The 72,089-nt window shown below is 42.5% G+C and overlaps 1 protein-coding gene, 1 non-coding gene and 2 pseudogenes across 3 annotated transcripts; 1 reads left to right on the forward strand and 3 right to left on the reverse strand.

Moving 5' to 3' along the window:
• Nucleotides 1–13,947: 13,947 nt before the first annotated feature.
• On the forward strand, nt 13,948–21,994 carry LOC122896635 (annotated as a pseudogene).
• A 10,875-nt stretch (nt 21,995–32,869) lies between these two features.
• LOC122897257 (melanoma-associated antigen D4) lies at nt 32,870–40,586 on the reverse strand. 2 transcript variants are annotated; one of them, XM_044235442.1, is made up of 13 exons: nt 40,499–40,586; nt 39,287–39,497; nt 38,164–39,003; nt 37,605–37,808; nt 37,437–37,500; nt 37,117–37,196; nt 36,636–36,727; nt 35,939–36,018; nt 35,814–35,856; nt 35,307–35,369; nt 34,272–34,386; nt 33,291–33,721; nt 32,870–33,088 (listed from the first exon to the last, which is right to left on the reverse strand). In XM_044235442.1, the coding sequence occupies exons 2-13, from the start codon at nt 39,494–39,496 to the stop codon at nt 33,079–33,081; spliced, it is 2,232 nt and encodes a 743-aa protein (XP_044091377.1). In that variant the 5' UTR covers nt 39,497; nt 40,499–40,586; the 3' UTR covers nt 32,870–33,078. The 2 variants fall into 2 exon arrangements, with proteins under 2 accessions (XP_044091377.1, XP_044091378.1); XM_044235443.1 differs by having other exon boundaries at nt 39,287–39,527.
• LOC122897871 lies at nt 34,611–34,738 on the reverse strand. Its single transcript, XR_006382700.1, has one exon. It is a non-coding gene; the product is annotated as a small nucleolar RNA SNORA11 (small nucleolar RNA).
• A 21,980-nt stretch (nt 40,587–62,566) lies between the features above and the next one.
• LOC122896636 lies at nt 62,567–64,234 on the reverse strand (annotated as a pseudogene).
• Nucleotides 64,235–72,089: the final 7,855 nt, after the last annotated feature.

A 72,089-nucleotide genomic window follows, 5' to 3' on the forward strand; every position in this document is an offset into this window, starting at 1 on the left:
GCACTCATATTGAAAGAATTTGCAATTTCCACTAGCAGGTCTTACCCTGCACTTATTATTACCCAGGAAAAACACAGATGCGCACGCGCGCGCACACACACACCATTCTCTGCATCATGCTGCAGGCCCACAGGATTCTTGTGGGTGAGGCTGTGCTATGGCCACTTCAATATACATCATTACCTTCTTATTTTTCCCTTCTCACTCCTCCCTCTCTCCTACCTGCCTTGTCTTTCAGTTTCCCCTCCTTCTGTCGTGGCCAATCCCTGGCCTCTTTTCTCCCACCTTAGGTTTTCATTTTGGTCCTCTGGTGTTCTGCCCTCTCTTTTTTTCCTCCTTCTCTGTATACTTTGTTCTTCCTTGCACCCTTCCTCCCCTGCCTCCATCCAGCTACTTATGGAGTGACTAAGAATTGATTCATCCAATTATGATAGGACTAATATGGCTATGCATATCGAGTTTTCAGCATCATAAAATGCTTCACAGACATCATTGTTACATCTGCAAACTATGAGAAGTGATATGGAATTAAATGACAAGGAGCTATGACTATGAACAATAGGGGAACTAATTTCCGTGGTGGGTTCGGTGGACGGAAGTTCATTGGTATTTGGCATTATGCCATCCAGCATTCTCTTATTGCCTCCTTAGGGTAACTGTCTTCCCCTTAACATTGGGGGCAACTATCCTCTTCCATCATTTACAGCATGATGGGACTCTCATAATGGGACCTAGGTATCCTGCTTTCCACCACCCCAGATGTGAACATGAAGTCCAACCAGATACCCACTCACACAGTGAGGAGCTGTTTCATCATGTCGCTGGACACTTGCTCCTCTTTCCAAGTGCCCCAGAGGCACTTTGCTCATATCCTTCATCCATTCCCTTTCTCATTCTTTGTTCTTCCATCTATTTCTCCTTCTGCTCTCCTGGCTAGATCCTTTTCATTAGCTGCCTAACCCCACAAGACAAAAAAGGATGGGTGAGGAGACAGTAATTATAAAGTATGAGAAGATGGAAAGCAGACAGATGAGTGATGTCTGAATTAACTGATTTATGAGCATTCAGTCCTAACCCACCAGTGAGGAAACCTCCAAAGCAATGGTCTTTAAAACCCCTTCCCTCACCAGACCTTCAAACTGTTGGTGAGATTGGCAGTGGCATGTTCCCCTGCAAGCTAGAGGTAATGGTGGGGGTTATAAATTACATAATTGTTCTAAAGTATAGTTAGACACATTTAGAAACCCAGAACCCCTCTCAGCAACCTCTGGCTGGGAAAATTGCTTTCCCCAAACCCTTGGGAGTTTGAGCAAATACTTATTCTCTGGAGGGGGGGCAGAATAAATGGATGATTAATGGACTTCGGGATCTCAGCCTCAGGTGAAGGCAGGCATCCAAACCCAATATAGGGATTTAAGTAAAAAATCTACATAACAGTTTAATTCCTAGCCACATTCCCAACTTGTACAAACCGCTGGCATCTAGCCTTTTCCCATAGAGGCAGGACATCCTTCCCTGAGAAATCTAAGCATCACAAGAGAAGAGATTTAATAATTATAGCAGGCAAAAAGTCTCCTGAGTTTTCATCTTCGTCAGTTCAAAATATTTTCTAATCTCAACGTTATTTCTTCTTAGAGCCCTCAGTATTCGGGAAGATATTTCTTTACAAACATGTGAGGGATTTTTCTGAAGATTTTGGTTATTAATTTATAGTTTAAAGGCATGGTAGTCAGAAAATATACAAAAACCAAAGAATGAATTCTTTTTTTTTCTAATTTTTAAATTTTTTATAAACATATATTTTTATCCCCAGGGGTACAGGTCTATGAATCGCCAGGTTTACATACATCACAGCACTCACCAAAGCACATACCCTCCCCAATGTCCATAACCCCACCCCCCTTCTCCTAACCCCCCTCCCCCCAGCAACCCTCAGTTTGTTTTTTGAGATTAAGAGTCACTTATGGTTTGTCTCCCGCCCAATCCCATCTTGTTTCATTTATTCTTCTCCTACCCACTTAAGCCCCCATGTTGCATCACCACTTCCTCATATCAGGGAGATCATATGATAGTTGTCTTTCTCCACTTGACTTATTTCGCTAAGCATGATACGCTCTAGTTCCATCCATGTTGTCGCAGATGGCAAGATTTCATTTCTTTTGATGGCTGCATAGTATTTCATTGTGTATATATACCACATCTTCTTTATCCATTCATCTGTTGATGGACATCTAGGTTCTTTCCATAGTTTGGCTATTGCGGACATTGCTGCTATAAACATTCAGGTACACGTGCCCCTTTGGATCACTACATTTGTATCTTTAGGGTAAATACCCAGTAGTGCAATTGCTGGGTCATAGGGCAGTTCTATTTTCAACATTTTGAGGAACCTCCATGCTGTTTTCCAGAGTGGTTGCACCAGCTTGCATTCCCACCAACAGTGTAGGAGTGTTCCCCTTTCTCCACATCCTCGCCAGCATCTGTCATTTCCTGACTTGTTGATTTTAGCCAAAGAATCAATTCTTTATGTACACTCCTGGAACTCCACTTATTGAACATCTTTCTGTAACTTTTCAGTGAAATAGAACACTAAAGGGAATTGCATGAAACATAAATGTACCAGTCAGTAAATTATTACATCACAAATATCTGAGAAACTACAATCCAGGTCAAGAGATCTGGCATTTCCAACAAACCAAAATCACTCTTGTGCCTTTACCTGGTCAGTGTTATGTGCCGCCTCAGCAAGTCTAACCAGTATTTTGACTTCTAACACTTCACTTGTGCCTGCTTGTGAACTTCATGGCATATGATAAAGACGATCATTAGAGTACATATTCTTATAATCTAGCTTTCTTTTGGCAACAATATATTTTTCACTTATGCCTCTTTTTGTTGTTGTTGTTGTTTGTTCGCTGAGTTCATGGATTTTCACTACTGAGTAATATCTCAATTTGTGTAAATATGCCGCAATTTTTTTGGTACCTCCTATTTCTGATGGACGTTTCAGTAGTTTCTGGTCCCAGAGTATTAAAAATGCCACTGTGGAGAACATTCATATACATGTCCTTCAATTCACATGTGTATGCATTTAGGGCTATACTGGCCGGACCATCTTTGTTACTTTTTCTTCCTTTATGGCATTGATTGTAGGGACAGTAGATCACTGACTTGTTTTTCATGATCTCAGAAGGATGACTTTCAATATTTCTTGATTAAATGCAGTGGTTTTGGTAGGCTTTTACTTTTTAATTTTTTTTTAAAAAAAGATTATTTGTTTGAGAGAGAGAGAGAGAGAGACAGGACTCCTGAGTAGGGGGAGGGGCAGAGGGAGAGAATTTTCCAAGTGGACTCCCCTCTGAGCCTGGAGCACAAGGCCCGGCTTGATCTCACAACCCATGAGATCATGACCTGAGCCAAAACCAAGAGTAGGTTGCTTAACCAACTGAGCCACCCAGGTGCCCCTGTTTTTGTAGGCTTTCCAAAGATATTCTGAGTGGTTTAAGAGAGTTCTCTTTTATTCCTATTTTGCTTAGAGATTTTATCTTAAATGTGTATTTTTATTTTAAATAAATTTCCAATGTTATTGATATGTAATTGACCTATAACATTGTGTAAATTTACATAAGGTGATGATTTGATACACACACCTATGGGAAATGATTACTACAATAAAGTTAGTTAACAACTCCTTCACAGCACATAATTATAATATTTTGGTGAGAAAATGTAAGATCTTTTCTTTTTTTTTTTAAGCAACTTTCAACTGTATGTAACAGTATAGTTAACTATATTGAATATTGGAACTGAATATTGTGCTGAATATTGGAACTCCAGAACTTTTTCATCTTATAACTGAGAGTCTGCCTCCTTTGACCAACATCTCCCCACATCCCCCACCCCCAAGCCCTTGGCAAGCACCAACTACTGTCTGTTTCTGTATTTGGCTTTGTTTTAGATTCCACATATAAGTGAGATCATACAGTATTTGTCTTTGCCTGTCTGACTTACTTCACATAACACGATGCCCTCAAGGTCCTTCCATGTTGTCACAACCGGCAGGATTTCCCTCGTTTCTATGACTGAATAATATCCCACTATAAAATCTTTTGTATCCATTCATCTGTCCATAGACACTTGGGTTGTTTCCAAGTTGTGGCTATTGTGCATAGTACTGAAATGAACATGGGGATGCAGCTATCTCTTTGAGGTAGTGATTTTGTTTCCCTCAGATACAAACTCAGAAGCGGAACTGCTGGATCATATGGTAGGTCTATTTTTAACTTTTTGTGGAACCTCCACATTGTTTTCCACAGCTCCTGTACCAGTTCATACTCCCACCGACCGTGCACAAGGGTTCCCTTTTCTCCACATTGTGGGATGCTTAGTTTTTAGAAATCAAATTCATGAAATACGTTCTTCTGCATCTATATATAGGGAATGTAACAAGGTTTCTTCTTCATACATTAATTCTGTGAAATACATTTATTTCCAAGCGCTAAACCACTCTATTTCTATAATAGTCCTGATATTCTTGTGATATACTATCCTTTTGACACATATAACTGGATTTGTTTTCCTAGGGTTTTATTCGTGATTTTTTCCTTCTATGCTTATGTGGAAGATTGGCTTGTACACTTCCTCTCTTGTAATGTTTAAGCTTCATAGAATGAGATGAGACATGACTCCTCTCTTTTCTATTTTCTGGCAAGTAGGTAAAATTGCCATTATTTCTTCCTAAAAAATTTTGAAGAATAAATTGGTGGGGTCATCAGAATATGGACATTGTTTTCTTGTTGTTGTTTTCTTCAGATTTCACATATTTAGTATTTTGAGGATAGCTTGTTTTTGTGTCATTTGTCTTTTCTTGAAATGTGTACAATATATCTTAACCTTCAGATTTGTTTACATAGAGCTGCTCATGATTTCGACTAACGATCTTTAATTTTCTTTCTTTTTTTATTTTGTTTATTTCAGCATAACAGTATTCATTATTTTTGCCCCACACCCAGTGCTCCATGCAATCCGTGCTCTCTCTAATACCCACCACCTGGTTCCCCCAACTTCCCACCCCCCACCACTTCAAAACCCTCAGATTGTTTTTCAGAGTCCATAGTCTCTCATGGTTCACCTCCCCTTCCAATTTCAACTAATGATCTTTTAATATCTTTATTGTCCTTAGCTATAGCTCCTCATTTGTTCCAGACTTTGATTTTTAGGTAACTTTTCCCTTTTCCCCTCAGGCCCACAAGGCTGTTGGCCACTTGTGTTGCCCTTCTGAAGAACCAACCGTGGCTATTTTGTTTTATCTTTAACTTACTAATGCTGTTATCCTTATTTCATTTCTTCTGCTTTCTTGGAGTTTAATCTGCTGTGTTATTAAATTTGTGAAATAGATGCACAGGTTATTTTTATTGCCTTTCTTTTTTTGTAGTACACACATTAAAGCATTATCACATAATTTTTCATTAATTTCCTTTCAAAATGTATGTATTTAAAATCTTGTTAACATTTTCTTCTTTGAGCTCTGGGTTACATATCCTCTAAGGAAGGATTTTTCTTAATTTAAAAGCCCATGGGGCTTCATCAAGATCAAAAGCTTCTGCACAGCAAAGGAAACAGTCAACAAAACAAAGAGGCAACCCACGGAATGAGAGAAAATATTTACAAAATGACAGTACAGACAAAAGGTTGATATCCAGGATCTATAAAGACCTCCTCAAACTCAACACACACAAAACAGACAATCATATCAAAAAAAAAAAATGGGCAGAAGATATGAACAGACACTTCTCCAGTGAAGACATACAAATGGCTATCAGACACATGAAAAAATGTTCATCATCACTAGCCCTCAGGGAGATTCAAATTAAAACCACATTGAGATACCACCTTACACTAGTTAGAATGGCCAAAATTAGCAAGACCGGAAATAACATGTGTTGGAGAGGATGTGGAGAAAGGGGAACCCTCTTCCACTGTTGGTGGGAATGCAATTTGGTGCAGCCACTTTGGAGAACAGTGTGGAGATTCCTCAAGAAATTAAAAATAGAGCTTCCCTATGACACTGCCATTACACTCCTGGGTATTTACCCCAACGATACAGATGTCGTGAAACGAAGGGCCATCTGTACCCCATGTTTATAGCAGCAATGGCCATGGTCGCCAAACTGTGGAAAGAACCAAGATGCCCTTCAATGGACGAATGGATAAGGAAGATGTGGTCCATATACACTATGGAGTATTATGCCTCCATCAGAAAGGAAGAATACCCAACTTTTGTAGCAATATGGACGGGACTGGAAGAGATTATGCTGAGTGAAATAAGTCAAGCAGAGAGAGTCAATTATCATATGATTTCACTTATTTGTGGAGCATAACAAATAGCATGGAGGACAAGGGGAGATGGAGAGGAGAAGGGAGTTGAGGGAAATTGGAAGGGGAGGTGAACCATGAGAGACTATGGACTCTGAAAAACAATCTGAGGGTTTTAAAGGGGCGGGGGTGGGAGGTTGGGGGAACCAGGTGGTGGCTATTGGGGAGGGCACGTATTGCATGGAGCCCTGGGTGTGGTGTAAGAACAATGAATACTGCTACACTGAAAAGAAATTAAAAAAGAAAAGCCCATGGGGGATTTTCTAGTTATCAGTGGTTACTAATTTATAATTTCATGGCATTCTTTTTTAAAAGATTCTATTTACTTATTTGACAGAGAGACAGCAAGAGAGGGAACACAAGCAGAGGGAGGGAGAGAGGGAGAAGAAGGCTTCTTGCTGAGCAGGGAGCCCAATGCAGGGCTGGATCACAGGAGCCTGGGATTGTGACCTGAGCTAAAGGTAGACACTTAACCTGAGCCACCCAGGCGCCCCAGGGCATCTACTCCTTATTATTTAATTGTCTCAAAATTTGCTGAGACCAGCTTTATGGTCAACATGTGGTCAGTTTTGGGAAATACCAATAGCACATGAAAAGACTATGTATCCTGCCATTGTTGAGTGCACCGATATAAATGTATTCATTTTTTTCAACTTATTTATTTCAGAAAAACATTATTCATTATTTTTTCACCACACCCAGTGCTCCATGCAAGCCGTGAGGCCAGCCTTAGCCCTATACCAAGACCAAATAAAGACACCACAACAAAAGAGAACGAATGTCTCTGATGAATATAGCTGCAAAAGTCCTCAACAAAATACTGGCAAACTGAATCTCACAATCTATTTAAAAAGTCATTCACCACGATCAAGTGGGATATATTCCCAGGATGCAAAAGTGGTCCAGTATTTGCAAATCAATCAGCATGGTAAGTCAAATCAGTAAGAGAAAGTTTAAAAACCATATGATCCTTTCAACAGATGCAGAAAGAAACATTTAACAAAGTAAACATCCATTCAAGGTAACAACCCTCAACAAAGTAGGTCTAGAGGGAACATACCTCAGCATAATAAAGGATTTACATGGAAAACCCACAGTCAACATCATACTCAGCAGGAAATACTGAAAGACTTTCCCCTGAAGTCAGGAACAAAAGGAGGATGTCCACTCTCACCACTTTTACCCAACACAGTACTGGAAGTCCTGACCACAGCAATCAGACAACAAAAAGAAGTCCAAGGCCTCCAAATCCAGAAGGAAGAAGTAAAACCTTCATACTCATAGAGGACGTGATACAATATCCGGAAAACCCAAAAGACTCCTGCAAGAAACTGCTAGAAGTAAGAAACAAATTCAGTCAAGTCCCAGGATACAAAATCAATGTACAGAAATCTGTTGCTTTTCTATACACTAATAATGCAGCTGCAGAAAGAGAAGTTGGGAAAACCATCCCATTCACAATAGCACCAAAAAGAATAAAATACCCAGGAATGAACTTAACCAAAGAGGTGAAAGGCCTGTACTCTAAAAACTACAAAATACTGATGAAAGAAACTGAAGAGGACACCAAGAAATGGAAAGATATTCCATGCTCATGGGACTGGAGGAACAAATATTGTTACATGTCTATACTACCCAAAGCAATCTACAGACCTAACGCCATCCCAATCAAAACTGAAAAACAATCTGAGGGGTTTGAAGTGGCGGGGGGGTGGGAGGTTGGGGTACCAGGTGGGGGGTATTATAGAGAGCACGGCTTGCATGGAGCACTGGGTGTGGTGAAAAAATAATGAATAATGTTTTTCTGAAAATAAATAAATTGAAAAAAAAAAAAACCCACCAACAGTGTTTTTCATAGAGCTAGAACAAAGAAAATCACAGTTCTAGAATTCAAGTTCTGTTACAAGGAGATGGTGATCAAAACAGTATGGTCCTGGCACAAAAATAAGAGACATCAATCAGTGGAACACAACAGAGGGTGCAGAAATTAACCCACAGTTATATGGTCAATTAAAGTATGACAAAAGTGGTGAGAGTATACAACGGGGAAAAGACAGTCTGCTCAACAAATGCTGCTGGGAAAACTGGACAGCTACATGCAAAAGAATGGAACTTGACGGCACAGCTTCCTTACACCATACGCAAAAATAGACTCAAAATGGATTAAAGACCCAAATGAGAGACCTGAAACCATAAAAATGCTACAAGAGAGCACAGGCAATAATTTCGGTGACATCAGTGAGAGCAACATTTTCCTAGACATGTCTCCTGAGGCAAGGGAAACAAAAGCAAAAACAAACTGTCAGGACTACATCAAAATAAAAAGCTTCTGCACAACAAAGGAAACAATCAACAAAACTAAAAGGCAACCTACTGTATGGGAGAAAATTTTTGCCAATGATCTATCCAATAAAGGGCTAATAGCCAAGATCTGTAAAGAACTTCTACAAATCAACACCCCCAAAACCAAATTTAAGAATCCAATTTAAAAATGAGCAGAAGACATGAATAGACATTTCTCCAAAGAAGACATCCAGACAGACACATGAAAAGATGCTCAACATCACTGATCGTCAGGGAAATGCCAATCAAAACTACAATGAAATATGACCCCACACTTGCCAGAATGGCTAAAATCAACAACACAGAAACAACAGATGTTGGAGAGGATGTGGAGAAAGGGGATCCTTCTTGCACTGTTGGTGGGAATGCAAGTTGGTGCATCTGCTGTGGAAGACAGTGTGGGGTTTCCTCAAAAAGTTGAAAGTAGAACTACCATATGATCCAACAATCAGAGGACTGGATATTTGCACAAAACATACAAGAACACTAATTCAAAGGGATCCTTAACCCACAGTTATATCGGTGATAAACCTATGCTTACTGCAGAATTACTCAAAATTGCCAAATTATAGAAACAACAAAAGAGCATAGGAAACAAACGAGCAAAGGAAAAAGAGAGAGAGAGAGAGAGAGAGAGAGAGAGAGAGAGAGAGAAACCAAAAAACAGCCTCTTGACTATAGAGAACAGACGGACGGTTACTAGAGAGAAATTCGATGAGGGAATGGTAAAAATAGGTGATGGGGATTAAGAGTACACTTACCAAGATGAGCACGGAGTAATGTATAGAATTGTGGAATCACTATATTGTATGCCTGAAACTAATACGAGAATGTATATTAACTACACTGCAATTAAAATTTTTAAATCTTTCATATATCTGTATCTATCTGTATCTGTATATCTATCTTTAACTATCTATATAGATCTATATAGAGATACATAGATATATAGATATGAAGAATTGTGGAGATATATCTATCTTTATCTATCTATATAGATCTATATAGACATATATATGTCTATATAGACAGATATAGATCTATCTATATAGATATAGACATAGATATATAGACATATATAGATCTACCTATATAGAGCTATATAGATAGATAAAGATAGATATATCTACGATTCCTCATTGTATTTTTCTAATCTTTCATACCTTTGTGATTTTTATCAGTATGTTCTCTCAGTTGCTGAGAAAAGTGTTAGAAAAACCTCCCACTATGATTATGAATTCACATATATGTCCTAGCAGCTCTGTCAAGGTTTGCATGACATTTTTGAAGACCGTGTTTTTGAGTGCAAACAGGCTCATAACTTTTATTTCCCTGGTGAGTTGGACCTGTTATGATTATGAAGTATCCACCTTTATCTATTTTAATGCTTCTTTGCCTAAAAGGCCAACGTTTCTGATGTGAATAGAGGTATATCAGCTTGTCTTTATTAATATTTTAAGGTGTATGGTTTTCTAATTTGTAATGTTGAAATTTTCCGTGTAGTTACAGCTGAAGTACGTCTTTGTAGGCAGCATATGGTTGATTTCTGTCTTCTTCTCCTCCTTACCCCTCCCTCAACGTCCTTTTCTTCCTCTTCATCCTTCTGGCTCCAGATTGTTAGCCTTTGTCTTTTAATTGGAGTATTTACCTTTAAAGTGATTATTGACATGTTCAGATTCATATCTACCATCTTACTATTTTCTATTTCTCCTGCTTGTTTGTGCTCATTTATCTCTTAGTCTTTTGCCTTCTTTTGGATTAATTTTAAAAATTTGTCTGTTTTCTACCTCTATCACCTTGATAGATATTCACTTTTTCGTTGTTCTTCTAGTGGTTATCTGGAGACTACTACGTGCATTTTTTTAACTTGTCCAAGTCTAATATACATTGATCCTTTCATGTCATCACAGAAAATGTAACTACTTAGAACACTTAGTGCACATTCACCCTCTCCTTACTTTAATATATCGTGGCTGCCAATTTAATCACTTGTAGATAGACACACACAAACACATGTGGTTTTAACCTCAAAAGACATTATTGTTTTGAGTATCATTTTGTAAAACCAGTGTCATTTAAATACACCTACAGATTGATCCTATATGTTGCTCTACTTCCCTATCTTTAGGTTTGATCGAATTTGGTTCTTTTTCTGCTTAGAGAATACACTTAAGTATTTCCTTTGGAGTGGATGTACTGATGAAGCATTCCTTTTGTAATGAAGATTAATGTTTTTTTATTAATTTATTTATTTTCAGCATAAGAGTATTCATTCTTTTTTCACCACACCCAGTGCTCCATGCAATCCGTGCCCTCTATACTACCCACCACCTGGTACCCCAACCTCCCACCCACCCCCGCCACTTCAAACCCCTCAGATTGTTTTTCAGAGTCCATAGTCTCTCATGATTCACCTCCACTTCCAATTTATCCCAAATCCCTTCTCCTCTCTAACACCCCTTGTCCTCCGTGATATTTGTTATGCTCCACAAATAAGTGAGACCATATGATAATTGACTCTTTCTTATGCTGAATGAAATAAGTCAAGCAGAGAGAGCCAATTATCAAGATTAATGGATTTTAATGTTTAGCTCAGTTTTGTGCTTAGAAGAGAATTGTTTGGAAGGTAGAGTGCTCCTGCACACTCCTTCTACCCACCGCCTGCAGTCTGCTCTTGGTTTCCCTATCATTTACATCTTCTATTACTGTGATCCATCCATTACAAGTGATGAACAGATCAATATTGATTAGTGATTATTAAAACCCGTACTTTACATCCCGGTTCCCTTTTTGTGTTGTACTTTTGACAAATGCATAATGACGGGTCTATCATTACTGTAACAGAGAATACTTTCATTGTCCTAAGACTCCATTTTGCTCCATTTATCCTTCCTTCCTTCACTGCCCCTAAATCCTGGCAAACATTGATCTTTTTAGGGTTTTCATAGTCTTGCCTTCTCCAGAATATCATATGTGGTAGTTGGCATCATACAGTAGGTAGCCATTTCTGATTGTTTTCTTCTGTGTTGCAATGTGCTTTTAAGGTCCTGAATGTCTCTTTGCAACTCGGTAGCTCTTTCGTTCTTGTCGCTGAGTATGGACATTATATGGGTGTACCACAGTTAATCCACTTAGCTATTGCAGGCCATCTTCTGTTTCAGCTTTGCTGAGCTATGGTTGACAAGTAATGATTGCATATATTTAGGTGATATAATGTAATGACTTGATAAGCACAGCAAAATGACTACCACGATCAAACGAATTAATACAGTTACTTTTTTAGGTGGTGAGAAAACTTGGTATGTAATCTGTCAGGAAATTTCAAGTATATAATACACTGTTATCTGCTATAGTCACCATGCTGTAATGATTACATCCAAGTTTTAGCAATTGTGAATAAAGCTGCTATCAATTTTTGTGTGCAGGATTTAGAGTGGACAAATGTGTTCGACTCACTTTGGTAACTACCAAGAAGCATGATGGCTGGATCATATAATAGGAATATGAAACTTTCATGGTTTTGTCTGAAAATGTCCTTATTTCCCCTTCATCTTGAATGTTATTTTTTCCTGGTTACAGAGCCCTTAGTTGGCACTTATTCTTTCAGCACTTTGAATATATCATCTTACAAACTTCTGGACTCTGAACTTCCTTGTTTATATTGAAAGTCCATTGTCACCCCCCATTGTCCTGTTCTGAAGCCCATAACTTTATTTACCCTGGTTGCTTTCATGATGTTCTCCCCCACACACACACCTTTTGTTTGTTTGTTTGACAATGTAAGTTTAAAAGATGTTTACTTTAGAATCCTCTTGCTTGGGATTCTCAGTCTTCCTTGAGTCTTGAACAAGCTGTTAATCATCAGCATTGGACACACCATGCCCTTATCTGTTCAAATATTGCCTAGGCAGTTTTCTCTGTCATCTCATCACTTAACTCCAATTAAAATATGTTACACCTGTGTTAGCCTCTGTATCCGCTCATTCTCCTCCTATCCATTCTGCATTTTCCATCATCTTTTCTTTTTATATTTTATTCTGGATATTTTTATCTGATCCATCATCTAATGCACTAATCTTTCCTCATCATGTGTTACCTGTTGAAAATGTATCCAACACAGTTCTTGCTTTCAGATATTTTATTTCATTTATTTTATTATTTTTATTGTGTCATGTTAGTCACCATAGGATACAACATTAGTTTTTGATGCAGTGTTCCAAGATTCATTGTTTATGCACAACACTCAGTGCTCCATGCAACACGTGCCCTCCTTGATACCCACCACCAGGGTCACCCATCCCCCCACCCCCTTCCCTCTAAAACCCTCGGTTTGTTTCTCAGAGTCCACAGTCTCTTATGGTTCATCTCCCACTCCGATTTCCCCCAATTCACTTTTCCTTTCCTTCTCCTAATGTCTTGCATGTTTTGTATGTATAACATATGTTCTGTTTATTTTTTGTTCTGTTGAGACACACATTACATACAATAAACTGTGCCTATGTAAAGTGTACAGTTTAATGATTTTTGACAAACTGAAATGTGTATAACTACTTCCACTATCAAGATAGAGAACATTTGCAGTGCCCCGCAAAGTGCTCTCCTGTGCCTTCCAAGTCATTCTCTTCGCTCCATCTCCAGCCTTGGGCAACCATCAAGCTCCCTTGACTCCTTTGAGTGTTAACTTCTCAAAAATCATATGCCAAATGAATCAGACAGCTTGCAATATTGAGTTTCCAGTCTTCCATGTAATACTTATTTTTTAAAAAAGATTTTATTTATTTGACAGAGAGAAATCACAAGTAGGCAGAGAGAGAGAGGGGAGAAAGCAGGTTCCCTGCAGAGCAGAGAGCCCGACGCGGGGCTCGATCCCAGAACCCTGGGATCATGACCTGAGCCGAAGGCAGAGGCTTTAACCCACTGAGCCACCCAGGCGCCCCCCATGTAATACTTTTGATATGCCCAAGCATTGTTCCTTTTTGATACTTTGTATGGATATTCCACTTTTCACTATCCATTCACCAACTGATGGACATTTGGGATGTTCTTGGTTTGGGGACATTATGAATAAAGCTGCTACCAACGTTCACATATGGGTTTGGTGTGGCCATATGTTTTTCTTTTTCTGAATTAAATACCTAAGTGTGAAATGACTGGACTACATGTACTTGCATGCCTAACTTAGTAAGAAACTGCCAAACTTTTTGAAAAATGCCTAGCATTTACACCAACATGGATGAAAACCATAATGGCTTCATCATTGTCAGGCATGTGGATGTGGCCCTTCTAGTAGTCGTGGTATGCTATATCCTTTCGGATTTAAGTTTTATTTTCTTGTTGACTAATAAATTTAAACAAATGTACATGTGTTTAATTACCTTACATGTATTGTCTTTAGGAAAATGTCTGTGCAGGTATTTTGCCTATATTTAAAACAAGTTACATGTTCCCTTTACTGCCTTGAAAGAGATTTTTATATATACAGATATACAAGAAAATTCTGTGTTATCTAAGTGTTCTCCCTCTCTGGGACCAGATTTTCTTTTCTTTTCTTTCACGCTTTTTAAGCTAATGAGCTAATTAATTAATTAATTAATTTTTATTGTGTAGTGTTAGTCACCATACAGTACATCATGAGTTTTTGTTTTTGAAAGATTATTTATTTATTTGACAGATAGATATCACAAGAAGACAGAGAGGCAGGCAGAGAGAGAAGGAGAATCAGGCTCCCCACTGAGCAGAGAGCTCGATGTGGGGCTCGATCCCAGGACCCTGAGATCATGACTTGAGCCAAAGGTAGAGGCTTTAACCCACTGAGCCACCCAGACGCCCCCATCATGAGTTTTTGATGTAGTGTTCCATGACTCATTGTTTGCTTATAACATCCAGTGCTCCATGCAATCCGTGCCCTCCTTAATACTGGGCTCATCACTGGGCTCACCCATCCCCCCACGCCCTTCCCTTCTAAAACCCTCCGTTTGTTTCCTGGAGCCCACAGTCTCTCATGGTTCATCTCCATTCTGATTTCTACCCCTTCATTTCCCCCTTCTCCTAATGTCCTCCATGCTGTTCCTGATGCTCCACAAATAAGTGAATCCATACGATAATTAACTTTCTCTGTTTGATTTATTTCACTTATTTCACTAAGCATTATCTCTTCCAGTCCCTTCCAAGCTGATGCAAAAATTGGGTATTCACCCTTTCTGATGGTTGAATAATATTCCGTTGTATATATGGACCACAACTTCTTTATCCATTTGTCTGTTGAAGGGCATCTCGGCTCTTTCCACAATTTGGCTATTGTGGACATTGCTGCTATGAACATTGGGGTGCATATGGCCCTTCTTTTCACTACATCTGTATCGTTGGGGTAAATACCCTACTGGGTACTGCTGGATCATAGGGTAGCTCTATTTTTAATTTTTTGAGGCACCTCCACACTGTTTTCCAAAGTGACTGCACCAATTTGCATTCCCACCAACAGTGTAAGAGGGTTCCCTTTTCTCCACAACTTCCCCAACGTTTGTTGTTTCTTGCCTTGTCAAGTTTTGCCATTCTAACTGCTGTAATGTGTTTGTTTTCTCATTATTTTAGTCACACCATGATTTATTCATTGAACATTGCAGATTTTAAATGATTTTTTTGAAAAAAAATCCTTAGTTTTGCTTCATAGATAAAACCTTGGTATTAGAGAGGGCACGGATTGCATGGAGTACTGGGTGTGGTGCAAAAACAATGAATACTGTTACACTGAAAAGAAATAAAAAATGAAAAAAAAAGAAAAGAAAAATACCCTAAGAGTAAAAAAAAAATGTACTAATATGGGCCTATAATCTATGCATTTACATTGATTTACTATGTATTCATTTAATTTCTAAATTCTGCTTTGATGATAAGTGAAGTTATGTAAGGAAATACAATATTATATCCTAATGAAGTTATTATTATTAAAAGAAATATATTATTCTCACAAAGTCATAGATTTTTAGAAAGTATTTTGGCCTCAGATATTTGCCTTAATGTGGTTTTGATTTGAATTTCTCTGATGGCTAGAGATCATGACCACTTTTTCATGTGTCTGCTAGCCATTTGTATGTCTTCTTTGGAAAAGTGTCTACTCGTGTCTTCTGCCCATTTTTTTGACTTGATTATCTGTTTTTTGGGTGTGGAGTTTGAGAAGTGCTTTATAGATCTTGGATATCAGCCCTTTGTCTGTAGTGTCATTTGCAAATATCTTCTCCCATTCTGTGGGTTGCCTCTTTGTTTTGGTGACTGTTTCTTTCACTGTGCAGAAGCTTTTTATCTTGATGAGGTCCCAAAAGTTCATTTTTGCTTTTGTTTCCCTTGCCTTTGGAGACGTGTCTTGAAAGAAGTTGCTGTGGCCAATACCAAAGAGGTTACTGCCTATGTTTTCCTCTAGGATTTTGATGGCTTCCTCTCTCACGTTGAGGTCTTTCATCCATTTAGAGTTGATCTTTGTGTATGGTGTAAGAGAATGGTCGAGTTTCATTCTTCTGTGTATAGCTATCTAATTTTCCCGGCACCAGATATCAGTTGCTTTCTTAAACATTAAGGGTGAAACTGTAGAAAGAAAAATTAGAGAATTGGTTCCATTTACAATAGCACCAAAACCCATAAGGTACTCTGGAACAAATCTAACCAAAGAGGTAAAGGATCTGTACTCTAGGGACTACAAAACACTCATGAAAGAAATTGAAAAAGACACAAGAAGCTGAGAAAACATTCCATGCTCACGGATCAGAAGAATAAACATTGTTAAAATGACTATGCTGCTCAGAGCAATCTACACTTTCAATGCCACCCCAATCAAAATACCAACGCATTTTTCAAAATTCCGGAACAAGCATTCTTAAAATTTGTATGGAACCAGAAAAGACCCCGAATTGCCAAGGAAATGTTGAAAAAGAAAAGCAGAGCTGGGGGCATTACGTTGCCTAATTTCAAGCTATAGTACAAAGCTGTGATCACCAAGTCAGCATGGTACTGGCACAAGAACAGACACATAGACCAAATGGAACAGAATAGAGAGCCCAGAAATGGACTCTCAACCTTATGGATTTAAAAAAAAATTAAATTCAATTAGCCAAAGTATTGTACATCATTGGTTTTTGGTAAAATGTTTAATGATTCATCCATTAAGTATAACACCCATTGCTCCTCCCATCACCCAGTTACCCCATTCCCCCCATCTCCCTTTCTGCAACCCTCAGTTTGGAGGGTTTGTCTCCCTCTCTGATTTCTTTCCATTCAATTTCCCCCACCACCCCTATTGTCCTCTGCACTATTCCTTATGTTCCACATATGAGTGGAACCATATGGTAATTGTCTTTCTCTTTTTGACTTATTTCGCTTAGCGTACTCTCCTCCAGTTCCATCCATGTATTCATCCTTTCTGATGGCTGAGTAATATTCTATTGTATTTATGAACCACATCTTCTTTACCCATTCATCCGTTGAAGGACATCTTGGCTCCTTCCACCGTTTGGCTTTTATGGACATTGCTGCTATGAACATTGGGTTGCATGTGATCCCTCTTTTCACTATGTCTGTATCTTTGGGGTAAATACCCAGTAGTGCAACCCTATGATTGAGCAATTGTACTAGCAGATTTTATTTTCTTAACAAGATCTTCTGAAGTGCAAGTTTTAGTTTGCCTTCTGAATTTTTTTTTACAAAGTCAGTTTACCATTGTTTTCTTTTTTTGTTCATGCTTTTTGTGCTGTATGAAGTCTTACCTAACTCAAGTTAACAGAGTTTTTTCTTTTGTTATCATAACAAGTTTTATATGCTTATTATCCATTTTGGTTTATATTTGCATGTGATTTGAGCTAATGTGAAATTCCATTGTTTTCCACATACATATTCAACTTTTCTTCAATATTTGTTGAAAGCAAGTTTTCCCTCTTTGAATCACATGAACTCCATGGTTGAAAATCAATTGCCCATACATGTGTACATTTATTTCTGGACTTTCTGTTTGTTTTCCATTTACTTATATGCCTATATTTATTCTAGTACCACACTATCTTGATGACTGTAGCTTTATAGTAACTTATGAAGTGAGGCAGTATGAGAAATCCAAATATGTGCTCCTCTATGTCGATTATTTTGGCTCTTTGAATCCTTTGTATGCCAGCAAAAGTTATATAATCACCATGCTGCTTTTTAGTCATTTGAGTTGGTATGAATCAATAGGTCCATGTGGGGAGAATACACATCTTGGCAATACTGAGTCTTAAAATCTTATACACATCATCTATCTCTTCCTTTGTTGAGATTGTTTCAGATTTCTCTCAGCAATGCTTATTGTGTTACGTTCTGCAGCTTCACACGTATTTTGTTAGAGTCACCCTAAAGAGTTCATGTTTTGCATGTATTGTAAATGATACTTTTAATTCCAATGGTTTGTTTTTAGAATAGATAACTATAATCAGTTTTTGGTTATTGACCTCATGTCCTGCAACCTTGTTTATTTCACTAGCAGTAGATATAAACACTTTTAAAAAGAGTTTTCTTTTAGAACTTCCTATGTATATGGTCATATCATTCATGAATAAAGACAATTTTTCTTCTTTCTTTCCAACTTGTATGCCTTTTTAATTTTTTTTTTCAAATCCTGCCTTAATGCACTATGTCAGAGTGCCAATTGGTGCTGATTAGGAGGAGTGAGAGATCATAGAGGGGAAGCTTTGTGTTTTTTAACAATGAAGTATGTTTTAGGGACACCTGGGTGGCTCAGGTGGTTAAGCATCTGCTTTTGGCTCAGGTCACGAACTCCAGGTCCTGGGATCGGACTCCTGGTTCAGGCTCAGCAGGGAGTCTGCCTCTCCCTCTGTCTCTCTCCTCTGCTCCCTACCCCTCATGAATAAATAAAATATTTAAATCAAACAAACAAGCAAACAAACAAAAAACCCAGACGTATGTTTTAGATGACCTTTATAAGCTTGAGGAAGTTTTTCCCATTCCTGGTTTCCAGATAATTTTTAATCTGAATAGGTGTTAAACTTTGTTAAATGTCTTTTCTGAATTATGTGACTGTCACATTGCAGCTATCATAAATGACCGTACACTTCATGGCTTAAAACAACACAAGCGTGTTATCCTACAGCTCTGGAGGTTGGAAGTCTAAAATGGGTCTTACAAGGCCAGTGGCCAATATCTATATGTCTACAGAGTTATGTTCATCTGAGACCCCTAGGGGAAAAATTGTTCCTTGCCTTCCCTATGTTCTAAAGGCCACCTCTCTCCATTCCTTGGCTCCTGCTCCTTTCTCCATATTCAAGGCCAGCAGCATAGCATCTTTCAATCACTCACCTCTCTGACCTCTACTCCTGTTTTCATATCTCCTTCTCTTCACTATCATGTGCTGCTCCCCTCTTAAAAGGACTTTTGTAATTACATTGGTGCGCCTGGATCATCCAGGATAATCTCCACACCTCACCATCTTCAACTTAGTCACATCTGCAACGTACCCTCTGCTATGGAAAGCAACATATTCAGACTTCACAGGGTTTAAGACATGAATATATCTGGATGCCATTATTCTGCCTATTACTTGCATCTGTTTAGATGAATTTATGGTTCTCTTAATAAATTACAAGTCCATTAATATCATTTTGTTTTTGAATATATTTTCTTGTAATGCCTTTGTCTGGTTTTGCCACAAGGACACTTCTAGCTTCACAGAATGAATCAAGAAGTATTCCTTCTTCATTTTTCTGACAGAATTGTGTAAATTTGGTGCTATTTCTTCCTGAACTACTTGTAGAACACTCTGGCAGGGCCAACCGTGCCTGGAGTCTTTTCTGTGAGAAGGATTTTAGCCACAGATTCAATTTCCTTAAGCGATATAAGGATATTCAAGCATTCTGTATTTTCTTGCAGTCTATCAAAGTTCATAGACTGGCATCTTTGAGAGAATTTGTCCATTTTATCTGCATTGTCAATTTTTGGTAATGAAGTTGTTCTTTATGATTGCTTTAGCAGTTCTGCACTCTAAAGTCATGTCTCCTCTATTATTCTTGACACTAGTCATTAGCATCTTAACTGCTTTTTCTTGATTAGTCTACATAGTGTTGTATCAATTGTATTAATCTTTTCAATAAACCAGCTCTTGGTTTCATTCCATATTTCTCTGTGGTTTGCTTTCTATTTCATTGATATCCTTAAATTTTTTTTTATTTAAATTCAATACTTTGATTTAAATTCAATAAATTTAAGTTGATTTAAATTGAAATTTAATTTGTTTAAATTAAAATAAGTTTAAATTAAATTTAAATTCAATAAATATAAATTGATTTAAATTCAATTTAAAAATTCAAAAACTTTTTTATTTAAATTCAATTTAGTTAACCTATAGTATATTATTAGGTTCAAGGGTAGAATTCAGTGATTCATCAGTTGCATAAAACACCCAGTGCTCGTTACATCATATGCACTCCCCAATGTCTGCCACCCAGACTCCCATCCCTCCCTCCCCCTTCCCATCCAGCAACCCTCCAATACATCCAACCCTCCAATACATCCAAACAACTAGTTGGTTTCCCGAGATTAAGAGTCGCTTACGGTTTGCCTCCCTCTCTGTTTTTGCTCTTTTAATTTTCCCTTCCCTTCCCCTGTGTTCACCCCTTTATTTCTTAAATTTCACATATGAACATCAGCTCTGATAGCCTTTTGCTTCCTTCTTTCTACTTCCTCTCAGTTTATTTTTTTACATCTCTTCGTAGCATCTTAGTTTTGTATTTTATCGACGTCAAACCTTTCTTCTTTCTTAACATAAATGCAGAAAGTTACAATTTTCTCTCTCAGTAGTGCATTAGATGAATCACACAAAAGTCGACATGATGTGATTATGTTTCTCTTGAGTTCAAGTGACTTTCCAATTTCCCTAAGTGCCCTATCTTCATCTGTGTGTTATTTTGAAGTCTGTTGGTTAATTTCAAAGTTCTGTGGACTATCTAGAAATCTTCTTGTTATAGATTTCTTGTTTAATTCCACTGTGCCCAGAGGGCATCCTTTACATGGATTTCAGTCCTTCTTCTATTTTTTTTAACATCTTAATTTAATTTTGTTTTTTTTTCAGTGCTCCAAGATTCTTTGTTTATGCACCACACCCAGTGTTCCATGCAATAAGTGCCCTCCTTGATATCCACCACCAGGCTCACCCATTCCCTCACCGTCCCTCCCTTCCAAAACCCTCAGTTTGTTTCTCAGAGTCCACAGTCCCTCTCAGTCCTTCTTCTTTGATGGAGTATTATTTTATAACCCATGATAGGCTCCTGCCTCGTGCATGTACCATGTGCTTTTAAAGAAAGTGTGTATTCTACTGCTATTGGGTGGAATGAAATATAATTAAGTCGAGTCAGCTCATAGTGTTGTTCAAGTCTTCTTTGTAATTATTGACCTTCTCTCTATTTGCTATATCAAAATCTGAGAGAATTTTTGAAACTTCTAAGTATTAATAGATTTGTCTATATGTCTTTTAAGTTCTATCAGCCCTCACTTTATGAAATTTAAAGTTCTATTTTCCAGGGCGCCTGGTGATTGTTAGGCTTTCCTGATTAATTGATGGTGTTATCATTATTAAATATCCCTGTGTATCATTAGTAATACTCCTGGTCCTAAAATTTAACTTAGCCATTATCAGAACCTTTTTTTTCCCCTTACAATTTATGTTCCCATGGCATCTCTTTTTCGACACTTTTACCTTTGGCCTATCTCTGTTCACACATTAAAGTGAGTCTCACTCTTCCCTTTTGCAGCTATCACGGAAGTGTCAGCAGCCAACAGGAAGTTTAATCCCTTTGTGACTTCTGACCTGAGCAAGAAGCAGAAACGGCATTTCAGTGCACCTTCTCACACTCGCAGGAAGATTATGTCTTCCTGTCTTTCTAAGGAGCTGACACAGAAGTACAATCCTCCATCCGTGCCCACCTGAAGGGATGGTGAGGTACAGGTTGTGCCAGGACACGACAAAGACCAGAAAATTGGCAAAGTTGTCTACATTTAGAAGAAATAGATCATCTACATTGAATGAGTACAGCGTGAGAAGGTGAGTGGCATGAATCTCCATGTGGGCATTCACCCTAGCAAGGTGGCTACCACTAGACTAAAGCTAGACAAAACCCACAAAATGATCTTTGAAGGTCAAGCCAGATCTCATCAGGTAGGAAAGGAAAACTGGAAATGTAAGGAAGAAACATTGACAAGACAGAGGAATAAAGTAATCTCATATAAGACGTCAAATGAAAACTGTTAAAATGAAAAAAAAAAAAAAGTGAGTTTCTATTCAATGGCATATTGTGTGTCTTGCAGCTCTCCTGCCTAACAATCTCCCTTTTATTAGGAAAGTTTAGAATATATACAACTAGCTTAAGTGTAAGGATGGTTGGCTTTAACATCATCATCTTTTTTTTTTAATTAAATTTAATTTTTTTCAGTGTTCCAAAATTCATTGTTTATGCACCACACTCAGTGCTCCATGCAATACGTGCCCTCCATAATACCACCACCAGGTTCACCTAATCCCCCACCGTCCTCCCCTCTAAAACCCTCAGTTTGTTTCTCAGAGTCCACAGCGTCTCATGCTTTGTCTCCCCTTCTAGTTTCCCCCGACTCCCATCATCTTATTTTGAGTAGCTTTATTTCTCTCTTTCTTTCCTTCTTCCGGGCTTCCTTTATCCTTCCTTCCCTCCTTCCTTCCTTCTTTTATTTCCTTCTTTCCTTTGTCTTTTCATTCTTTCTTTAACCCAATTCCCTCACCGCCTTATGTATAACTAAAGTATTTATCTTTCTCTTTTCCTTTTTTTGATGTATTTTCCAGTATTCCACTTTTAATCTACATCTTGCTTTAATACTTATTCCTTTTGTTTTATATGTAAGTGGTTCCTGTAAGGATTATGTGATACATAGTTAAAATCAGGCATTTCATCTTCAATGATAAAATTTTTCTTCACGTATGAAGTAAAAACTTGCCTTGCATGCTTTTATTTCTACACTCCCATCTGATTGCTTTTATTTCCATAAGCTTTATTTATATGTATATTGCACCCCTCCAAAAGCGTTGTTATTGGTTTTATAAACATTCACCTAACTTTTTTTAAAGATTTCTTTATTACACACACACACACGCACGCACACACAGAGCACGTGTGATTAAGGGGAGAGGTGAAAGGAGAGGGAGAGAGAGAATCTCAAGCAGACAGCCTGCTGAGCATGACACCTGACACAGGGCTCAATCTCAAGAGCATGAAATCATGACCTGAGTCAAAATCCAGAATAGGACACTTAGCTGACTGAGCCATCCAGGTGTTCCAACATTCACTTAATGTTTATGTATTTAATTTTCTTAAGCAAAAAAATTTCATTATGTTCAATTAGCCAACATATGGTACATCATAAGTTTCTGTTGTAGTGTTCAACAATTCATCAATTGGGTATAACACCCAGTGCTCATCCTAAAACATGTGCTCCTTAATGCCCATCACCCGGTGACCCCATCCCCCCACCCTCCTCCCTTCTGTAACCCTCAGTAGGTTTCCCAGAGTCCAGAATCTCTCATGGTTTGTCTCCCTTTCTGATTTCTTCCCATTCTGTTTTCCCTCCCTTCCCCTGTGGTCCTCTGCTCTAGTCCTTATGTTCCACATATGTGTGAAACCATATGATAATTGTCTTTCTCTGCTTGACTTATTTCACCTAGCATAATCCCCTCCAGTTCCATCCATGCCGATGCAAATGGTGGGTATTCATCCTTTCTGATGGCTGAGTAATTTTACATTGCATATCTACACCACATCTTCTTTATCCATTTGTCTCTAGAAGGCATCTCACTTCCTTCCACAGTTTGGCTATTGTGGACATTGTTGCTATGAACATTGGGGTGCATGTGCCCCTTCTTTTCACTACATCTGTATCTTTCAGGTAAATACCCAGTAGTGCAATCACTGGGTCGTGGGGTAGCTCTATCTTTAACGTCTTGAGGAACTTCCATACTCTTTCCAGTGTGGCTGTATCAGCTTGCGTTCCCACCACCAGTGCAAGAGGGTTCCTCCTTCTCCACAACCTCGTCAACACTTGTTGTTTCCTGTCTTGTTAATTTTGGCCACTCTAGCTGGTGTAAGGTGGTATCTCATTGTAGTTTTGATTTGTATTTCCTTGTATTTAATTGCATTTCCTCGATGGCTAGAGATGCTGAACATTTTTTAGCATTTAACCATTTGTATGTCTTCTTTGGAGAAGTGTCTGTTCATGTCTTCTGCCGATTTCTTGAAGGATTATTTGGTGTTGAGTTTGATAAGTCCCTTATAGATTTTTGGATATCAGCCCTTTATCTGAATGTCATTTGCAAATATCTTCTCCCATTCCATGGATTGATTGCCTCTTAGTTTTGCTGACTCTTTCCTTTGCTGTGCAAGAGCTTTTAATCTTAAGGCATCCATTCCATTCACAATAGCTCCAAAAACCGTAAGACACCTAAACCAAAGAGGTAAAGGGATCTATACTCTAGGAACTATAGAACACTTAAAATACAATGAAAGAAATTGAGGAAGACACAAAGAGATGGAACAACACTCCATGCTCATGGATTGGAAAAAATAAACATCGTTAAAATGTCTATGCTGGCCAGAGCAATTTATACTCAGTGCCATCCCTATCAAAAGAGCATTGACATTTTTCACAGAGTTAGAACAAACAATCCTGAAATTTTGTGGAACAAGAAAAGACCCCGAATTGCCAGGGGAATGTTGAACAAGAAAACCAAAGCTGGGGGCATCACAATGCCTGACTTCAAGCTGTATTACAAAGCTGTAGACATCAAGACAGTATGGTACTGGCACAAAAACAGACACATAGACCAATGGAAAAGAATAGAGAGATCAGAAATGGACCCTCAACTCTAAGGTCATATGGTCAACTAGTCTTCAACCAAGCAGGAAAGAACACCCAATGGGAAACAAAAAGGTCTCTTCAAAAAATGGCGCTGGGGCATATTGCATGGAGCACTGGGTGTGGTGCAAAAACAATGAATACTGTTATGCTGTAAAGGAATTTAAAAAAAAATGAGAATCTAGGGAATCTAATGGGTAGTAACCTTAGGTGGAATGTTTATCATGAATTTGAGTCATAATTTTTATAAAATAAAATGCACTCCTTTTAAGTTTGATGAAAATAAATGGTGCTGGGGGGATGCCTGGGTGGCTCAGTTGGTTGAGCATCTGCCTTTGGCCCAGGTCATGATTCCAGGGTCCAGGGATCGAGTCCCGCATCGGGCTCCTTGCTCAGCAGGGAGCCTGAGTCTCCCTCTGCCTGCTCTGCCTGTTCTGCCTACAGCTCTCCATGTTTCTGCTCTCTCTCTGACAAATAAATAAATAAAATCTTTTTAAAAAATGGTGCCGGAGGCATAATACTCCATAGTGTATTACAAATAGCATGGAGGACAAGGGGAGATGGAGAGGAGAAGGGAGTTGAGGGAAACTGGAAGGGGAGGTGAACCATGAGAGACTATGGACTGAAAAATAATCTGAGGGTTTTGAAGGGGCGGAGGTGGGGGGTTGGGGGAGCCAGGTGGTCGGTATTATGGAGGGCACGTATTGCATGGAACACTGGGTGTGGCGCATAAACAACGAATACTGTTACACTGAAAAGAAATAAATAAAAATTGATTAATTAGTTAATTAATTTAAAAATTAAATACAAAAAAAAATGGTGCTGGGAAAACTGGACAGCTACATGTGGCAGAATGAAACTTAGACCATTCTCTTACACCATGCACAAAGATAAGCTCAAAATGACGAAAGACCTCAATGTGAGACAGGAATCCATCAAAATCCTAGAGGAAGACATAGGCAGTAACCTCCTTGACACTGGCCACAGAAACTTCTTTCAAGACACATCTCTAAAGACGAGGGGAACAAAAGCAAAAATGAACTTGTGGGACTTCGGTTAATTTTAAAGAAATTTTTGAAGAGCAAAATAATTTACTTTCCCTACATTTACACCATTTCTATACTATTCATTCATTCATTTGTGTTCATCTGGGTTGACATTTGGTATGGTTTTCCTTAATCCCAGAAGAATGTATTCAATATATTTTTAGTGAAATACACTACTATTCAATTCTAACAATGTTTGGTTGAAAAAAAACCATTTTGTCATTATTTCTCCAATTGTATCTTTAAATACAGTGACATAGACTTCTTCTGGACCTCCAGTTCTAGGGATTTGAACACATGTATAGATTCCTGTAGCCACCAACAGAACACATCTACAGCCCCAAGAAGACCCTGGTATTATCCCTTTGTAGTCACACTCCTTTTCTACACCTAACCAGGGCACCACTGACTTGCTTTCCTTTATGATACTTTTAACATCTCCAGAAAGTCATAGAAATGGAACCATTTAACATGGAACCTTCTGGGGCTCCTGGTCGGCTTAGTCGGTTAAGTGTCTGCCTTCAGCTCAGGTCATGATCCCAGGGTCCTGGGATGGAGTCCTGCCTTGGGCTCCCTGCACAGCCAGGAGTCTGCTTCTCGCTTTCCCTCTGCTCTGCTCGTGCTCACTCTCTCTCTCCTTCAGTCTCTCTCTCTCTCTCAAATAAATAAATAAAATCTTAAAATAAAATAATAAAACAAAACAAAATAAAATAAATTGTAACCTCTCTGAGCCTGGCGTCTATCACTAAACATAATGCTTTTGAATTCATCCAAGTTGTTGACTGCATTAATACTTCATTCCTTTAGACCACTGAGTAATATTTAATTGTATGGAAGGAATACACTTTGTTGTAGGATATTTGGGTTGTTTCAAGTTTGGGGTGATTTTTTAAAAATTTTATTTTTTTTTCAGTGTTCCACGATTCACTCTTTATGCACCACACCCAGTGCTCCATGCAATACGTGCCGTGCCTTCCTTAGTAGGTTTGGGATGATGCAGAACAGAACTGCTACAAACATTCACTCACAGGTAGTTTTAATGAACTCAAGTTGAAAATCGTCTAGGAGAAATACTTCAGAGTGAGATTGCTAGGTCATGTGGCTGAGTAGCTGTCTAACTTCATAAAAAGCAATAACATTGCTTTCCAGAGTGGTTGTTCCACCTTACATTCCCCTCCAGTACCAGTTGCTGCCCATCCTCAACACCATTTGATATTGTCACATGTTGGTGTTTTGTTTGCTTGTTTGCTTTTTGTAATTTCAGCAATCTTAATACAGGAATACTGGTATCTCACCATAGTTTTAATTTGCATTGTCTGAAAGCCAGTGAGTGTGCTCATCTGTTCATGTGCTCAATTGCCACCTCTATATCCTTTTCATTGATGTATCTCTTGAAAATTTTTTTCCATTATTTTCTTACTGTTGAGGTTTTTTTTTTTTTTAAGATTTTATTTATTTATTTGACAGACAGAGATCACAAGTATGCAGAGAGGCAGGCAGAGAGAGAGGGAAGTGGACTTCCTGCTGAGCAGGGAGCCCAATGCTGGGATCCATGCAGGGCTTGATCCTGGGACCCTGAAAGCATGACCTGAGCTGAAAGCAGCGGCTTAACCCACTGAGCCACCCAGGCGCCCCTTACTGTTGAGTTTTGACAGTTCCTCACCTACTCTGGATCTGAGTCCTCTATTGTTGAGGTAATTGTAAATACATTCTCCCAGCCTGAGATTTTTCTCCTCAAACCCTTTAATAGCATCTTTATCAGAAACAAAGACAAAAACCAAAACCAAACCAACCAACCAACCAAATGAACAAAAACAACAAGGCGTGCTGGGGGATGGTGGGGGAAGTGGTGGCAGGTTGGAGTTATTCTACCTAGAACATGTTTCTCAAACCTAAATCGAAGATTTTGTTGCTTCCTTTTACACATTTTAGAGTTTCATATTAACGATTTATATATAAGTTTTAGTTTTAGTGAGTTATAGTATAAAATGTGCGATCTTTTTTCTTTTAGATGGACAGCCAGTGTTTTCCACACATTTGTTGAAGAGTTGTCAATGTCGCTAATATGATTCCTCCACATTTATTCTTTTTTCCCCCCATACGTTTCTTGGCTATTCTTTCTGTTTGTGTGTTTGTTTTTAGTTTCCATACAAGCTTTAGGATCAGCTTGTCTATGTCTACAACACATCCTGCTGCCAGGATTTTTATTGGAATCACAGTAAGTCCAGAGATCAATTTCAGAAGAATGCACATCTTTACTATGTTAAATATTCTAACTTGTGACCACGGTATGTTCCTCCATTTATTTAGGTCTTCCTTTGTCTGTGTGGGTCCCCCCCCCCCCCCCCCCCCCGGCAGCATTTTCCTGCTTTTAGCATATAAATACCCTGCATCATTTGTTAGAGTCACATCTAAGAACTGATCTTCTTTTTTGGAGTGATGAATTTCTTTTTCCAACACTCTTTTGCTAGTGTGTATAAATATGGTGGCTTTTGTATTTTAATCTTATATCCTGCACTGTAGGTTAATTCGTTTATTAGTTCTAAGATATTTTTGTGTATCTGTATGATTTTAACAGAGAGAATTAGATTTTCTGTGAATAGGAGCCATTTTTATTTATTTGATTTATTTATTTTTTAAAGATCTTATTTATTGAGTTGAGATAGTGAGAGCTAGAAAGAGGACGAGCGGTGAGCAGGGGTGAGGGGCAGAGGGAGAGGGAAAAAAAGAGACTCCCTGCCGAGCACGGAGCTCTGACCTGGCTTCTATCCCAGAACCCTGAAATCATGACCTGAGCTGAAGTCACGTCCTTAACCAGCTGAGCCTCCCAGGTGTCCCACCATTTTGATTTAACCTACTGATTTGTGCCACCCCATGGATGAATATCCAAAGCACTGAAGCAGAGAAAAAGAAGGCCGACATGGAAGATTACATATGGTATGTTTATGTGTATATCAGACTCCAAGAAAGAGAATTCTAATCCGCAGTGATAGAGAAAGGTCAGTGGTGGCCTAAGGCTGGATGTGGATGGTAGGAATTCCCTGGGAAGAGGTGCAAGTGAACGCACTTAGATGGTGAAACTATTCTTTTTCTTGATTGGGGTGGGAGTGACATGGATGGTAGCATTTGTCAAAGTCCGTGGAACAGTCCACTTAAATGGGCATTATTTTGTTTTTAAATTAAACCTCAGTAAAGCGGATAAAGAGAGCCCTGCTGTTAGGTTGATTTGGAGGACCTCGGGTCGCTAAAAGACAAAACAGAGACCTGTGATAATGAAAACGTTCCAGGCCTGATCATCATTCAAAGCTTGTATCTGTGGGCACCAGGCAGAAGGCTCCAGCCAGCCTCTCCTCCCCACCCACCCCCGCCACCACACAGATGAACAAGGCGTGCTTCAGAACAAGAATTTGAAACTACACTGGTTGGACCCCATCTCCTGGGAAACGTCCTTCTGCATTGATTTTTGCCCTTACCTTTGCCCCCACTGCATTCCAACCTTGTGCCTTGTGCCCCTTTTTTCAGGTTGGTGGGGGGAAGCAAGAGGAGGAGATTTGAGGGAGTGGTCTGATTGTAGGAGCCCTCCACGGTGTCTCTGTTCAGTTGCTAGGACCCCAAATTTTCTCAGACAGCTTCAGAGACAGGCTAAAGCCCAATTTGCAGCTGCTGCTGTTCCACAAGGCACATGTTTACCCAGCTCCTCAGGTATCTCAGATTTCTGGCTAAAGGCCATGGGCTAGTGGTAGTAGAGCTCCGTCTTTCCATTTCTTCTCTCTCTGCTTTCAGAAGGCTCACTTCCACATAGACCTTGTCTCTGACATCCCCTCCCTCGGGGCCACGTGGGGTAGCAACATGCGACAATTCTCTAATGTTTTTGAAGAGTCATGCACAAATTCAGACTTCCATGGACAGTGTAGGGGTGTTGATCTGTTCCACATCCTCCTCAACTCTCACCCCACAGTCTTTGTAATTTTCTTCTTTCTTGTGGTCATTGGGTATGTACACTGCTTTTCACTTCTGGAGCTTTGCAACCCATAGATACGTCAACTACTACAAAAATAAATTTTCATGTACTGCCTGAACCACAGGCTGAGACAGGACGCCTGGCAAGGGACTGTTGTGTCACCTTGAGGTGTGACAGCCCATTTCTGACATAGATGCTGAAGTGTTGGCATCTTGGGAGACTGCGACGCTATGACAAGGAGTGTTCAAAGTCATATTTGAAGTGTACGATGTCCTGCAGGTTTGTACCATTTCTACGATGCTAGTTTCCAAATAAAAGGCACCTGTAATACGGAGTCATCCCAAACTGAAATCTGGGGAACTTGAGAACTTGACATTGGTCAAGTCCTTTCCTCTGCCTGGCCCTCAGTCTCCTCACTGGAAAGGGGGTTGGTGTTTAGGGTGAGGGTTCTTGTGCTACTAGATTTCCGATGACTTCCGATCTGTACTGCTCGGTACTGTTTTTGAGACCGCGAGGCAAACACTGTAGGTAACCGTAAATGTGCAGATGGGAAAATGGAGGTTCTGAGAGGTGAAGGGACTTGCCCGAGGTCACGGGGCTCAGAGGGACAGGGAGGGATGTCAATCTCAAGTGCTTTCCCGAGGACCCCCTTCTCAGACATGCACACATTGGGGGAGGGGCACATGCATCTGTCATTCTCACACTGCTACACTGCTTTACCCACTTCCTACCTTCTTTCATGCACAGGCCACACCCCTGCTCCCAGCCGCGCATGGAGCTGGGCCAGGCAGTGCTGGGTTCACGCTTTTACCCCTATTACTCCGTGAGGAAACTTGAGGCCCAGAGAGTTGATGTGACTGGGAAAGCAGACCCATAATACCTCGGAGTACATCTATCTAGCCCAGTCTTGTGCTGTGAGAGGTGGGAACTCTGAGGGCCAGAGTGAGAAAAGGCTGGGCCAAGGTCACTCGTCCAGGTGGTAGCAGAGCCAGGTCAGAGACTTCAGGCAAGTCACTTCCCTTCTCTGAGTCCGATTTGTCACGTGTGCCATGGGGAACAGTCACCCCCGCAGAGTATCCGCGAGGGTGGAATGAGGTCTTACACCCAAAGCACCAGACCCCAGGGCCTGACAGCCATGATGACAAAGACGAGGATGAGGAGCAGGATGGATGCCTAGGATACCTCCAAACCTGATGTCTCAGGAGGCTGGGAGGCTGGTGGGAGCCTTAAAAGCCCAGGATGGATCTCAGGGACAGAGAAGCCATGAGGGGTTTGGATCTGGCCCAGTGAAGGAGATGGAAAGTGGTAAGGGCAGCCTGGGAGGGAGAGAGTGGCTGTTGTTGGAGAGTGGTGAGAGATGGAGGTGTTGTTCCCACAACACTGTGAGCCCCTCCAAGGCAGTGGTAGCTGGCTACAGTGGATGGAGCATGCATTTAGCCTTGAAGGGTCTTGGGTTGGGGTCCTGGAAAGGACATCTGCCTTGGTGTCACGTTCACCCTGTTGAGTGAGCAGGTGGGCAGCCTCCCGGGTGACCTGCCTGACAGTCTGTCAGCATTCCCCTGGGCACTCCTTCCTCCCTGTCCCAGAGGCCACCCCACTGCTTTCTTCCTCCCCGCCCACCCTGCTCTCAACTACCCTGTGCAGAGTGCAGCTCCTGGGAAGCCCGCCCCGCCCCCAAACCCTGCCTGGAGAGGCCAGGCAGGGGAAAGGAGGATGGAAGAGGGGAGTGTTGTGAGGCCACAGGCCTGGGCAGGTCTCCCTCACCAGCACCCTGTCTGTCTCTGAGAGCTGCTTTCTCCTCCTCCTTTCCAGATGAGATGCCATATCTCAGGTGTCCTCTGCACCCAGTGCTCGAATTCCCGCCTGTGGTTTTGGGGTGAACGTCCGAAACCTCATCCATGAAAAGGCCCGTGCCTGCTATGTGCAGGTCCTGGGAGGTTCCCAGGCTGAGAGAATCAGAAAAGTCTCGGATCGTTCATCACCCCAGGACCACGGTCCCAGGCATCCTTCATCCCTCTCACATCCCTGACCACGTGTCAGTAGATGTCAAAGTGAAAGGAACTCAAGTTCTGTCGGAATCACAGCATCCACGTGGCCAAGCAGGGGCTCAGCAGCCGGACAGGCAGAAACCACAGCAGTGGCCAGCATGGCAGAAGCCCAGCTGAGGCCCAGCTTCAGGGGAGGAAAACATATACAGCTAGCTTCCTGGGGGTGTGACCTATGAAGCCCCAGATGACCTTATGCTCGGAGGGGCTGCGCACCCAGTTCACGGCTAAGCCATCAGTCTCTTGGAATTCTTCCTCATTTTTGAGCAAGGGGACCCACGTTCTTCATTCCTCACTGGGCCTCTGAAATTATGTGCCTGGATCTGGGTCCGGAGCCAAGGCTGGGGGAGAGAAGGGAACCTCTTCCTCGGGAAAAGAGGCAGTGGGGGGCAGGGGCCCTTACGCGATTCACTCTTTCTTAACCTGGGGCCTCGTCCTCCCAACCTATGGACATCACTTAGCTCCGGACACTGCCCCAGCCTGCCACTGAGCCCTTCCCAGGCGTCTCTGCTCTCACTGCCAGTCATTGGAGGAACTCCAGTCCCAGCCCCACTCCTACAGGGATTCCCCCCAGCCCTCAAAGACACCAGGATATAGGCCCGGCCTTGGCTTCACTGGGAGGGCCCTGCTTCCAGTGAAGAAGAGCTCCGGAGCCCACCAATTGGCCTCGGGTCAGGGTCACAGGCTGTCGAGGTCTGTTTTCATTGAACCTACTCTGTGGGCAATAATGCCTCCTCCTTCAACCTGCTGAAGGGGTGAGAATGTCGCCAAGGCCTATCTCATCGTCCTTCAGCCTCCATCTGAGGGAGGGATGAGGTGCTGAAGTTGTGTGGAGGATGAGGGAAGGGTTCCAAGATGGCACCTCCAAAGATGGGGAGGAGGAGGTGGGCCCGGTTCCTTGGTGGGAGGGACAGTGGCACCAGCCCACAGCCTTCCACTCCATCCCTTTTCCTGCCACCTCCCCCACCACTGGCGTCTTAACTGGGGTTGTACCACATAGGAAATCATGTCACGATGTCGAAACTCATGGTCTAGACACTCAGCTGGCACCTCTCCACATCTCCCCAGCACCCTCCCCACACCTGCTGCCTTCCAGGCAGAGGCGGGTAGTGTCTAGGTCACAGCCCCCAACCACGTGCCACTCAGAGCACCACGGGCACAGGTATGTGAGCAAATAAAGAAGGAAACGTCCCAAATAATTTTGCAACTTTACTGGAACACTGATACCAAAAACATGGAAACACGACAAAAGCACACAACAAAAGCACACAACAAAAGCAGGAAGGGCAAAGAGAGCTTCATCTTGCATGCCACCTTGGATGGGCTGGTAGAAGCTGCCTAGAGTGCTGTGTTAAGGAGGGATCCAAGGAGGCACTCTGGCTCGGTGAGGAACGGCTACGGTTCATCAGCGCTGTCTGTAACACAAGACAAAAGCTGAAACAGGACTATCGATAGACGGGAGAGGGGGAGGGACGCGAAGAACAAAACAAGTGTCTCTCACAACTCTTTTTTCCCCGACCCTGCACCCAGGCCTGCCTCCCCACCCCCCGACCTAACTTCTCATAGCCCCTTCCCACCCCCTCCCTCGGAGTTTCATGTAGCCACCGAAAATCTTACTGGATCCAGGAGAAGAAGTTGGCACTCGTTCTGGCGGCATTTCTGGTCCGGATGGTGGAGCTGGTGCTGGGCCCATCTAGAATGCTGGTGCTGGCCCCACCATTAGTGCCACTGCTGACGCCAGCTCTCCAAGTGGCCCTCCGGTTGGCACGGTTGCTATTCAGGATGTACTGATGGTATCTGGCCCAGAAAGCGAAGGGAATCCTGGCCCAGGCGTCACCAAAATCTCCGTCCTCATCCCAGGTCAGTAGCTCCACCTGTATGTCATCCCAGCTCCAGCGTCCAACCAGAGCTTCATCCCCGATGTTCATCTGGGCTCTCATCTGGGCCCTGGCATGTTCCTCAGCCATATCCACGTCCATCGTCTTGAAAGCGTCATCGACAGCCTCCAGGAAATGAGCCTTCCATTCCCGGGGGTCTCGGTTCTGATTCTGCGGTAGAATAACAGACACCATCCACACAGCTACCCCACGTTCACTGAGCACCTGCTTCCAGCCATCCAACCCTCCCATGGGCGGTGCACGGTCATGACAAAAGTGAAGACCAGGGGCGCCCTGGGTGGCTCAGGGGGTTAAAGCCTCTGCCTTTGGCTCAGGTCATGATCCCAGGGTCTTGGGATCGAGCCCCCCATCAGGCTCTCTGCTCAACGGGGAGACTGCTTCCTCCTCTCTCTCTGCCTGCCTCTCTGCCTACTTGTGATCTCTGTCTGACAAATAAATAAACAAATAAAATCTTAAAAAAACAAAGTCAAGACCACTGGAATCCGACTCTCCTATGACTCCGTGCCAGCCCCGGGACTTCACCCCATCCCTCACACTTACGACACCTGTGAACTTGCCTAAGTTACTGACTTAGGAACCTGTCCGGATCCTCACTGGACCAATGGCCTCAGGAGGAGGCCATAGCCAAGAACCAGAGAAGGTACGGCAAGTACCAAACCCACACCCCACCGCTGGGCCCCAAACAGAGGCTCTCTGTTACCTGGGCGATGAATCTCAGCACCCTCATCTTGCTGGTCTCGTGACGGGCTCGCAGGCCCCAGAGGAATTCATACTCTGGTGGGCTGCTATTGGGGATCTTCTTGTATTCCAGGTACCTCAGTGCAAGAGGAAGAGAAACGTTTGCTTCCAGCCAGGCAGACCTGTCGCTGCACCAAGGGACCCCAGGTAGCCCCTGCCCAGCCCCGATACTGCAGCTCAGCTCCTGAGGGAGGACCGTTCCGGTCCTCCAGCCCATGCCTCGCTCCCACGCTCACTCCTGGGGTTTCTGCCTCTAGGACTGAGGCCTACAAAGAAGCCACGTCGAGGTGCGGGGTGGGACAGGTGTTGGGTATCTGTTTGTAGGAAGGCCAAGTTTCATGCCCCTTGTCACAATGAACCCAGATTCCCGTCGGGTGTGTTGTATGCACAGGAGCCACTTCTTCAGGCCCCCTGCCATGAGCACACTCCATCACAGGCCCCCACTGACGGCCTAGTGGAACCCTGGGACAGTCCACCATAGAAGAGGACCGTAAAGGGGAGAAAAGCGGCACACTCCGTGCATGCCCTCCACTCTGCGTGTGCGTCCTGCGCACGTCTGCGTGCACGTGGGCATGTGCAAGTGTCAACTGTGTGTTCTCCAAGGACCTAGGTAGGACAGGGTGGGCCTGACCAGAAAGTTTTTGGAGCACGGGGCTCCAGGACCCAATGGGCCCCTTACTAGCCAGGGCCATACTCAGACTTCCACTCTCTGAGCCCCAGGTTCCTGGGATGGAAAGCAGGAGAAATTCTCCTGCAGCCCGCGGGGCAGGTACCAAATGGCAGTGTGGTTCTAATACTCTGTCAACTTCGACTCCTTTTCCCCAAGGCTGTGCTGGAATTCTACTCCCTGACAACACTCACATACCCCGCCCACCCTCACACCAGAGACACCTATCCCTCTGGTGCCAAGATCTGGCATGGGGAATGGCTTGTGCAGCCAGACCAGCCCACGAGGGATGCATGAGCGTGAGACAAAGTTAACTTGGCCACTACTTACTTCTGCTTCACAAAATCCTCCGTAATGAGCTTCCTCAGATCTCCAAGGAATGGATGCCTCACCCTGAAGGCCAGGAAAGGAATCCGTAACTATAGACAGTGGCAGTGCCCAGATGGGGGCAGGAGCACTCCCTATCAAGGCGGAGAGCTTCCCAGCCTGTAGCGCGAGGGGGGGGGGGGGGGGGCAGGGGCATCCCCATGGAGGCCTGGGATGGCAGCAGGGGTCACAGGGCCACACATGTCAGGGATGCCTTAGGCAAGGCTGTGACTGGAACCCCTAATTCTGATGGGTTCTCTTGGATCTCATCTGGGAACAGAGAAGGGACATGGAGCAGAGAGGGGAGGAGAGTTCAGGACCATTTCCGCATGCACCCTGGTGAGACCCTCTGAGCCCTACCCAGTCCAAGACGTCCACTCCCCTGCACTAGACCCCCAAGCTAATCCCATCCCAGGGCCACTGGTGCCCAAGGACAACGCTGAGAGGGGGAAGCCGAGAGCCCAATCATACCCAGGGCGCAGACCCATCTTTCGCAGTGCCTCCCAGAGGACAGCTGTGAGGGGAGAAGAGCCACGAGACTTCAGCACACAAAGCTGACTGTGGACAACCCCCCAGCTGTGGACCCAGCCACTCACCCTCGCTGGCACGGTTGCCATTCATGAAAATGACTCCCAGAATCACCAAGAGGAGGCTCAGCCTGGGAGTGTCCTTGGTCCTAAAGGTGTAGAAAGAGAGATCCTGTCCAGCAGCCGTTTGCCCCAGGGACTAGGGCTTGCTCACCCAACTAGATCTTCCCAGATGGCTGGGCGACCAGGTGGTCTTCCCACTCTACATATGGCTTGCTCTCTCATCCAGACCATTCATTCCTCTGTCTGAGACTGAATCGTTTCTTGCCTCAAATGTGGATGCAAACACGTGGGTTCAGGCAGGGAGCAACCACTTGGCAACAGTGTGTCTAGAGGGGGCATCCAGACCTCCCCTGCCCTTTGAGCATTAGGAGTCACACTGGATGGGAAGCCTCCTTCTCCCAGGACCACTCTGCCAAGCCCAGACCAGGCACGTAGCAGGAAGAGGCAGGCAACAAGGAGCCTGCTTTCCTGGGAAGACGGGGTGGTGTGGTAGTGGGGTGGGAGGGGGGGGTAGGGGGGAGCCCTGTGAGCACCAAGGCTTCACTCCAGGCTACTTCCCCTTTCATCCCCTAATCACTGGGCACCACTAATGGTGGGTGGGAGCTGTGCCAGGCACCAAGGCCCCTGTTTTCCCATTTCTCTGAGAAGAAGGGGAGGGGGAGACACCAGTGAGGAAGGCCCCAACCCTCCTGCCCTTTCTTACTTTCCCAGGAGGCGAGCTGAGGAGTCCCGCGTGCACACGAGAATGTACAGGTGTTCTTCCTTGTCAATTTCCTTCAGGTGGATCCCAAACTTCTACATAGGGGAGGAAACAGCATGAGAGCAGAAAGGCACACTGCCTGTCCTGCAGGCAGTCCCTCTGTTCCCCATTAGAAGTTTCCCTCAGCAGGGACCCCGAAGTCACAGGGAAGACTCAAGAAGAGAGGCTGCAGAGGGACTGCCTTGTGGGAGCTCTGGCATTGGCCAAAGCAACAGAACCCACTTCAGGAGACAAGGGACACTGAAAGAACCCGAGGGAGAGGGAACCTCCAGGGAAGGAAGTATGCAGTGGGTGCTCCCAGGAGGAGAAGCTAGGGAAGCTTTTCCAGAGCAGGTAGTACTGAAAGGGGGCCTCAAGGAGCTGCAGGGCTCAAGGCTCCCCTGCAGCTCTGGCACCACCATGAGCTGCCCAGGCACTCGCCCACCTTTTCCAGGGTGTATGTTGCTCGTTCAATGATCTCAGGGAAATGTTCGTCGTATTCTCGGATGACATCCTTCATCATGTCTGCAGGAGGTGAGAGAAGTGGAGAGAGAGCACCTGGGCTGAGCAGGGGCCAAAGAGCTGCAGCAGCCCCTAGGTCAGCCCTGCTGAGGGGAGCACCGTTGGGGACCCCACCCCCACCCCCAGCCCCACCCCCCTTACTGTGCAAATGCAGCGATCAGCTGGGCATGCTGGGTGGAGGCATCTGATGCCAGATGGGACAATGGAAGGGCAGAGCTCGGGGAGGGGGCCCGGGTTGCCTACCTGAGCGCTTGATGGGGATCTTCTTGTAGTCCTTAATCATCAGATATTTCACCAACTTATTCGCCTGGAGAAGGAGCACCGCACAGGGAGATCAAGACATGGGTGACCTCCAAGAACTGGCCCACAGGAGAGGAGAGGTGGGAGATGGGGGAAAGGCAGGTTTCTTACCCTCTCCTGCAGAAGGGTCACGTTGCGGGGTGGCAAGCACAGTACGTGTCTTGAGGGTACCTGGGACCTCAGGGCCATGGGGGGCCGGGGAGCCATCTGAGCCCGCACCGTCAATGGGGGCTGTGACGCTCTCCAGGTCGGTGGGACCGCAGGAGGCTCTCTCTCCTCCTCGCTGCTCTCATATTCATCATCCAGGTGCTTGGACTATAGCGTGAGAGGGAGGAGAGACCCAGGGCTACCAGGTTTGCCGTGCAAAAGTGCCCAGCACACATCTTAACCAGAGCAGGTGCTTGGAAATCAAGTAGTACAAACAGCAGGTGACGTGTGCTGAATGCTTACTACGTGCCCGGCACTAAGCCAACCTCTTCTCCCTCCAGGCCTGAGGGCAGAGACATAATGCAGTCAAAGCACGCTATTGCACTTGGGTTGGACAAACATGTACAAGCTGAGAGAAGGGGAGAGGGGAGGGGAGGGCATGGGGGAGGAGGGGGCAGGGATGAGGACTAAGCAGAGAATGGAGGGGAGCAAGGGGGGATGGGAGATAGCAGGGAGGTCTCACCTTCTTGGTCCTCTTGCCTCCCATCCTGACCCAGGGCTCAGCACTGTGCTGAGCGGTGGCAGCTGCACCCTCGGGCTCAGGGATGCTCGGAGCCACCTTGGCCTTGGTGGCAGCTGCTGGCACAACATTCTGAGGCTCCACCCACCGAGTCTTGGCGAGAGCCTTTCCGGACTTGGTCGTCTTGGGCCGGGTGGCTGCCCCCTCCCTGGCAGGTGCCGCCTGGGGCACCCCCGAGGAGGCAGCACTGGGGCCCTCTGGGGCAGCCTCTTGGGCCGGGGCGGGCCTCTTGGGGCGTGGAAAGGCCATGCCACTGACACCTGCTGGCTGGGTGAAATCAAAGACATCGTTCTGACCCAGGAAAGCTGTCTTGGGCCGGGTGGCATCCATCTCACTAGCACATGGAGCCTGAGTGAAAGCACAGGCGGTACTGGGGCCCTCGGTAGCGGCCTCTTGGGCCTGGGAGACTGGCTGGGGCTGAGTGGACGCTGCCAGAGCCCCCGGGGCGGCCATCTCACTGTTGACTAGCATCTGGGAGGAAGGCGGCAATGGAGCAGCCCGGGTTGTCTCGGGGGCAGCTGCCTGAGCCTGGGCCGCATAGGTCATGGGCTGAGTATCTTCTCCTGAAGCCTGGTCTGTGGCCACCGGGCGGTTAGCAACCACCTGATTATAGGTGGCACGAGCAGCAGCGGCGGCGGCCCTAGCAGCACGGTTGGAGGCGGCTGCGCGGGCTACGTTGGCAGCACGGGCAGCAGCCTCATTGGCAAGTGTTTCTGGATCCAGCTGAAATGCCTCCATCAGAGTCCTAGCCAGCATAGGGTTTTCCAGTTCCCAGGGCTCATTCTGTAAAGCCAGAGAGAAGGGTAGGGGAAGGCAGACAGCTCTGTGTGCTCCCATGATGCTTCCCTGTGCTGGCCAGCCTCCTCCCTGCAGCCAGCGCCCACCCCGCCCCCCAAACCTTCCCAAGCCCCCTTTCTCTGAGCAGGAGAGGGAAGGCTGGGGAAGCTGGGCATTCCTTCCCCCACTCAACCCTCCCTTTGATCCACCGCCCCTCCATTCCCCAGCAGCTTCAAGGGGGAGGGGGCAGAAGGCCCAGGGCCAGCAGGTGGCCCCCAAGGGGCCTCACCGATAAGATGCGAAGGCCTGGACCCAAGCTCCCAAAGGCTCTGAGGATACGGATGTCAAAGCTGGTGAGGGTGCCGTAGCCTCCAAAAGCACCGAACTCTTCATAGTCGTTTCCTTCAACCATCTCCTCCTCCCCGACTTCATCACTACCCTCATCCATGTCTTCAACGTTGTAGGCTTCCGATTCCACGCGGTAGCTTCCCTCAGCCATGCTGGGGGTCCCAAGGAGAAGAGAGCTCAGCCTGGGAGGGAGGGTAAGGCCTCTTCAGGGGGAGGGGGAGGGGGCGGGATCCAGTGGGAGGTGGGATCTCTCAGGAGGTGGGGGGGTCAGCAATCATCAGGTTACTAGGCAGTACAAGGCGGGGGAGGAGGAGGGGGCGGGGGGGGGACTCGCGGGGGGGAGGGGTATCTGTTGGGTTCGAGTCTGTCAGAGACAGAGCTCTAGGAGAGGGAGAGAGGTGGTGGGAGATACCCGGCACTTAAAGGGGAGTTTAGGATGGGCAGGCTCCCCATCCCAGCGGCTAGACTTGAATAAGGGGTGGACTGGCGGGCTTGGGTCTCAAGAGTCCCACAGGGGATGTGCATGGAGACAGGGAGAAACAAAGGGCTTTGATTTAACGATGAAAGGGGAGCAGATGACACAAGAGGGCTTAAACAACAGGGGCCCGGAAAAGCTTATGGGAAACTGAATCCAGAGACCCTCTGGCTAGGTCCGGGCGGGGGCATTCAGCTGATTGAGGTCTAGGTTGGGCTCATACAGGAGGAGCTCTAAGGGGTGGGGGCGGGTGGGGGGCGTTAGGGGCTCGGACCAGGTGAGGCATGGATTGGAGCGCTGGAAGTCTCAAACCCCAGGGCTGCAACTCCAGGAAAGGGGCAACGGGGTCAGCTGGTTGGGAGTGATCTAGGAGTGGTTGAGGTGGGGGTAGGGCCGCCGCTCTAAGGAAGCTCAGCAGGCAGCACTCGGGTCTGCTGAAGGTGTTCGGATCCTAGGCTCCGGTGTAAGTAGGGCTCGGATCAGAGAGTCCTGCGTCTCCTACCGGGAGAGGGCGGCGAGGGGGCGGGGGGAGGGTCCTACCTAGACCTTGGGTCTAAGAGGGGTCGGGTTCTGAGTGCCTGGGCTTTGTTCAGATCCGGGTGTGGGGGTGGGGAGGGCGCAGCGTGCCGGGTTCCACTCGCCCTCTCCCTGTCCGCTCTGAGGCTGCTGGGTCCTTACCTTCCCTGGGGCTCCAATGGCGTCCGTCCTCAGCACCAGGAACCCCGCAGCCGCGCCCTCGCCTACTGCTGCCAGCACAGCAGCTCCGACCACCCCGCCCCTTTTCTCCGCGCACACCACCCCCCCGCCCCGCGGCCGGGCAGCCTGCGCATGCGCGGACCCCTCCAGCCCGCCCGCTTTCCCAACAAAAGCCCTCTCCACTGAGTCCCCAGTGCTCCTGCGATCCAGCGAGTGGGTGGGCGGGGTGGGGGGCTTTTTCGCCTTCCCTCCAGATACCCCTCACCCCTCCTCTGACCCGAGGCGCGCGCTCTCAAAGCCTGTGGTGCCCTTGGACCACCCAATCATCTACCCTTGATCCTCGCACTTCTCTTCCCTGCCCTCCGGGTTCCCGCTAAGCTCCTCTGGTGTGGTCTGAGGTACACTATGCCTTGCTTCCCTAGGTCACAGACACAGAGGTCTCTAGTTGGGTCTCTAACTGCAACAAAGGAATGGAAATGGCCAGGGGGTGCCACTTGCCTTTGTGTTCCCCAGCACTATCCATCCCTGCGGGCCCCCAGACACCCTGGGAGCATTTGCTTTCCCAGCTACTCTTTTTTTTTTTTTTTTTTTTTTGAGATTTTATTTACTTATTGGACACAGAGAGACACAACAAGAAAGGGAATACAAGCAGGAGGAGTGGGAGAGGGAGAAGCCGAGCAGGGAGCGGGATATGGGACTCGATCCCCGGACTCTGGGATCATGACCTGAGCCGAAGGCAGAGGCTTAACCCACTGAGCCACCCAGGCGCCCTTCCCCAGCTGCTCTTAATGCGGCTTGGGCACCACAGCACACTCGGTGCTGGGGCTGGTCTTCCTCTCACAGCAGCCCTGGGAGGCAGATGTCAGCATCCCCATTTTACAGAACAGAAAGCAGAGGCACAGACACACCGCAGGAACAGCTAAGGCCACAGAGCCAGTCAACAGAAAATACAAAATGTGGGCCTGAGTCTCCCTGACTCCAAACCCCATGTCCCAATAGTGCTGGCGTGGGGACGGAGGCGGGCTCCCCTCTCCAGTTTGAGCGACAGACCTACTCCTCCCAAACCACACACACACCCCTCTTCTGCCCTGCCAACACCTGTCCCAAACAAGCAAAGTTTGTGCTCTCTGGGACCCAAGCTCATGCTCTGCATCCAGGACACAGGTAGGGACACCGCTCGCCTACTCTAGGTGGATCCATCCAGGTATGAGAATTGCTCCTTGGGATTCACTCCCTGCCCCAACTGTCAGACCTCTTCGCTGTGAGGGACACAAACAGGCTGCCCCTGAGGCCTTCCTGGTGCCTGCTGAAGCAGCCAGGACAATCAGGCACTTGTGTGCCTGAGCCATGGCGAGCCCCGATTCAGAGTAAATGTTTGCCCCGGGGTTCCTTCCAGGGCAGGGGCTTGGGGCAGTTGTGGTCTTGTGGAAAGAAGCTGGGCTGGTCTTCAGAACTCCAGGGATGGAGTGCCTGGCCAGTCGGTTGCTAGCTGTGTGAGCCTGCCCAGATCACCGGACGTCTCTGAGCCCGGTTTCTCAATATGCAAAAATGGGAAGCACAGGAAGCACTTACTTACCCAACCCAAACCAGGCTGCTATGCTTCCAGAATGACTGGAGGAACCGCTTTGGAGGGAGAAGATGCTATGTTTCCAACTCTGATTGGACCTGTGTTTTTGACAAAAACCATGGTGGGCTTTTATATTTGTTTTTAAAGTCAGTCTCTCCGGGACTCCTGTGCATGAATGGAAGCTATTGCTAGGACCACAGCTTTTACTCTCCAGTGCCCAGTATCAATTCTGGCTGGTTGGATGGCTTTCCTCAGCTGTTGCATAGCAACCGCCACTGTCAGCAGCCTGCGTCTCTTCAGCCCTTCCTGTGTAACACGTTTCCGTGGGAGGTGACCAGACCCTAGAAATGAAAGCCTTGACAGACTGCTCAGTGCTAGTAGAAAATACTATGTTCCCATCTCAAACTGAACCTGTGCTTTTTACAAAAACCATAGTGGACTCTTATGTTCATTTTGCTATTTGCTTTATTATTTAGTTTTTTTTTCTTGCTTTCTCCTTTTTAAAATTGAGATATAATTGACAACTAACCTTATGTTAGTTTCAGGTGTACAACAAATGATTCCAAAATTTTATATATTATGAGATGATCACTGCAGTTAGTCCAGTTAACATCTATCACCATATATAGCTACATCTTTTTTCTGATGATGTGGGCTTTCATTACATTTGTTTTTCTATAAGCCTCTCTCTCTCTCTCTCTCTCTCTCTCTCTCTTCTATATAACTATTTATGCTAATGTGCTAATAACTCCAAAATCTACAGCCCCAGTTTCAACTTCACCTTTGAGGTCCAGAGCCGTCTATTTATTCTCGTACCTGACATCTCTGCATGGATGTCTTGAGGGCTCTTCATAGTGAGTCTGTCTAGAACCAGTCACTTGGTAAACCTCCTCCTCCCACACACTCACACTCCCTGTCTCCCTTGTTTTTAAAATTCCCATCTTCACCACCTCAGTAAGTGGCACCATTACCCACACAACTACTCACCACAGAAAATGGAAGTCCCTACCACCACTCCCCCTTGCTCATACACTGCACCCCGAAGAAACCTCCGCAGTTCTCTGGAGCTACCTCTCCGTGTGTCTCTCCCCTCCCTTCCTTCCAGCAAATTCTAGTCGTGTTGGCCTCTCAGAATTCTCAACTCTGTCTCCTTCACTCAGGTCCTCCACTGGGCTCTGTTTCTTTCCAATCTCCCCGTGCTATAGCCTGTAAACTCTATCCAGGCAAGAAGCTGGAGAAGATGGGCAATCTGAGGGCTCTCCATGTTAGTTTCCCTTCTCTCAGGGATCACTGGTCTGTGTTGCCTGTGGTGCTGTGCGGTAAAGCACAATAATTGTTTTGGTTTACAGATATTTAGGTGGGAGAGTAAATCGGGTTCCTGTAAATCCATCATGGCTAGAGGCATGATGGTATAAAGTTTTTCTTAAATCTGAATTTTTTTTTCACTGAATGGCTTTAAGAAGTGTTTACTTTGTTATGCATCCATCGAAGATCTACCGAAGTGACTAGGCACAGATATCGCAAAGTGTGTATTCATGACATTCTTCCAGTCTGATCCCCCTCACTCCTAAAGAAGTGGGAGACCAGAAAAAATATAGAATCATTCAGGACCAGAGGTAAGAATTATAGAGAACTTCTCATCAGAAACAGTGCAAGTTATAAGAAAGTGGCGTACCATCTTTATAATAGTGAAATAATTAATTACTGTCAACTCAGAATTTTTTACTCAATGGATATCTTTTTAAAGTGAAGTGGGGGGGGGTGCCTGGATGGCTCAGCCCCTTAAGCTTCTGCCTTCAGCTCAGGTCATGATCCCAGGGTCCTGGGATTGAGCCCAGCCTTGGGCTCCCTGCTCAGCGGGGAGTCTGCTTCTCCCTCTGCCCCTCCCCCTACTCATCCTCTTGTACTCTTGCACTCCCTCGCTCTCAAATAAATACATAAAAAATATTTTTTTAAAAAAGTGTAGTTGAATTAAAAGTTTTTTCATACTTACCAGAGTTGAAATAATTCATCATCATTAGGTATGCATTATGAGAAATATTAAAGGATGCCTTTCAGGTACAAGAAAAATGGCAGTAAATGTAAACATGTTCTATAGAAATGAATAATCAATACTGGAGATGCTAAATATGATGATAGTGATAGAATGTTTATTTTTTTTAAAATTCCTTATGAATTAATTCAGAGTGTAAACAGAAATTCATAACAATGTATTGTGGAGTATAAATTATGTGGAATTATTAATTTCTTGGACAATAATAACACAGGGACTGGGGGGAATGTAAGTATACTGTGGTAAGACTCTAATTCTACAGGTGAAGTAGTACAATATTATTTGATGGTAGACCGAGGCAAGTTAAAGAAGCATCAAGTATAAACCAAAATGGACTTATCCAAAAAATTATGGTTAATAAGCCTCCATGGGAGATCAATGATATCATGAAATGCTCACTTTACTACTCATTCGTTCATTCTGAGGGAGAGAGAGAGAGAGAGAGAGAGAGTGCTTGGGAAGGGGGAGGGGCAGAGAGAGGGGGAGAGAGAGCATCTGAAGCAGGCTCCACAACCAGCATGGAGCCTCACACAGGGCTGGATCTCATGACCCTGAGATCATGACCTGAGCTGAAATCAAGAGTTGGACCCTTAACCGACTGAATCACCCAGGCACCTCCTCACTTAATTTGAAATAAATCCTAAAAGGGGAATACAATAAGACAATAGATAAGCAAGTAGAAAACAGGTAACAGCTTTAAATCCAACCATATCAATAACGGTATTAAATACAAATGGTCTAATTCACCAATTAAAATGTAGATATTGACATTCTGGAGTCCTTTTTCTTAAAATAGACTTTATTTTTTTTAGAGCACTTTTATGTTCTCAGCAAAATTGAGCAGGAAGTACAGAGCCATCCCATAAATCTCTTGCCCAAAACAGACACAGCATCCCCGACTATCAGCATTCTGCACCAGACAGGTATACTTCTTACAATCAATGAATCTACATCCATACATCATTATCACCCAAAGTCCACAATTTACATCAGTGTTTACTGTTGGTTTTGTGCATTCTGTAGGCTTGAACAAATATATAATGACATGTATCCACCATTATAGTATCATACAGAATTGTTTCACTGCCGCCCCCCATCACCCTCCCCAAATCCTCCGTGCTCCACATACAAACTCCTCTCTCTCTCTCCCCTGAGCACAAGCAACTACTAATTTTTTTTTTAGTACTGTTTGCATAGTTTTGCCTTTTTCGGAATATCATATAGTTGGAATCATGCAGTATGTAGCCATTTCAGATTGGTTTCTTTCAGCGAGTCATATGCATTTAAGTAAGTTTCCTACATGTCTTTTCATGGCTTGATGGCTCGTTTCTTTTTCATGCTGAATACTGTTCCATTGTCTGGGTGTGCCACAGTTCATTTATTCATTCACCTACTGAAGGACATCTTGGTTGTTTCCAAGTTTTAGCAATTATGAATGAAGCTGGTATAAACATACATGTGAGATTTTTATGTGGACATACATTTTCAGCTCATTTGGGTAAATACCAAGAAACGATCCATACAGCTGTACTGTATGGTCCGAGTAGATTTAGTTTTGTAAGAAACTGTCAAACTGTCTTCCAAAGTGTTCTTGCTATTTTGCATTCCTACCAGCAATGAAGGAGAGTTCCTGTTGCTCCACATCCCCACCGGCATTTGTTATTGCCACCGTTTTGGATTTGGGCCATTTTCATAGGTGTGCAGGGGCATCTCACTGTTCTAGTTTGTATTTCCCTGATGACACAGGACATGGATTTTAAAAATAAGATCCAGCTATATGCTGTGTAAATCCCACTTTAAATATAAAGGTGCGGGCGCCTGGGTGGCTCAGTGGGTTAAGCCGCTGCCTTTGGCTCAGGTCATGATCTCAGGGTCCTGGGATCGAGTCCCGCATCGGGCTCTCTGCTCAGCAGGGAGCCTGCTTCCCTCTCTCTCTCTCTGCCTGCCTCTCTGTCTACTTGTGATCTCTGTATGTCAAATAAACAAATAAAATCTTTAAAAAAAATATAAAGGTGCACAGAGGTTTAAAGTAAAAGGATGGGAAAAGATAGATCATGCTAGCTGTAATTATAACAAAGCTATACTGGATATATTAATATCAGACAAAGCAGATTTCAGAACAAAATATATCAGCAGGGATAGAGAGGATCATATATAAGAAGATCCTTTATATTGGTAGTTGGCTAAAATGGCCAATTCATCAGGTAGACATAAAAATTCTAAATGTTTATACACCTATAAACAGAGTTTGGAAATACATGAAAGAGAGAAAGATTCACAATTAGTTAGGGTCAGAGATTTTAAGTCTTTCCTCTCAACAACTGAACAAATTGATGAAAAAGTAAGTGTATAGACCGAAAAACACTATCACCTAAATTAATCTAATTAACATCTTAGAACACTCTCCCCAACAAAGAACACACACTACTTTCACATGTACACGAAAACTGGCCAAGATAGACAGTATATTCCAGGCCACAAATAAGTCTTACTACATTTGACAGGATTAGCATCACCCGAAAGATTTTCCTAGAGGACAGTGGGATTAAATTAGAAGTAGATAACACAAATGTATCTGTAATATTTCAAAAATACTTGGAAAATATGGAATACATTCTTCAATAACAGATGGGTGAAAGAGGAAATAAAAAAGAAATTTAGAAAGTAATTTGAACTGAATGAAAATTAAAGTACAACTTACTAAAATTAGTAGGCTGCATTTACAGCAGTCCTTAGAAACAAATTTATAGAACAAAAATGCCTATATATAAAAACTGGAATTCAAACCAATGGCCTTAACTTCAGTACTTAGAAACAAAAATGCAGAAACAATGGAGACCAAAAGAGCAGAAGAAAGGAAACAAGGGAAAGTGCAGAAGTCACTGAACTAGACAAGAGAGAAGATAAAAGACTTTAAATCTGACCTCTAAGAATATCAATACAAACGGGGTGCCTGGGTGGCTCAGTCAGTGAAACCTCTGCCTGTGGTTCAGGTCATGATCCTGGGAGTCCCGGGATAGAGCCTCAGCCTGGCATTGGGCTCCCTTCTCAGCAGGGAGTCTGTTTCTCTCTCTCCCTCTGTTCCTGTTTCTCCTTCTCTCTCTTCTCCCCTGCTCCTTCTCTCTCTCTCTCTCTCTCTCTCTCTCTCTCTGTGTGTGTGTGTGTGTCTCAAAGAAATAAATAAAATCTATTTTTAAAAAGAGTATCAATACAATTGATAAGCCTTTATCCTGAATGATTAGGGGAATACAAGAGAGAGGACACGAATTACCAATATCAGGAATGAGAAAATTATCATCAAGGATCTTTCTTTTAAAGTTTATAAGTGCATATTATCAATAACTTTATTGTAATCAATGCAGTTTGGTGCAACAAAAATAGGTAATTGAGAGAATGAAATTTAAAATACCATTTGCAAGAGCAAAAATACCATTTACAATAGCCTAAAACTATGAATTGTTTAGGTATAGATCTGGCAAAGCACGTGCAACATTTTACCTGAAAACATTAAAATATTGCTGAAAACAATTAAAACAATTAAAGAAGACCTAAATAAATGCAGAGATATACCGTGTTCGTGACATCAAAGACCAGATATTGTTAAAGAGTTAAATCTCCGCAGATTCATCAATAGACTCAGCACAATCTCGATAAGAATCCTATGAGGGTTTTGGTAGGAATTGACCAACAGATTCTGAAATTTATAAGGAAATAAAGAACACCTAGAATAGCTAAAACAATTTTGTAAAAGAAAAACCAAATCAAAAGATGTACACTGTCAGATTTCAACATTTTTATTTTTTAGGTGATCTGGATTAAGGAGGGCGCTCCTTGTGATGAACATCGGGAGTTGTATGGAACTGTTGAATCCCTATGTTGTACACCTGCAACAAATACTGCCCTCTGTGTTACCTAACTGGAATTTAAATGAAAATTAAAAAAGACAAAAATCAATACTTACTATGAAGCTACAATAATCAAGAGGGTTTGCTGCTGACATAAAGATTGACGACAGGACAAAGGAGCATAATAATGATTCCAGGTACAAATACACACAAGCATGTAGTCAACTGCTTCTTCAAAAAATGTGCCAAGGATATTCAATGGGGAAAAATAATCTTTTCAAATCATTGTGGTGGAAAAGATGAAATAGCCATATGCGAGAGAGAGAGGGAAAGAGAGAGAGAGAGAGAGAAATAGGAGGGGGAGAGGAACCATGAGAGACTATGGACTATGGACTCCAGGAAACAAACAGGGTTTTAGAAGGAGGAGGGTGAGGGGATGGGTGAGCCCGGTGGTGGGTATTAAGGAGGGCACAAATTGCCTGGAGCACTGAGTGTTATACACAAACAATGAATCATGGAACACTTCATCAAAAACTGATGATGTACGGTATGGTGACTAATATAACATAATAAAAATTTTTTAATTTAAAAAAAGAAAGAAAAGAGAAAGAAAAAAAGATGAAAGAAAGAAAGAAAAGGAAAGGAAGGAGGAAAGAGAGACTTCTATTCTTACTTGACACCATAAGCAAAAACAAAATGGAAATAGAAATGGAAAACCTAAGTGTGAGTTAAAATTCTTAAAATCCTACAAGGAATCATAGGAAATTATGACTTTCATAGTGTGCTTGATTTGGATAAAGTTGTCTAAAGCACAAACTATGCAAGAAAAAAATGGGTAAATTTGACCTCACCAAAATATATATATATATATATATATATATATATATATATATATATTGGTAGTCAAGTGTCACTGTTTTGAAAATGAAAGAGAAAGTCACAGGCTGGGATGAAGTACTTAGGAAAAAATATATATCCAACATAGGACACGTTTCAACTATATAAAGAACTCTTAAAATTCAATCATAAGAAAATAAATACCCAACTAAAAAACTAAAAACCTGGACAAAATATTTCAACAGACTACCTCAATAAAGAAGTAATACAGGTGGCAAGTAGACACATGAAACATGCTCACCGTCATTTATTATTAGGTAAATGCAGATTAAAACCACAATTTTAAAACTGTGTGGACACCCTAGCATGACTAAAATAAAAGAGCTGAGCATAACAAATGGAACAGAGCAACTGGAATACTCATGCACTGGTGGTGGAAATGTAAAATAATGCAAACACTTCAGAAAATAGTTTGATAGTTATCTGGCTAAATATGCATGCCCCTACAACCCAGCCATTCCACTCCAAGGTATACACAGAAAAAAGGAAAATCTATTTCTACAAAAAGTGTGCTTATGAATGTTCCTTGCAATTTTATTTCTAATAGACAAAACCCCAGAGACAAACCAAATATCCATCAACAGGGACATGATCTAATTGTGGTATATCCATACAATGTCATAAGCCATTGAAAAGGAATGAATTATTGATATATACAGCAGCGTGAATAAATCTGAAAATATAATACTAGAAAGAAGGCAGAAGATCCCCTGCCCCCCCAAAAAGAATACACGTGGTATGATTACACTTATTAATACTAGAAAATGAACATTAATCTATAGTGACAGAAATCAGTTCAATGGTCGCCTGGTGATGAGGGCATGAGGAGGGCAGGATGGCTTTCAAAGGCACACAAGGATATTTTTGGTTGTTGGTTTTGAATAGATAATGAATATATACGTATACGTACATATACATACATACATACATATACATACGTATACATACATATATATATTCATTGTCTTGACTATGATGATTGGTCCACAAGTACATATAACAAAATGCATCAGACTGCACACGTTACTTTTAGAAGATTTACATTTGTTAATTTGAGAGAGAGGGGGAGGGAGTGTGTGCCCCAGAGTAGGGGGACGACGTGCAGAGAGAGAGAATCTTGGAGCAGACTCCCTGCTGAGTGCAGAGCCCAACGCAGGGCTCAATCCCCTGATCCATGAGATCACCACCTGAGCCAAAACCAAGAGTCGGGCGCTCAACTGACTGAGCCACCCAGGCGTGCCCAGACTGTGCAGTGCAGTTAAATTAAGTCTGCTGGGTCTCTAGTATGTCAGTTTTAACTCAATGCAGCCAATAAAAAAAAAAAAAAAAAAAGATCAGGGATGAGGATATATGTTACACATTTTACAAATTTATAAAATATAAATATCGTGGGGCGCCTGGGTGGCTCAGTGGATTAAGCCGCTGCCTTCGGCTCAGGTCATGATCTCAGGGTCCTGGGATCGAGTCCCGCATCGGGCTCTCTGCTCAGCAGGGAGCCTGCTTCCTCCTCTCTCTCTCTGCCTGCCTCTCTGCCTACTTGTAATCTCTCTCTGTCAAATAAATAAATAAAATCTTTAAAAAATATAAATATCAAATACTGTGTACACCAAGAACACTGGTCTCACTGTATGCATTTTTCAGTTGCATTAAGAATATGATACATATTAAACACACTGGATTTCTTGTTTCTGTAAGAGGCACAGAGTTGGAGTGGAAAATGCAAACAAAGAGCATCAAATAAATGAATGACAAGTGAGGGGCCTGGCCTGAAAGAATCACGAGAACAGTGATATGAGCTGGAAATAAGATTTTGTCAAACTCTGACCCTAAAGTATCCCCACTGCCCCTTTGCTTGAACTATTCTGACCTTCTCTTAGGCCTGTGAGAATCATACTTGTGACTGCCTCAGGAACTTTAGAGTGCTATTCCTGGAGACCCTGAAGTGGTAAGCCATTTTCCTCTCCTGTTCATCTGTCTACCTCATGCTTATTTTTGAGGTCTCAACTTAAATATCACTTTTTCATGAAGGCATTTTCTGGTGACCAACCACTTTATCCCCAATTTAAATTACTCATCCTCTTTTCCTTTCTCTTAGTACCTGAAAACTTCCTCCACTTCGGTATTTGTCACAAAAGTTTATATTCATTAGAGAGAGCCTTTCTGAAACATCTGTCTCCCCGTTCCAGCTCAAGCCCCATGGTGAAAGTTGCCATTGTCTGTTTTCTTCTCCACTGTATATCCTGAGGGCCTATTCCAATGCCTGTTACATAATGGACTCTCAAGTACGTCTGTGGGAGGAATAAACGAATAAATGAATGAATTGAAAAACTGAGTGGAAAGGATGGAAGAATTGGTAGAGGGATTGGTATATGAATGTATATATTCACGGTTTTCCTGCAGATGTGGCTCCATGTGGCCCTGACAGTAGGGAAACAGACAAGCATATGGGAGGGAGAGCAAACGGATGAAAGGTACCCAGATATGGAATATGGGGGAAAGGATGGAAGGGAGAAAGAGAGACTAAGCAGAAAAACCAGTGGGAGGACCGAAAAGACTTAGGAAAGAGGGAGAGAGAAGTAGTAGCAAAGAGAGAGGGAGGAATCAGGGGAGACGAGGGAGAGGTGGGGGGAGAGGGGCAGTAAATAGGACAGCAGGGTGACAAGCAGAAAGGCAAGGGGTAGGAAGAAAAGTTAAGGAGCACCTCTCCCCAGTGACACACCTTACTGGGTGGTGAACAAAATAATGAATTCCAGAAGTGCCCCCCTTTTCTTTCTATCACTATCCTCTCTCAACATGGGCCACGGAAAATTTAGAGCTGTTTGTAAAAACCGAGACCACAGAGGTCCTGCCTCATTCATTGCTCTTGGTGAAAAGCTGGTAGCTGAGATCTCACCAGCGATAAGGCTACAGGGAAGAAACATGAACAAGAACACACTCCTCATTCTGAAGCCAGCTGCATTCAGGTGGCTACACAGGAAGCACATACTGTGAAAGTATGTGCTACACTGACGTGTGCATTGTATTTGTGGAAAGAAAATAAAAAGGAAATATTTTACCAAGACTTTCATGTAACATGCCATGGAGAATTCCCCATCGTGGGGGCACTGGGAAGGAATTGAATCCTCTCAGGGACAACACAAGAATTCCAGATAGAAGTTGCTTCTGCTGCTGCTGGTATTGGGAATTCATTATGTCAAACCTCTGGAGTACTCTCTGGAATAGAGAATTTAATGTCCCAAAGCCATGAAAAGGTTTGTAAACATGATCATTTGATCCCAAGCACATTTTTGCAAGTGGTGTTAGACTAAGGACACTCAATGAAAACAAACAGCCACATTTTAGCATTTAAACATGCTAATACGAAACTACCCTAACATCCTGATCTTAGTTTTGCCATTAGATCTTCCCCTCCCTTCTCCTGAGACATGAGGGAGTAAAAATTTACAATGATTCCACTTTGGATACCTTTGAGTAATGGTGTGGGGGTGTGTGTGTTGCCCCTCACAGTGGATTTTATTTGGGGAGGACAAGGAAAGCAAACATGAGGAGAACTTATGAGAGTGAAATGTTGGCTTCCCAATAGTAAATGGCAGCCCTGGGGCAGGTAACACAGGATCAACCGAAAGGCTGATTACTAACAGACTTGTGAGGCTTATTCAGAAAGTGGTTATCAAGGGAAAGTTATTCTTGGATCCCTTTTATCATCAGATCCTTCTTTGGGGGGGGGGAATTGGGAGGGGGCCATTAGGGGGGCTAGGTACAACAAGAAATGTGCAGAGTATTATCAATATAGTACTTAATGGTAGCCAAAAGGGATTTCTCAAAAAGGCAGTAAGGTTATGTGTTGTCCAGTTGCAGATAACTGTAAAATGTGAGGTACATGAAGTAACATCGTGTCCAGAGTAAATGGATAATTATTTACATATGTGGGAGTAGTTACTAAATATGACTTGAAGTGGCCAATTCTATCTGAAAAATATCAGACGCCAGTAACTCAACCATGGGACGTGTTGCCAGTTTGGACAATCTAAATGTCAAGAACAAAGTGCTGAGAGATAAAACGAGGCTTAAATGAGGACAACCTACTTATGTGGGACCAGTTTAAGGTTAAGAACACTGATGTCATGGTACCAGACATTAGTGCATGAGCCCCTGATGGAAAAGCAGGTGTGAGGGAATGACTGAAAATTCAGGGATCCTTAACCAGACAATTTACCTTATCTTCACATGGGTTGAGTCCACCAACCATGCCTGCAAACACCAAGTGCCGGTCTCTGGATGAGACTATGGCATCACCGGAGGCCATGTCTATTCAAATGGGTGCATGTGATATTTCAATGTGGGTTATGACATTTGGGTATATGTGCTTCCCATCTGCAGTAGGGTGAGAGGCATGTGAAAGTGTGGAGTTATCGGTAAGAATCTGACAGTACGGGACTAGTATTTGTCCAGAGGACGAAACGACATCTTCCTCCTACCTGGCACTGCCACTCTGCCCTCTCCCAGAGCTTTCTCTAAATGAGGCACAGACACAAGGGCTTGGAATATTGTTCACTGGGCTAGTTCCCTGTACCCCTCCATTTAGAGCCTTCTGGTTCTACACACAGGCGTGGGCTCAAGAATGAAGCAGAATTCCTTTGATTCATTCTGCATCTTACCACCACTGACCCCCAATGTGCAAGGACGATGACTCAGCCCCAAGGCTCCAGTGGGAAGACAGGAAGAGAGAGTGACGTGGCAGCACCCCGCCTTCACCGGTGGGCACTGGCTCAGCTTGCAGCTTAGTATTGTAAGAGAGAACATGGGCGTGTCCTACATGCATGCATGCCACCTCACAGTGGCCAGTGGTACTGTGCTCAGTGCTCCAGAACCTGGCCCGTCATAGGAGTCTTCCCCCTTGGGATCAGGGCCTTTCCCTGGACTAAGGAGTGCAAAGAGAAGCCCGACTCCATTCCCTGTGAGCTAGAACCACAGATAGAAACCAATTTGGTCAAAGAACAAGGAAGTCTTGTGTAAAAACTGGTTTCTCCAAAACAAACAAACAAACAAACAAAACCAAAAAACTGGGTTTGCTGTTACAGCCTCAAACTGTTAAAATCTGGGCCTGATGAGAAAAACAAAGGTGAATTCATGAAAGTGAACTTTCACTAAAAAATGAAGGAGCAATAAAATCTAGCATGTAATGGCTGACGATTTTGAAACTTTTAATCAAGGTGGAAATCAGTCACATGCTTTGGTTGACAACCTACAACTCTATAAAGTACTACAGTGGGGGTCTATACAAATTAAAAAAACAAAGGATATTTATTTTACAAATTTATTACAACATGTTAATTATTTTTTAAAAAATCAATCACTACAAGAAAATATGAACATGGATACAATAAATTATATCAAATTGCAATGTTCAGAATTACTGGTTCAAAATCATTGCATACAAACGTCTATGTTTTCACTTGTGAGATAAACTGACAGGCTAGCAGGTGGATAGCAAGAAAGGTAGATAAATTTACAGAAATGATTTTAGCAGAAGAAGAGAAAAAAAAATGAAAAAGAAAAAAATTAAATTAACTGCAAGACTAAAAAATCACAGGCAGAAAGCCATGAGTTCCGTGGTTTGTTTTCTCCTCCTCTGGAATTCTGCTGCTCTCTCCTTGGTATTGAAACTGCACTCCTTGGTAGGTGAACTTGGTCTTGCCTGGATTTCTTGTTGATCTTCTGGGGGAGGGGCCTGTTGTAGTGATTCTCAAGTGTCTTTGCCCCAGGCGGAATTACACCGCCCTTAACAGGGGCCGGGCTGAGTGATCTGCTCCGCTTTGCTTTCAGGAGCTTTTGTTCCCTGAGCGCTTTCCAGAGAGTTCCAGAGGACGGGAATACAAATGGTGGCCTCCTGGTCTCGCCCGGAGGAGCCGAGAGCCCGGGGCCCCGCTCCCCAGTGCGCCCTCAGCGAACAGCTCCTAGTAACTCGCGTCTGCCTAACCTCCGGCCGCGCTCCGAGCTCACCGAGCTTGCGACCAGTTCAAGGCAACTCTGAGCTGCGAGCTTACTGTCGATGGAAAAAAGACAGCCTCTTCAATAAATGGTGTTGGGAAAATTGGACAGCTACGTGCAGAAAAATGAAATTGGACCATTTCCTTACACCACACACAAAAATAGATTCAAGATGGATTAAGGACCTCAATGTGAGAAAGGAATCCATCAAAATCCTTGAGGAGAACACAGGCAGCAACCTCTTCGACCTCAGCCGCAGCAACATCTTCCTAGGAACATCGCCAAAGGCAAGGGAAGCAAAGGCAAAAATGAACTTTTGGGATTTCATCAAAATCAAAAGCTTTTGCACAGCAAAGGAAACAGTTAACAAAACCAAAAGACAACTGACAGAATGGGAGAAAATATTTGCAAACGACATATCAGATAAAGGACTAGTGTCCTAAATCTGTCCTAAATCTATAAAAAACTTAACAAACTCAACACCCAAAGAACAAATAATCCAATCAAGAAATGGGCAGAGGACATGAACAGACGTTTCTGCCAAGAAGACATCCAGATGGCCAACAGACACATGAAAAAGTGCTCCATATCACTCGGCATCAGGGAAATAAAAATCAAAACCACAATGAGATACCACCTCACACCAGTCAGAATGGCTAAAATCAACAAGTCAGGAAATGACAGATGCTGGCGAGGATGCGGAGAAAGGGGAACCCTCCTACACTGTTGGTGGGAATGCAAGCTGGTGCAACCACTCTGGAAAACAGCATGGAGGTTTCTCAAAATGTTGAAAATAGAACTGCCCTATGACCCAGCAATTGCACTACTGGGAATTTACCCTAAAGATACAAACGTAGTGATCCAAAGGGGCACGTGCACCCGAATGTTTATAGCAGCAATCTCCACAATAGCCAAACTATGGAAAGAACCTAGATGTCCATCAACAGATGAATGGATAAAGAAGATGTGGTATATATACACAATGGAATACTACGCAGCCATCAAAAGAAACGAAATCTTGCCATTTGCGACAACATGGATGGAACTAGAGCGTATCATGCTTAGCGAAATAAGTCAAGCGGAGAAAGAAAAATATCATATGATCTCCCTGATATGAGGAAGTGGTGATGCAACATGGGGGCTTAAGTGGGTAGGAGAAGAATCCATGAAACAAGATGGGATAGGGAGGGAGATAAACCATAAGTGACTCTTAATCTCACGAAACAAACTGTGGGTTTCTGGGGGGAGAGGGGTTGGGAGAAGGGGGGTAGGGTTATGGACATTGGGGAGGGTATATGCTTTTGGGTAAAGTGGAAGGGGAGATGAACCATGAGAGACTATGGACTCTGAAAAACAATCTGAGGGGTTTGAAGTGGCGGGGGGGGGTGGGAGGTTGGGATACCAGGTGGTGGGTATTATAGAGGGCACAGCTTGCATGGAGCACTGGGTGTGGTGAAAAAATAATGAATATTGTTTTTCTGAAAATAAATAAATTGGAAAAAAATTTACAGAAATGATTTTTACAAGAATCAGATTCTAACACACATGCCATTCAAATAAAAAGTACCAGATTTTATTTTATTAGACTATGACAAAATAAAGGGCAGGAATCAAGAAAGAGGTAAATCTTTGTTTAGTGATCTCTTTACCCGAAGAGATGTTTGTTTATGGAAGATTACTCGAAGGTTAAGGAAAAAGAATTCTGGAAACCAATAAAATGTGGATCTATTGAGAAAAATAAATGTGAATTCACTCACAGAAAATTACCCCTGAAACTAACAATACGCTGCATGTTAATTAACTAGAATTTAAATAAAAACTCAAAAAAAGGGAAAAAAGCAACAAAATCTAGCATATAGATGCTGAGGATTTTAAAGTGTTCAAAGGTGGGTATAAATTGAACACACGGTTTAATTAACTAATGCTATTCTGATCAAAATTCCAGCAGTATTCTTCAAAGAGCTGGAGCAAATAATCCTAAAATTTGTATGGAATCAGAAGAGACCCCAAATCGCTAAGGAAATGTTGAAAACCAAAAATAAAACTGGGGGCATCACGTTACCTGATTTCAAGCTTTATTACAAAGCTGTGATCACCAAAACATCATGGTACTGGCATAAAAACAGACACACAGACCAGTGGAACAGAGTAGAGAGCCCAGATAAGGACCCTCAACTCTATGGTCAAATAATCTTCGACAAAACAGGAAAAAATATACAGTGGAAAAAAGACAGTCTCTTCAATAAATGATGCTGGGAAAACTGGGCAGCTATATGTAGAAGAATGAAACTCGACCATTCTCTTACACCGTACACAAAGATCAACTCAAAATGGATGAAAGACCTCAATGTGAGACAGGAATCCATCAGACTCCTAGAGGAACACATAGGCAGTAATCTCTTCGATATCAGCCACAGCAACTTCTTTCAAGATATGTCTCCAAAGGCAAAGGAAACAAAAGCGAACATGAACTTTTCGGACTTCATCAAAATCAAAAGCTTCTGCACAGCAAAGGAAACATTCAACAAAACAAAGAGGCAACCCACGGAATGGGAGAAGATATTTGCAAATGACAGTACAGACAAAAGGTTGATATCCAGGATCTATAATGAACTCCTTCATCATCACTAGCCATCAGGGAGATTCAAATTAAAACTACATTGAGATATCACATTACACCAGTTAGAATGGCCAAAATTAGCAAGACAGGAAGCAACATGTGTTGGAGAGGATGTGGAGAAAGGGGAACCCTCTTCCACTGTTGGTGGGAATGCAAGTTGGTGCAGCCTCTTTGGAGAACAGTGTGGAGATTCCTCAAGAAATTAAAAATAGAACTTCCCGATGACCCTGCCATTGCACTCCTGGGTATTTACCCCAAAGATACAGATGTCGTGAAAAGAAGGGCCATCTGTGCCCCAATGCTTATAGCACCAATGATCACGGTCGCCAAACTGTGGAAAGAACCAAGATGCCCTTCATCGGATGAATGGATAAGGAAGATGTGGTCCATATACACTATGGAGTATTATGCCTCCATCAGAAAGGACAAATACCCAACTTTTGTAGCAACATGGACGGGACTGGAAGAGATTATGCTGAGTGAAATAAGTCAAGCAGAGAGAGTCAGTTATCATATGATTTCACTTATTTGTGGAGCATAATAAAAAGCATGGAGGACATGGGAAGTTAGAGAGAAGGGGGTTGTGGTAAATTGGAAGGGGAGGTGAATCATGAGAGACTATGGACTCTGAAAAACAATCTGAGGGCTTTGAAGTGGCGGGCGGTGGGAGGTCGGGGTACCAGGTGGTGGGTATTATAGAGGGCATGGATTGCATGGAGCACTGGGTGTGGTGAAAAAATAATGATACTGTTATGCTGAAAATAAATAAATTTTAAAAAATATATATAAAAAAACAACATGTAGCTACATTTACAAAATGTAAGAGGGTTAGGTATTATAAATTTAAAGACATAGGCCTGTGATTTCATAAATTTATTACAATACTCTGATTGTTAATAAAAGAAATCAAGGACAATGTGGAAAAATAAGTGCAAAACAATAAATTATACCAATTTTAACATCCAGAATTATCTAGTTCCAACACTGGCTCAAAATAACTTCAGATACTTTGTTATTCACCTATGAAACAAAAGGATAGGTTGATAGGTGGAAAGCAAGAAAGAGGGACAACTTGAGAGAAATGAATATCACAAAAAGTGGCTTATACCACACATGCCATTCAAGATCAAAATATACTCAATTTTGTTTTTCAGTATGCTAAAATAAAGGGAAAGGGAAAAAGAAAGAGATGAATCTCGGTTTGGGGATATTTGTGTCTGGAAGATTCCTCCAAAGTTAAGAAAATAGATCCTCAGTAACATTATGTATTTGGGAACTTTATTATTTTCATGGTTCATTTAAATTTTGTTGGGCTCAGGAAAATCCCTGCCTTGGAAGATAACATACGAAGAGGATAGTTCCCTTGCACTTTCCACCACAACAAACCACACCCCCATCCATTCTCCCATTTTTTTCAAATACACTTATTTATTAAAGTATAAATTACAAAAATTATACAAATCATGATTGTGTTGCTCCATGTAATTTCACAAAGTGAACACACCATACCTATACAATCCCCACTCAGACTGAAATGTAGAATATCACGTACCTCCCTACAAGACCCTCTTGGGCCCCTTGCCAGTTACTGCCCATCCCTCGTCTGCAAAGTAACCATAGTCCTCACCTCTGGCATCATGGTCTGGTTTTGTCTGATTTTAAATTTATGTAAATGGACTCATATTGTATAGAGTCTTTTTTGTTTAGCTTCTTTTCACTCAACATCATTTTCCTGTGTTTTATCCATGCTCTTGGGTCTGGTAGTTATTCAATCATTTAATTGTTACGTTGTAGTCTGTCATATGAATGTGTATAATTTATTCATCAATTTTACTTGTTGTAAATAGTTGGGTAGTTTTTTGGTCTGGAAAAGTACATATTTTGCTATATGAACAATATTGTACAGACTTTAGCATTAACTGTACTTATATATGTGAATTTGTGTGGTTACCTAGGAGCTGAACAGCTAGGACATAGGACATTGCCTACAGTCAGCTTTATTAAGTAGTACCAGAGAAATCTCCAAAATGATCATACTATTTAAAAAAAATGCATGGTAAAATGTACATATCATAATAGTTATCATCTTAACCATCCATAAGTGTAGAATTCATGGTATTAAGTACATTCACAATGTACCCATCACCATCACCACTAACTGTACCTAAAAAGTTTGTCATCATCTCCAACACAAACTCTGTACCTATTAAAAAATAACTCCCCATTTCTTCCTCCTGCTGATCAACACAAATATAATATTTGTTTTACTGTGTCTGCCTTATTTTAGTTAGCATAACGTTTTCAAGGTCCATCCATGTTGAGGCATATGTCAAAATTTCATTTTTAAAATATCTGATTAAAATCCCATTGCATGCACATACCACAAATCATTTACCGATTCATCAGTTGATGGACACATGGTTGTTTACACCTGTTGGCCACTGTCAATAATGCTGCTATGAACGTGGGTATACAAATTTCTGTTTGAGTCCTTGCTCTCAAATTTTCTGGATATATACCTACAAGTGGAATTGCTAGGTCATATGGTAGCTCTGTGTTTAACTTTCTGAGAAGCTGCCAGCTCCTCAGCCATGAAAAGCTGTGATCAACAATCAGAATCCAGAGCCTCAATATTTAGAGAACAAGGTCCTAATTGCCCACGCTGGCTCCAGCAAGCCACACCAGCTGCCTGCCTGTATTTTCTTCTGAAAGTTTTATTATTTTACATTTCTTACTTAGATGTGGAATACATCTCAAATGGATTGTTTCACATTTTGTAAGAATGGAGGAATATTCTTTTATTTCCCCCTGTAGAGATACACAACTGATACCACACAAGTTATTGAAAAGACCATCTTTTCCCCACCTCACTGCAATGGCATTTACATCATCAGTGACCATATATGTGCATGTGTGTTTCTGGACTCTTTAGTCTATTCCATATGTCTGTTTATCCTTGCACCAATAATACAATGTCTTCATTATAACTTTCTATTAACTCTTCTTATAGAGCCCTTCAGCTATGCTTTTCTTCATCAAAATTAATTGGCTCTTTATCTCCATTTCCATTTCCATATACATGTTAAAATGAACTTGTCAATTTCCAAAAATCCTGCTGTGTTTTTTAAATGTAATTTAATTTAATTTAATTTTAATTCCAGGATAGTTAATATATAATGTTATATTAGTTTCAGGTGTACAAATAGTGATTCAACAATTCCATCCATGACCCAGTGCTCATCACAGCAAGTGCACTCCTTAATCCCCATCACCTATTTCACCCTTCCCACCCCCCCCACCTCCCATATGATAACCATTGGTTTGTTCTCTGTAGTTAAGAATCTGTTTCTTGGCTCTTCTCTCTCTCTCTCTCTCTCTCTCTCTCTCTCTCGCGCGCGCGCGCGCACTATTGGTGTTTCTTTAATTCCACTTATGAGTGAAATCGTATGGTATTTGTCTTTCTCTGAATGACTTATTTCACTTAGCATTATACTCTCCAGCTCCATCCATGGCATTGCAAATGGCAACATTACTTTCTTTTTTGTGGCTGAATAATATTCCATTGTGTGTATATACCACATCTTCTTTATCCATTCATCTATCAATGGATACTTGTGCTGCTTCCATAACTTGGCTATGGTAAATAATGCTGCTATAAACATAGGGGTGCATGTATCCCTTTGAATTAGTGTTCCTGTATTATTTGAGTTAATACCCAGTAGTGTGATTGCTGGATCATAGGGTAGTTCTATTTTCTAACTTTCTGAGGAACCTCCATACTGTTTTCCACAGTGGCTGCACAAGTTTGCATTCCCACCAACAGTGCAAGAGAGTTCCCTTTTCTCCAATCCTCATCAATACCTGCTGTTTTTTGTGTTGTTGGTTTCAGTGATTCTGACAGGTGTGTGGGGTGATATCTCATTGTAGTTTTGATTTTCTCGATGATCAGTGATGTTGAGCATCTTTTCATGTGTCTGTTGGCCATCTGGGTATCTTCTTTGGAGAAGTCTGTTCATATCTTCTGCACATTTCTTAACTGCATTGTTTGTTTGGGGAGCTGAATTTGGTAAATTCTTTATAGATTTTGGATATTAGCTCTTTATCAGATATATCATTTGGATCTATCTCCTCCCATTCAGTATGTTGCCTTTTGTTTTTTTTTTTAAGGACTTATTTATTTATTTATCTGAGAGAGAGTGAGAGTGGAGCGAGGTGCAGAAGGAGAGGGAGAGAGCGAATCTTCAGCTGACTCCCCACTGAGTGTGGAGCCTGACGTGGTGCTCAATCTCAAGATCCTGAGATCACGACCTGAGCCAAAATCAAGAGTCAGATGCTTAACTGACTGAGCCACCCAGGCACCCCAGGTTGCCTTTTAGCTTTGTTGATTGTTTCCTTCAACGTGCAAAAGCTTTTTATTTTGATGGAGTCCCAATAGCTTATTTTAGCTTTTGTTTTCTTTGCTTCAGTAGACAGAAGCTGCTATGGCTGATGTCAAGAGATTACTGCCTATGTTCTCCTCTAGGATTTTGATAGTTTCCTGTCTCACATTTAGGTCTTTCAAACATTTTAGAGTTATTTTTGCATATGGAGTAATAAAGGGGTCTCTTTCATTCCCCTGCATGTTCTGTCCAGTTTCCTCAACACCATTTGTGGAAGAGACTGCCTTTGTTTTCACTGGATGAACTTTCCTGCTTCATCGAATATTACTTGACCATATAGTTGTGGATCCATTTCTGGGTGTTCTATTCCATTCCACTGATCTAGGTGTCTACTTTTGTGCCAGGACCATACTGTCTTGATGACTACAGCTTCTTTTTTTCCCTCATTAAACTTATGTTTTAGTGGGTCTCGAAATTCTGTGACAGATTTTTGGTCAAGTTGTTTCCATTACAAAGTACTGATTTTAGTAATAGCTTAGAATTGCCACACACATGAAAAAAAAAAAAGAACAAATGGTCCACAAGACATTTTCCTTTCCTTCTGAAGGTTTTACAATGCATTGTTATCATTTACCAGTCTTTTACTATTAAATGGTCAACTGACACAAACCATTCTGAGACCATTCTTCCACAGCTGATTAAGACCAGAGTGACAGGTATTGGGAATAATATAATATACATTTAGGCTTCTGAGCTTTCTGGGCAGACTTGGTGACCATGACAGCTCCAGCTGTCTTCTTGTCCACTGCTTTGATGACACCCATAGCAACACGGCCCAGAGGGGGATAGTCAGAGAGGCTCTCAACTCACACAGGCTTGCCAGGAACCATCTCAACAATGGCAGCATCACCAGATCTCAAGAACTTGGGACCGTCCTCCAGCTTCTTTCCAGAATGATGATCTATCTTCTCCTTCAGCTCATCAAACTTGCAGTGTGAGCTGTGTGACAATGCAGCACAGGTGCATATCCAGCACTGATTTGGCCTGGATGGTTCAAGATAATCACCTGAGTTGTGAAGCCAGCTGCTTCCATTGGTGGATCATTTTTCCTGTCACCAGCCACATTGCCACGATGAACACCTTTGGCAGACACCATCTTGACATTGAAGCTCACGTTGTTCCCAGCAAGAGCCTCACTCGAAGCTTCATGGTGCATCTCAACAGACTTTGCTTCAGTTGTAACATTGACTGGAGCAAAGGTGACCACCATGCCAGGTTTAAGAACACCAGTCTCCACTCGGCCCACAGGGACAGCACCGTACCACCAATTCTGTAGACGTCCTGGAGAGGTAGACACAGGCCTGTCAGGTGGACAAGTTGGTGGCAGAATGCAATCCAGAGCTTCAAGCAGTGTGGTTCCACTGGCATTCCCATCTTTTCGGGTGACTTTCCATCCCTTGATCCAAGGCATGTTAACAGTTGGCTCTGGCATGTTGTCACCATTCCAACCAGAAATTGGCACTAACGCTACGTGTTGGGGTTGTAGCCCATTTTCTTAATGTAGGTACTGCCTACCTTAATGATTTCCTCGTATCTCTTCTGGTTGTCAGGTGGCTCAGTGGAATCCATTTTGTCAACACCAACAGTTAGTTGTTTTACACCCAGTGTGTAAGGCAGAATGGCATGCTCATGGCTCTGCTCATTCTTGGAGATACTTCCTTCAGATTCACCAATGACAGCAGCACTAATCAGGACAGCACAGTAAGTCTGAGATGTACCTGTAACCATGTTTTTGATAAAGTCTCTGTGTCCTGGGGCATCAGTGATGGTCACATAATACTTCCTGGTCTCAAATTTCCACAGGGAGATATCCATGGTGATACCACATTCACATTCAGCTTTTGGTTTTTCCAAGACCCAGGGATACCTGAAGGAGCTCTTTCCCATCTCAGAAGCCTTCTTCTCAAAAATTTCCATGGTTCTTTTGTTGATTCCACCACATTTGTAGGGCAGATGACCAATAGTGGGTTCAATTCCTTGATTTATCTTTCTGCTGCTTCATTATGGGTGTATAGAAACTCAAGAGATTTCTGTACATTCATTTTATATCCCTGACTTTGTGAATTCATATATCAGTTCTAGTAATTTTCTGGTGGATTCTTTTGGGTTTTCTACATTGGGTATCATCCTGTCTGCAAATAGTGTATGTTCGAACTGCTGCTGATTTGGATGCCTTATATCTCTTTTTGTGGTCTGAGTGCTAGGACTTCCAGTACTATGTTAAGTAACAATGGTAAAGATGGACACCAGTCTCATGTTCCTTACTTTAGGGGGAATTGTCGCAAATTTTCCCCTTTGAGGGCCATATTAGCTGTGGGTCTTATATATATATGGAATTTATTATCTTGACGTATTTTCCATCTACCCTACTTTGTTGAGGGTTTTTATAAGCAATAGATGCTCTATTTTGTCAAATGTTATTTTTGCATGTGTTGAGAGGATCATTTAGTGTTATCCTTTCTTTTATTAATGTGGTGTATCACATTGATTGATTTACAAATATTGGTCCACCCCTGAAGCCCAGGAGTAAATCCCACTTCATCATGGTGAGTAAGTTTTTAATGTATTGTTAGATTTGGTTTGCTAGTTAGTTGTTGAGAATTTTTGCTTCCAAGTTCATCATAGATAGTGGCCTGAAATTCTTTTTAGTGGAGTCTTTGTCTGGTTCTGGAATCAAGGTAGTGTTGGACTTGTGGAATGACTTTTGAAGTTTTCCTTCCATTTTTATTTTTTGAAATAGTTTGAGAAGAATAGATATTAACCTTTCTTTGAATGTTTGGTGAATTCTCCTGGGAAGTCATTTGGCCTTGAACTTTTTTTGATTACTGATTCAATTTTTTGTTGGTTATGCATCTGTTCAGATTTTCTATTTCTTCTTCTTTCAGTTTTGTTAGCTTGTATGTTTTTAGGAATTTATCAAATTCTTTCCATTTTGTGGCATATAATTTTTCATAATATTCTCTTAGAGTTTTATGTATTTCTGTGGTGTGGGTTGTGATCTCTCCTCTTGCATTTGTGATTTTATCTATTTGAGTCCTTTTTTTCCTTTTTGATATGTCTGAGTAAGTGTTTATCAATTTTATTAATTCTTTCAAAGAACCAACTCTTAGTTTCATTGATTTGTTCTGGGTTTATTTGTTTGCTTGTTTCTATATCATTTTTTCCAGCCTTAATCTTTATTATTTCTCTTCCTCTGCTGGCTTTATGCTTTGTTTGTTGCTTCTCTTCTAGCTCCATTAGATGTGTGGTTAGATTGTGTATCTGAGTCTTACTTCTTGAGGTAGGCCTGTATTGTTATATAGTGCCCTTTTATGACTGCCTCTGCTGCATCCCAGGATACACTAATTTCTGATTGAGAGAGAGAGTGGTCTGATCATGTTTCTGTCATGTTTGAGGGTAGTTTTAAAATATTTTTATGCATATATTATAATTAAATCAGTATAGTAATATCTGAAATATATTATGCATGTTGTGTTAGTGAAGCTATTGATGGCCTTCCATATTTCAAGACTGTTGCTAATATTTGAGGAACCAAAGGCAACTAAAACAGAGTTACTGGTTAGTGGTCCTTTCTTGTCCATAAGAGGAGACATACCTAGACACACAGAAGAAGAAATATTCAGAAGTCAGGTCAAGAAGGCCTTTAAAGACCAAGCTAAAAAAATGTAGAATTAATCCTACAGGACAGTGGGAAGTCATTCATAAATTGTAGTTAGCCAGAGTAGTGATATGGACAGATTTGTGTGCATCGTGCAGACCTTTTTTTTTTTTTGTAGAACAGATGATATATTGGAAGGGTGTCAGTGAGAATGCAGTTCTAGTGCTCCAGGGGACACTGAAATAAGGCAGTGGCCATTGGGTTGCTAAGGAGGGAATGGACTACAGAAACACAATTGAAATTGGATAGAAAAGTTTTGGTGATGGAATATGTGGGGAATCCAACATTGACTACAGATTTATTTGTGGTTTTGGTGACTGGGAGGTTCTGATGCCTTTAACTAAGCTGTTAAATAGGGGAGCAGCAGCTTTGAGAGAGAGAAATGTTTGTGTTGGACCATGAATGTATAAAAGAAGGGAAGGGTTGGTTGATGGTGGTTTACATATGACTGTCTGCATGTTTGTGCATGCGTGCATTATATGAATAGTCACCAGCAATGTGTGAGTAAATGTGTGAATATGGATGGGCAATGGTGGCACTAGAATAGGTGGGCATCACCTAAAACTATAGCAAATGTTCATTATCAGATATCAAATTTTCTCATTCTATTGTCTCAAAATCTCATTTAGACACTAGCCAACACAAATGTCTCAAATATTTATTCAAATGTCAAAATAACGATTTATCTGTTAAACCCAAATGTTTATATAAAATTAATGCATTCATTGACTTCTGCTTTCATTTCAAAATGTAGAAATCAGGACAATAGGGAAAGGGGGAGTAAAGTGGGATATGAACCATGACAGACTATGGGCTCCGAGAGTCAAACTGAGGGTTTTCGAAGGGAGGAGGGTAAAGAGATGGGTGAGCCCAGTGAGGGGTATTAAGGAAGGAATGTATTGCATGGAACACTGGGTGTTATATGCAAACAACAAATCATGGAACACTACATCAAAAACTAATGATGTACTGTGTGGTCACTAACATAACAATAAAAATTAAAAATGTAGAAAGCAGGAAAGAATATTTTTACTATCATTATGGTAAGAAAAAAGTTGGATGGACAGCAAATTAATGTTCGTAAACTCTTCAGAAAACAGAACAAAAAGCCAACTCAAAATTTTGACACAGAATGGAACCCTCATATATAAACACTAGTTTGGTGTCTGTTTACTTGGGACATATGCCACCAGATAACATATAAGGTGGTAGGAAGATTAAATTAGAAACATTTTTTTAATAAATTGCTAAAGTCTATTTTAGCCATTCTGACTGGTGTGAGGTGATATCTCATTGTGGTTTTGATTTGTGTTTCCCTGATGCCGAGTGATATGGAGCACTTTTTCATGTGTCTGTTGGCCATCTGGATGTCTTCTTTGCAGAAACGTCTGTTCATGTCCTCTGCCCATTTCTTGATTGGATTATTTGTTCTTTGGGTGTTGAGTTTGTTAAGTTCTTTATAGATTTTGGACACTAGTCCTTTATCTGATATGTTGTTTGCAAATATCTTCTCCCATTCTGTCAGTTGTCTTTTGGTTTTGTTAACTGTTTCCTTTGCTGTGCAAAAGCTTTTGATTTTGATGAAATCCCAAAAGTCAGGAAATGACAGATGCTGGCGAAGATGCGGAGAAAGGGGAACCCTCCTACACTGTTGGTGGGAATGCAAGCTGGTGCAACCACTCTGGAAAACAACATGGAGGTTCCTCAAAATGTTGAAAATAGAACTGCCCTATGACCCAGCAATTGCACTACTGGGAATTTACCCTAAAGATACAAACGTAGTGATCCAAAGGGGCACGTGCACCCGAATGTTTATAGCAGCAATGTCCACAATAGCCAAACTATGGAAAGAACCTAGATGTCCATCAACAGATGAATGGATCAAGAAGATGTGTTATAGGGGCGCCTGGGTGGCTCAGTGGGTTAAGCCGCTGCCTTCGGCTCAGGTCGTGATCTCAGGGTCCTGGGATCGAGTCCCGCATCGGGCTCTCTGCTCAGCAGGGAGCCTGCTTCCTTCTCTCTCTCTGCCTGCCTCTCCATCTACTTGTGATTTCTCTCTGTCAAATAAATAAATAAAATCTTTAAAAAAAAAAAAAAAAAAAAAAGAAGATGTGTTATATATACACAATGGAATACTATGCAGCCATCAAAAGAAACGAAATCTTGCCATTTGCGACAACATGGATGGAACTAGAGCATATCATGCTTAGCGAAATAAGTCAAGCGGAGAAAGACAACTATCATATGATCTCCCTGATATGAGGAAGTGGTGATGCAACATGGGGGCTTAAGTGGGTAGGAGAAGAATCCATGAAACAAGATGGGATAGGGAGGGAGACAAACCATAAGTGACTTTTAATCTCACGAAACAAACTGTGGGTTGCTGGGCGGAGGGGGGTTGGGAGAAGGGGGGTAGGGTTATGGACATTGGGGAGGGTATATGCTTTTGGGTAAAGTGGAAGGGGAGATGAACCATGAGAGACTATGGACTCTGAAAAACAATCTGAGGGGTTTGAAGTGGCGGGGGGGGTGGGAGGTTGGGATACCAGGTGGTGGGTATTATAGAGGGCACAGCTTGCATGGAGCACTGGGTGTGGTGAAAAAATAATGAATACTGTTTTTCTGAAAATAAATAAATTGGAAAAAAAAATAAATTGCTAAAGTCTTAGCATGGACAAGCCTAAGAATGTGAAACACTAGGGGTTACAGGCATAAAGGTTTCCCACACTTTTGGCAGGTTTTTCCTTAAGAGACCCCACCAAGCTTTCACAGGGAGAACTAGCAAGTAATCAGTAAAACTTTCTCTTTGATGTTTTCTGAGGGGAGAGAAACAACAATCACAGAACACTCATGAAAGAAATTGAAGAAGACACAAAAAGATGGAAGACCATTCCATGCTCTTGGATCTGAAGAACAAACATTGTTAAAATGTCTATACTGCCTAGAGCAATCTATACTTTTAATGCCATTCTGATAAAAATTCCACCAGTATTCTTCAAAAAGCTGGAGCAAATGATCCAAAAATTTGTATGGAATCAGAAGAGATCCCGAATCGCTAAGGAAATGTTGAAAAACAAAAATAAAATGGGGGGCATCACGTTACCTGATTTCAAGCTTTACTACAAAGCTGTGATCACCAAGACAGCATGGTACTGGCATAAAAACAAACACATAGACCAGTGGAACAGAGTAAAGAGCCCAGATATGGACCCTCAACTCTATGGGCAAATCATCTTCAACAAAATGGGAAAAAATATACACTGGGAAAAAGACAGTCTCTTCAATAAATGGTGCTGGGAAAACTGGACAGCTATATGTAGAAGAATGAAACTCGACCATTCTCTTACACTGTACACAAAGATAAACTCAAAATGGTTAAAAGATCTCAACGTGAGACAGGAATTCATCAGAATCCTAGAGGAGAACATAGGCAGTAATCTCTTCGGTATCAGCCACAGCAACTTCTTTCAAGATATGTCTCCAAAGGCAAAGGAAACAAAAGCAAAAATAAACTTTTGGGACTTCATCAAAATCAGAAGCTTCTGCACAGCAAAGGAAACAGTCAAGAAAACAAAGAGGAAACCCACGGAATGGGAGAAGATATTTGCAAATGACAGTACAGACAAAAGGTTGATATCCAGGATCTATAAAGAACTCCTCAAACTCAACACACACAAAACAGACAATCATATCAAAAAATGGGCAGAAGATATGAACAGACACTTCTCCAGTCAAGACATACAAATGGCTATCAGACACATGAAAAAATGTTCATCATCACTAGCCATCAGGGAGATTCAAATTAAAACCCCGTTTAGATATCACCTTACACCAGTTAGAATGACCAAAATTAGCAAGACAGGAAACAACATGTGCTGGAGAGGATGTGGAGAAAGGGGAACCCTCTTCCACTGTTGGTGGGAATGCAAGTTGGTGCAGCCTCATTGGAGAACAGTGTGGAGATTCCTCAAGAAATTAAAAATAGAGCTTCCCTACGACCCTGCAATTTCACTACTGGGTATTTACTCCAACGATCCAGATGTCGTGAAAAGAAGGGCCATCTGTACCCCAATGTTTATAGCAGCAATGGCCACGGTCGCCAAACTGTGGAAAGAACCAAGATGCCCTTCAATGGACGAATGGATAAGGAAGATGTGGTCCACATACACTATGGAGTATTATGCCTGCATCAGAAAGGAAGGATACCTAACTTTTGTAGCAACATGGACGGGACTGGAAGAGATTATGCTGAGTGAAATAAGTCAAGCAGAGAGAGTCAATTATCATATGGTTTCACTTATTTGTGGAGCATAACAAATAGCATGGAGGACAAGGGGAGATGGAGAGGAGAAGGGAGTTAGGGGGAAATTGGAAGGGGAGGTGAACCATGAGAGACTATGGACTCTGAAAAACAATCTGAGGGGTTTGAAGGAGCGGGGCGGGTGAGAGGTCGTGGTAGCACGTTGTGGGTATTATAGAGGGCACGGATTGCATGGAGCACTGGGTGTGGTGCAAAAATAATGAATACTGTTATGCTGAAAATAAATTTAAAAAAAAAGAAACAACAATCATTAGCAAATCCAGCTGGACCCATATTCTCTGTGTATATTACAGAAAAAAATTAATCTTTAAGGGAAAATTCATAAAAACTCATAACCTGAGGGCACTGAGGGAATTCCATTGCAACTGGGACGGGGCACAATGCTCACCACCAAAACTCTGTCCAGACCCATCTCCCCTATCTGTCACAAATAAGAAAATCCTCAATATAAAAGAGAGGGGGCATCATAATATTAATTTGAGGACACTGTTGGAAACGCACTGCACATAGGGTAAGGGAACAGGGAAAAAACAAGGCTCTTCCCCTGGAGGAAGGAAAGGAATTCTTGTTAAGTCCATCACTGAATCTGGAGGAGGGGCAGGAAACTTGTGAAATCCACATCAGTAAGACTCAGATATACAGTGCATGTCTACCATTAAGACCAAATTAAAAGACCAAATACATTCATCATGCTTATTCCTCACACAAACCTAACAAATATACAGTAAATATAACAGTGGAATATAACTGGTAGAACTGCAAGTGACAGATTCATTCTGGGGAGAAGCACAAGTAGTGAGAAAGAAAATAAATTACTGGAAGAATATTAAGGTTCTGGTACCCATAGCAACAATAATAAAAAAAAATTCCCCTTTAATCTGGTAACCAAAGCAACAGCAATCTTAAATTCTGGTAACCATAGCAACAACAAATTTCAGCTGCACTGCAGTTCCAGACCACATTAAAGCACACCTCCGCAGTAAAGGCCTAGAAAAGGGAAAGGCTGGCTCATATCAAAGCATAAATATATTTATCTCAGTATTTGCTATCCTATACAACATGTCCAGCTTGCTACAAACAACTACAAGGCATAAAGAGAGGCAAGGAAAACACAATCTGAAAAGACAAAGTAGTCATTAAAACTAGACTCAGAGGGGCGCCTGGGCGGCTCAGTGGGTTAAGCCTCTGCCTTCAGCTCAGGTCATGATCTCAGGGTCCTGGGATCGAGCCCCACATTGGGCTCTCTGCTTGGCGGGGAGCCTGCTTCCCCCTCTCTCTCTGCCTACTTGTGATCTCTCTCTCTCTGTCAAAGTAAATAAACAAAATCTTAAAAAAAAAACTAGACTCAGATTTGACACAGGTGTTAGAAATATCAGGCAGAGAATTTAAAATAATTATAACTAATGTCAAAGTCTCTATTGAAAAAAGTATAGTACATGAAAGATTAGACAGGTAATTTAAGAAGAGAGATAAAAGCTATAAGTAGAAAGAATCAAATAAAATGCTAGAAATAAAAGAAACACCAACAGAAATGAATAATGCCTTTAACAGTCTCATCAGTTTCTCAAAACAGCAATGAAAAATCTGAATTTGAAGATAGGTCAGTAGAAATTATCCAAATTCAAATACAAAGAGAAAAATACAGTTAAAGAAAGAACATCCAAGAGCTGTGGGTCAATATCAAACTGTGTAACATATGTGTAATTGAAATTCCATAATGAGAAGAAGGAGCAAGCCAGAATTAATTCTTTTTTTTCCCAATTTATTTATTTTCAGAAAAACAGTATTCATTATTTTTTCACCACACCCAGTGCTCCATGCAATCCGTGCCCTCTATAATACCCACCACCTGGTACCCCCAACCTCCCACCCCCCCCCCCGCCACTTCAAATCCCTCAGACTGTTTTTCAGAGTCCATAGTCTCTCATGGTTCACCTCCCCTTCCAATTTACCCAAATTCCCTACTCCTCTCTAACGCCCCTTGTCCTCCATGCTATTGGTTATGCTCCACAAATGAGTGAAACCATATGATAATTGACTCTCTCTGCTTGACTGATTTCACTCAGCATAATCTCTTCCAGTCCCGTCCATGTTGCTACAAAAGTTGGATATTCGTCCTTTCTGATGGAGGCATAATACTCCATAGTGTATATGGACCACATCTTCCTTATCCATTCATCCG

This window comes from Neovison vison, chromosome X (assembly GCF_020171115.1).
Source record: "Neovison vison isolate M4711 chromosome X, ASM_NN_V1, whole genome shotgun sequence".
Lineage (NCBI taxonomy): Eukaryota > Metazoa > Chordata > Mammalia > Carnivora > Mustelidae > Neogale > Neogale vison.

Excerpts from the sequence above, each read along its gene's own strand:
- LOC122897257 (XM_044235442.1), bottom strand. The coding sequence starts at position 39,496 with ATGGCTGAGGGAAGCTACCGCGTGGAATCGGAAGCCTACAACGTTGAA. Across the intron at positions 37,501-37,604 it reads TGACCCTTCTGCAGGAGAGG|GCGAATAAGTTGGTGAAATA; the intron begins GTAAGAAACCTG and ends CTCCTTCTCCAG. Across the intron at positions 35,857-35,938 it reads TGGCAACCGTGCCAGCGAGG|CTGTCCTCTGGGAGGCACTG; the intron begins GTGAGTGGCTGG and ends CTCCCCTCACAG.